The 72089-nt window shown below is 44.3% G+C and overlaps 1 protein-coding gene, 2 long non-coding RNA genes, 4 other non-coding genes and 1 pseudogene across 16 annotated transcripts; 1 reads left to right on the top strand and 7 right to left on the bottom strand.

Annotated features, from left to right (window-relative positions):
* The first annotated feature begins 20259 nt into the window (after positions 1 to 20259).
* LOC123094556 (translation initiation factor IF-2) lies at positions 20260 to 21250 on the top strand. The gene has a single exon (XM_044516532.1). The coding sequence runs from the start codon at positions 20423 to 20425 to the stop codon at positions 21026 to 21028; it is 606 nt and encodes a 201-aa protein (XP_044372467.1). The 5' UTR covers positions 20260 to 20422; the 3' UTR covers positions 21029 to 21250.
* A 3196-nt stretch (positions 21251 to 24446) lies between these two features.
* Positions 24447 to 36937, bottom strand: LOC123094557 (uncharacterized). The gene is made up of 3 exons (XR_006445874.1): positions 36706 to 36937; positions 36513 to 36609; positions 24447 to 24494 (listed from the first exon to the last, which is right to left on the bottom strand). It is a non-coding gene; the product is annotated as an uncharacterized lncRNA (long non-coding RNA).
* Positions 30864 to 30983, bottom strand: LOC123095417 (5S ribosomal RNA). The gene has a single exon (XR_006446256.1). It is a non-coding gene; the product is annotated as a 5S ribosomal RNA (ribosomal RNA).
* On the bottom strand, positions 31333 to 31451 carry LOC123095219 (5S ribosomal RNA). The gene has a single exon (XR_006446127.1). It is a non-coding gene; the product is annotated as a 5S ribosomal RNA (ribosomal RNA).
* Positions 32306 to 32423, bottom strand: LOC123095439 (uncharacterized; annotated as a pseudogene).
* On the bottom strand, positions 32774 to 32892 carry LOC123095311 (5S ribosomal RNA). The gene has a single exon (XR_006446193.1). It is a non-coding gene; the product is annotated as a 5S ribosomal RNA (ribosomal RNA).
* On the bottom strand, positions 33244 to 33360 carry LOC123095438 (5S ribosomal RNA). The gene has a single exon (XR_006446271.1). It is a non-coding gene; the product is annotated as a 5S ribosomal RNA (ribosomal RNA).
* A 2028-nt stretch (positions 36938 to 38965) lies between the features above and the next one.
* LOC123091281 (uncharacterized) lies at positions 38966 to 42153 on the bottom strand. 10 transcript variants are annotated; one of them, XR_006443011.1, is made up of 7 exons: positions 41745 to 42153; positions 41429 to 41542; positions 41302 to 41340; positions 40972 to 41040; positions 40751 to 40862; positions 39745 to 40643; positions 38966 to 39497 (listed from the first exon to the last, which is right to left on the bottom strand). It is a non-coding gene; the product is annotated as an uncharacterized lncRNA (long non-coding RNA). The 10 variants fall into 10 exon arrangements; XR_006443005.1 differs by having other exon boundaries at positions 41429 to 41628; XR_006443006.1 differs by lacking the exon at positions 41302 to 41340 and having other exon boundaries at positions 39745 to 40135; positions 40573 to 40643; positions 41429 to 41628; positions 41745 to 42149.
* Positions 42154 to 72089: the final 29936 nt, after the last annotated feature.

Genomic DNA, 72089 nt, shown 5'->3' on the forward strand with positions numbered 1-72089 from the left:
AAGAACCGGGCGACGGAAGGCGAATTCCGGCGCACCCATACCTGGCGCGCCAAATGTCGGATTTCGGGTTCGAACAGTGGGGTGCGCGCGGAGATTACGCCCTCTGTCTACCTGCTCCTCGCCGAATCGCTAGGATCTAAACTACCAAAGAATCAGCACAAGAGACACAAGGTTTATACTGGTTCAAGCCACCATTGTGGTGTAATACCCTACTCCAGTGTGTGGTGTGGTGGATTGCCTCTTGGGCTGATGATGAACAATACAAGGAAGAACGGCCTCGCGAGGGTCTGTTCTTGGCTGGTGCGATGAACTGCTAGGAGGAGTTCAATCGCCCTATCTCTCTTTCTATTCTAGATGTATGCCAGCTACCAGATGATTCGATCCCCCTACCATGGGGGTGGCTAGTCCTATTTATAGGCAAAGGCCCTGGGCCTCTTCCCAAATATTTAGCGGGAAAGGCGCCAACAATTGGCCATTTTGAAGGGAAACAACAGGTACACTTATCCTGACTAAAGTTGGTCCTCGCCTGTCAAAGGCTCTAGTGGTGACGCCGGCTTGGGCTCCACGGTGACCTCCATCCTGCCGTTGGACTGGTCTTGGTCTTGTTGCACCGAAATGGATGCCTTTGCTTGATGCTCTCGCCTGCGCTTGCTCCCTTTGCACCAAAGAGGAAAGGAGGACACTGCGCGGGCTGGCGCCCGACTGGCGCCCTTGGTCGTCATGGCTTGCATCATGGGCACCTCGCGAGGTACCCCGCCTTGAACTCTCTGCCTCCTCGTGAGCCAGCCTGACGAGGCCGTGCCTGAGGAAGCTCCTTGTCGTCCGCCCCGCGAGGCTTGGCCCCTCGCGAGGGTCTTGAGCTTGTGTTGATGAAGATGGGCTGCGCTTGGTCCCCTTTTGAGCGACGCCGCAGGCCGCAGGCAGGCAAGTCTGGGGACCCCCGTTCCCAGAACACCGACACATAAAACCACATCTAACAAGAGGCTAGGTGAATTATTTATTATTAAACAGGAGCAAAAAGCAAAGAACGAAAATAAAATTGGGTTGCCTCCCAACAAGAGCTAACGTTTAACGCCCCTAGCTAGGCATGATGATTTCAATGATGCTCACATAAAAGATAAGAATTGAAACATAAAGAGAGCATCATGAAGAATATAACTAGTACATTTATGTCTAACCCACTTCCTATGCATAGGGATTTCGTGAGCAAACAACTTATGGGAACAATAATCAACTAGCATAGGACCGCAAAACAAGCATAACTTCGAAATTTTGAACACATACAGAGGAAACTTGATATTATTGCAACTCCTACAAGCATATGTTCCTCCCTCATAATAATTTTCAGTAGCATCATGAATGAATTCAACAATATAACCATCACATAAAGCACTCTTTTCATGATCTACAAGCATATAATTTTTATTACTCTCCATAAGCAAAATTCTTCTCATTCGGAATAGTGGGAGTATCATAAGAGACTCGAATACTATAAATTGTTTCCACATTAAAAGAGTAATGTTCAGAAAAAGGGTAATCATAATCATGACAAGTTTTATAAATATAATCATCATTACTTTTTATAGCATAAGTGTCATCACAATAATCATCATAAATAGGAGGCATGCTATCATCATAATAAATTTTCTCATCAAAACTTGGGAGGCTAAAAATATCATATTCATTAAACATAGCATCCCCAAGCTTAGGACAAACATTAATTTCAGCAAATAAATTCTCAAACATGTCATTCTCATCAAACATAGCATCCCCAAGCTTGGTACTTTTCATATCATAAGCATAATCACTCTCATCATTAATAGTATGGATAGCACCAATAGTATAGCAATTATCATCATCACAATGAGTAATAGGAGCAACATCATTTGGGGGGGTACCTTTTTACCTTTTCTTCTACGTCTTTTCTTTTTCTTCTTCGCATCATGTGTGGGGTTAACCCTCTTTCTGGAGCTCCTTATTAAAGAGATTGGTTGGATAGAAGGCTCCTCCTTGTTACCTGATTCATCATAAGAAAGAATAGGATGATATTGGGAAATCTCTTCCCTTTCATTAGTATTATCTTCATCTTCTATTTGTTTTCTTGATTTTATGTAATTGGCAATGTAAGGATTATCAATGCAATTCACCGCACAATACATATAATTTTCCTCTAGATCAAAATCAAGAACTTTATCAAGGACAAACTCTGGAAGATTCTTAGTTAAACGTTTCATTTCTTCATAACCCAAAAGCAAACTAAGTTCATTATGATGTGCAAGGGAAATCAAGTCATCACAATTTTTGGACATGATACGATCATGAAACAATTTGCATTAGAGATTTAAATGATCACGTTCAATGCAAAGTTCACAAGGATCGCAAAGAAATTTTAAATTTTCAGCACAAGCATCTAGCCTTTCTTGCAACCATTTGGTTTCTTAATACTTATGCCTCTTGCAAAATCTATCCTCCCTATTTAGTGTGTACTTGCAAACTCTATGCACTCCACAAAAATTGGCATGCTTATAAGAGACATTTTCATCATGACTAGTGCAATCATCATTAGTACTATGGATATTCAAAGAGTTCGTACTAACAACATTGCAATCATGCTCATCATTCAAAGATTTAGTGCCAACCATTTTAATACATTCTTCTTCTAGCACCTGGGCACAATTATCGGAATCCTTATTTTCATGAAAGATATTAAAAAGATGAAGCATACGAGGCATGATACGTCTCCAATCTATCTACTTTTCCAAACACTTTTGCCCTTGTTTTGGACTCTAACTTCCATGATTTGAATGAAACTAACCCAGACTGACGCTGTTTTTAGCAGAACTACCATGATGTTGTTTTATGTGTAGAAAAGAAAAGTTCTCGAAATGTCCTGGAAATCCATGAAGGCACTTTTCAGATTTAATAAGATTTTTTGGCAAAAGAATCAAGGTCAGGGGGCCCACGAGATGTCCACGAGACAGGGGGGCGCCCCCCTAGGGCGCGCCCTCCTATCTCGTGCCCCCCCCCCCGGACCTCCTTCGACCTCAACTCCAACTCCATATATACCGTCTCGGGGAGAAAAAAATCAAGGAGAAAGTTTCATCGCGTTTCACGACACGGAGCCGCCGCCAAGCCCTAATCTCTCTCGGGAGGGCTGATCTGGAGTCCGTTTGGGGCTCCGGAGAGGGGGATTCGTCGTCGTCATCATCATCAACCATCCTCCATCACCAATTTCATGATGCTCAACGCCATGTGTGAGTAATTCCATCGTAGGCTTGCTGGACGGTGATGGGTTGGATGAGTTTTACCATGTAATCAAGTTAGTTTTTTAGGGTTTGATCCCTAGTATCCACTATGTTCTGAGATTAATGTTGCTATGACTTTGCTATGCTTAATGCTTGTCACTATGACCCGAGTGCCATGATTTCAGATCTGAACATATTATGTTTTCATGAATATATGTGTGTTCTTGATCCTATCTTGCAAGTCTATAGTCACCTATTATGTGTTATGATCCGACAACCCCGAAGTGACAATAATCGGGATATTTCTCGGTGATGACCGTAGTTTGAGGAGTTCATGTATTCACTATGTGTTAATGCTTTGGTCCGGTTCTCTATTAAAAGGAGGCCTTAATATCCCTTAGTTTCCAGTAGGACCCCACTGCCATGGGAGGGTAGGACAAAAGATGTCATGCAAGTTCTTTTCCATAAGCACGTGTGACTATTTACGGAATACATGCCTACATTACATTGATGAATTGGAGCTAGTTCTATATCACCCTATGTTATAACTATTGCATGAGGAATCGCATCCGGCATAATTATCCATCATTGATCCATTGCCTACGAGCTTTTCACATATTCTTCTCCGCTTATTTACTTTTCCGTTGCTAGTATTACTCTAGGCACTTGTAGGAGTAGTTGCTATCAATCTTGTTCAGTTTTATCCGCTTTTATTTTGAAGTTACTAAAATTTCAGAATTTTCAGAAAATGTTAAGGAGGTTCTTTAAAGGCTCTTCTAGCCAAAGCTCTAAGGAAAAACAAGACAAAGAGAAGGAAAAGCCCAAGTATAATCTTCCTCGCTTAGCGGAAGTACGGTCATGTGAATGGCCATGTGAGGATTTCTTGAAGGAAGCCGGAATTCATGAAGACTTTTATGCTTTAATCGGGACTGCAGGCCTCACCAGTTTCATGAATGACCGAATCAATCAGTATCTCTTACTTACCAATACTTTCGTGTAGAACTTTTATTATTTTCCTAAGAAGTCACCGCCTGCAGTATCATTTCATTTATATGATGAATTCAAAGAAATGTCTTTACGTCATTTTTGTGCGGTATGTAGGATACCTTATGAGGGAGAATTAGAGGAACCCCATCGTGAAGATGTGGATGGCTTCGTTAAAACTATTGCTGTAGAAGAGCCCAAGAAGGGCTCTGAGGCAAAAGTCTCTAGCATACACTTTCCTGTTTTACGCTACTTTGCCATATTTGCTAGTAGATGCTTGATTGGTCGTGGGAATAGTGAAAATTTGAGCGTTCCATATATTATTATTCTTCAACATGCTTTTCTAGGAGATAATACTTTTAGTATGGGTGCCGTCGTTGCTAAGCGGCTTGCCCTTAATCGTACAAAAGGCCCCATATTTGGAGGTATCTATGCTGCACGTCTTGCTAAATATTTTCAGATACCCATTAGACACCTTGAGGAGGAGGAGACAAAATTACCTCCTCACATTTTAGATTACAAGAGCATGGTAGCTCACAAGTTTATCGTTGACAACAAAGAAAAGATGCTCTTGTACAAACTTAGATTTAATAATAAACACATTGAGATTATTATTTTGCCTGCGCCTCTGTTGTTTGATTTTCTTGCAGAAAATTTTCTTGTCACACCGGAGGCGGTGAACAACCATCGAGCCCAAGCTTTTACTCCAGAACCTAAACCTGAACCAGAACCTGAGCTGGACCCTTATCGTACATCATCTGTCCAGTGGGATTCGGAGATGACCAGCCAGTATTATCCTGACTATACCTCTCCCTACACCGGAGAGAGTAGCGGCGGTCCTTGGTATTAGACCAACTTAGGCCAAAAGCCTAAGCTTGGGGGAGTACATATTTCTCACTGACTTTACATTCATGTTCACACACTAGTCGTCGGTGCTCATACTCTTTCATTGTATTATCCATGTTAGTTTAAAATTCTTTTTCTAGCTTTCTTCTTGTGTGTTTGTTAAACCTTAAGAAAAAACAAAAAAATAGTTAGTTTAATTCCCTTGCTTGTAGTAGGAGTTAAAATGAAAACCCAAAAAGATTTCTCGTTCTTCTTTTACTTGTTGGGAGCTTTCCCGTGTAAATAGTTTTATTTTCTTTTCTTTCTTTTGGGGGTCAAGAAGACCATATTGAAAATGCTTAGTGGCTCTCATATGCATGATTGATTATTTATATTTAGAGCCCTTATTACTTGTCTTCTCTCTTGAGTTGAATGCTTGCAGATTCCAGCTTAGTCCAATGCACGTGCACTCTTATTAATATACATCATTCGGTCGTGCGACTGAAAGGCAATAATGACGATATATGATGGACTTATTGGGATGAGAAAAGCTGGTATGAACTCGACCTCTCTTGTTTTTGTAAATATGATGATTCATCGTTCCTGAGTCAGCTATTATGAAGTAAACATATTTGCAATGACATTTAGAGATTATAGTTTCTTGTGCCATGCTTGATTAGCTATGAGTTATAATGGTTTACCTTGCGTGCCAACATGCTATTAGAATGATTATGATGCGGTATGATGGGATGGTATCCTCCTTTGAATGAATTGAGTGACTCGACTTGGCACATGTTCACGCATGTAGTTGAATTAAATCAACATAGCCTTCATGATATTTATGTTCATGGTGGATTATATCCTACTCATGCTTGTATTCGGTGTGAATTAATTTTAATGCATGTTTACGACTGTTGTCGCTCTCTCAGTTGGTCGCTTCCCACTCTTTTGCTAGCCTTCACATGTACTAAGCGGGAATACTGCTTGTGCATCCAAACTCCTTAAACCCCAAAGTTGTTCCATATGAGTCCACTATACCTTCCTATATGCGGTATCTACCTGCCGTTCCAAGTAAATTTGTATGTGCCAAACTCCAAACCTTCAAATGAATTTCTGTTTTGTATGCTCGAGCAGCTCATGTTACAACTAGGGCTGCCTATATCTTCCATGCTAGGTGGGTTATTCTCACGAGGAGTGGACTACGCTCCTCATTCACGAGAAAGGGCCGGTAACCGGGATGCCCAGTCCCATGATCCAAAAAGATCAAAGCAAATCAAAATAATTAAACAAAACTCCCCCAGTGTTGTTGTATGTTGGAGGCACTCGTTGTTTCGAGCAAGCCATGGATTGATGCTTGTTGGTGATTGGGGGAGTATAAACCTTTACCATTCTGTTTGGGAACTGCCTATAATGCATGTAGTAGGGAAGATAAAACCATCTCATAGTTGTTGCGTTGATAGTGAAAGTATGCCACTCAAAATGTTATTCAATCTCTATTTTAAAATTGAGCTCTGGCACCTCTACAAATCCCTGCTTCCCTCTACGAAGGCCCTATCTATTTACCTTTATGTTGAGTCATCACCCTTCTTATTAAAAGCACCCGCTGGAGAGCACACTGTCATTTGCATTCATTATTATTGGTTTATTTTGGGTATGACTTGACTGGATCTCTTTTACCATGAATTACAATGTTTAGTCAGTCCTTGATCTTTAAAGGTGATCTGCATTTATGTTTTGCGGTCTCAGAAAGGGCTAGCGAGATACCATTTTGCTATATCATGTTATGATTATTTTGAGAAAGTGTTGTCATCCGAGTTTTATTATTATGACTCACTAGCTGATTATGCTATTGATATGAGTAATTGTGAGACCTTTGTGTTATTGTGAGTATGGTTAGTTCATAATATTTGCTGAAACTTGAATGCTGGCTTTTCATGTTACAACAACAAGAGCAAACAGAGTTTGTAAAAGTTTTTCTTTATCACTTTCAGTTTGTCAACTGAATTGCTTGAGGACAAGCAAAGGTTTAAGCTTGGGGGAGTTGATACGTCTGCAACGTATCTACTTTTCCAAACACTTTTGCCCTTGTTTTGAACTCTAACTTGCATGATTTGAATGAAACTAACCCGGACTGGCGCTGTTTTCAGTAGAACTACCATGATGTTCTTTTATGTCTAGAAAAGAAAAGTTCTTGGAATGTCCTGGAAATCCACGGAGGCACTTTTCAGATTTAATAAGAATTTTTGGCGAAAGAATCAAGGTCAGGGGGCCCACGGGCTGTCCACGAGACAGGGGGCGCCTCCCCCCCCCTGGGCGCACCCTCCTATCTCGTGGGCCCCCCGGACCTCCTCCGACCTCAACTCCAATTCCATATATACCGTCTCGGGGAGAAAAAAATCAAGGAGAAAGTTTCATCGCGTTTCACGACACGGAGCTGCCGCCAAGCCCTAATCTCTCTCGGGAGGGCCGATCTGGAGTCCGTTCGGGGCTCCGGAGAGGGGGATTCGTCGCCGTCGTCATCATCAACCATCCTCCATCACCAATTTCATGATGCTCACCGCCGTGCGTGAGTAATTCCATCGTAGGCTTGCTGGACGGTGATGGGTTGGATGAGATTTACCATGTAATCAAGTTAGTTTTGTTAGGGCTTGATCCCTAGTATCCACTATGTTCTGAGATTGATGTTGCTATGACTTTGCTATGCTTAATGCTTGTCATTAGGGCCCGAGTGCCATGATTTCAGATCTAAACCTATTATGTTTTCATGAATATATGTGTGTTCTTGATCCTATCTTGCAAGTCTATAGTCACCTATTATGTGTTATGATCCGACAACCCCGAAGTGACAATAATCGGGATACTTCTCGGTGATGACCGTAGTTTGAGGAGTTCATGTATTCACTATGTGTTAATGCTTTGGTCCGGTTCTCTATTAAAAGGAGGCCTTAATATCCCTTAGTTTCCACTAGGACTCCGCTGCCACGGGAGGGTAGGACAAAAGATGTCATGCAAGTTCTTTGCCATAAGCACGTGTGACTATTTACGGAATACATGCCTACATTACATTGATGAATTGGAGCTAGTTCTATATCACCCTATCTTATAACTATTGCATGAGGAATCGCATTCTGCATAATTATCCATCACTGATCCATTGCCTACGAGCTTTTCACATATTGTTCTCCGCTTATTTACTTTTCCGTTGCTACTGTTACAACTACTACAAAAACCCAAAAACATTTACCTTTTCTGTTGCTACTGTTACCATTACTATCATACCACTTTTGGTACTAAACACTTTGTGCAGATACTAAGTTATCCAGGTGTGGTTGAATTGACAACTCAACTGCTAATACTCAAGAATATTATTTGGCTCCCCTTGTGTCGAATCAATAAATTTGGGTTGTACTTCACCCTCGAAAGCTGTTGCGATCCCCTACACTTGTGGGTTATCAAGGCACCCTCAATTCCATATTTTTTTGTAGTTTTCTTTTATAAACTAAACTAGTGATAAAACAAGAAACTAAAAGATTCGATTGCAAGATCTAAAGATATACCTTCAAGCACTCACCTCCCAGGCAACGGCGCCAGAAAAGAGCTTGATGTCTACTACGCAACCTTCTTCTTGTAGATGTTGTTGGGCCTCCAAGTGCAGAGGTTTGTAGGACAATAGAAAATTTCCCTCAAGTGGATGACCTAAGGTTTATCAATCCGTGGGAGGTGTAGGATGAATATGGTCTCTCTCAAACAATCCTGCAACCAAATAACAAAGAGTCTCTTGTGTCCCCAACACACCCAATACAATGGTAAATTGTATAGGTGCACTAGTTTGGTGAAGAGATGGTGATACAAGTGCAATATGGATGGTAGATATGAGTATTTGTAATCTTAAAATATAAAAACAGCAAGGTAACTAATGATAAAAGTGAGCGTAAACGGTATTGCAATGCTAGGAAACAAGGCCTAAGGTTCATTCTTTCACTAGTGCACGTTCTCTCAACAATAATAACATAACTGGATCATATAACTATCCCTCAACATGCAACAAATAGTCACTCCAAAGTCACTAATAGCAGAGAACAAACGAAGAGATTATTGTAGGATACGAAACCACCTCAAAGTTATCCTTTCTGATCGATCTATTCAAGAGTCCGTAGTAAAATAACACGAATCTATTCTTGCCGTTCGATCTATCATAGAGTTTGTACTAGAATAACACCTTAATACACAAATCAACCAAAACCCTAATGTCACCTAGGTACTCCAATGTCACCTCAAGTATCCGTGGGCATGATTATAGGATATGCATCACACAATCTCGGATTCATCTATTCAACCAACACAAAGTACTTCAAAGAGTGCCCCAAAGTTTTTACCAGAGAGTCAATATGAAAACGTGTGCCAAACCCTATGCATAAGTTCAAAAGGTCACTGAATCCGCAAGTTGATCACCAAAACATACATCAAGTAGATCACGTGATATCCCATTGTCACCACAGATAAGCACATTCAAGACATACATCAAGTGTTCTCAAATCCTTAAAGACTCAATCCGATAAGATAACTTCAAAGGGAAAACTCAATCCATTACAAGAGAGTAGAGGGAGAGAAACATCATAAGATCCAACTATAATAGCAAAGCTCGCGGTACATCAAGATCGTGCCAAATCAAGAACATGAGGGAGAGAGATCAAACACATAGCTACTGGTACATACCCTCAGCCCCGAGGGTGAACTACTACCTTCTCATCATGGAGAGCGCCGGGATGATGAAGATGGCCACCAGTGATGGATCCCCCTCCCCTCCAGCAGGGTGCCAGAATAGGGTCCCGATTGGTTTTTGGTGGCTACAAAGGCTTGCGGCGGTGGAACTCCCGATCTAGGTTATTTTCTGTAGGTTTAAGTATTTATAGGAATTTTTGGCGTCGGGAACAAGTCAGGGAGGTCTTCGGGCTGTCCACGAGACAGGGGGGCGCGCCTGGGGGGTGGGTGCACCCCCACCCTTGTGGGCAGCCCGGGACTCTTCTGGCCCAACTCTTTCACTCCAGGGGCTTCTTTTGGTCCATAAAAAATCATCAAAAATTGGCACGCCAATTGGACTCCGTTTGGTATTCCTTTTCTGTAAAACTCAAAAACAAGGAGAAAACAGAAACTGGCACTAGGCTCTAGGTTAATAGGTTAGTCCCAAAAATCATATAAAATAGCATATAAATGCATATAAAACATCCTAGATAGATAATATAATAGCATGGAACAATCAAAAATTGTAGATACGTTGGAGACATATCAACTATCTGTATTTTCAATTAACTATGCATGTTAACATTAACAGATACAACAACTTCCTGGCGGCGATTAGGGTTCTACGAAACCCTAAAACTCCCTGGCGGCGACGATTAGGGTTCGGGAATAAAAAGAAGCGCTCATCCACTCTGGCCGGCGGAACGCATTGAGATCCTCTAAAGATGGCCTCATCTGATCAGGGCAAGTCTGCAGTCGGATCGGAATCGCCGCGCACGGCTAGGGCTCGGTTGGAAGAGGCCCTAGGAAAGTTAGGCATCACCGAAGAAGAAGCTACTCCGCTGGTCATTGATGACCGCGATGAGGATGCGCCGGAGAAGTGGCTCTTAGCAGGGAAGGTTCTACACCGCAATCTATTGCATGTCAATACTATTGCTAATGCCCTCCGTCCGGCGTGGGGAAATCCCCGGGGACTTCAATTCAGATATATGGGGGAGAACATGTTTGTGGCTGATTTTGAGTCTCAAAGAGATCGTGATCGTGTTTGGGATGGATCCCCATGGCATATCAGCAAGAATGAAGTGATTCTGGCTGAGTTCAAAGATTGTATGAGGCCGGATGAGGTTCGTTTTGACAGGCATCTATGGGCTAGGGTTTTGAACCTGCCCTACAACCTCCGGGATTATTCATGGGGAAGGATGATTGCTAAGCAGATTTATCCACATGCGTCCTCGGCGCAGTTTGACCACATGGGTGGTTTTCTGCGAGCAAGGGTTGCCATTGATGTGAACAAGCCTTTGAGAAGGTGGATAGTAATTGATTCAGTGAAAAGGAAGAAGCAAGATGCATATGATATTCAGTACGAGAACGTCCCTCACTTTTGTTTCTCGTGCGGCCAATTGGGACATGCTCACCCGTTCTGCCCTACTCCTGGCCAACGTGACACGAACGGCGACCACCGTTTGGCTCGAAGTTGAGGGCGTCTGATGAGCGCAAGAAGACTGCATCCGGTGACTCGGCCGGGAAGGAACATCATGCTGATTCGGGTAGTCATAGGGAGTCGAAGAACTCCAGTAACGTACTGACAGGTGCTACTGAGGTGAATTATCCTAGGAAGAAGGGCACACACCTAAACAAGAGAAAGGAGGCGCCAAAGCAGGTCTAACGCTGTGTTGACAATACACCTCCCTACTACTAACAGCGTCGGGTGAGGGGTTGCAAAACCCTGATATGGGGTGTCCTAAGGAGCAGGGGGTGGTGATGATCTTGGGGCCGAGGGGGAGTTTGATAGGCTACTGAAAAAGAATAAACCAATGCCTAAAATTTCGGCAGAGGCTGCTATGCAGCCCTGCCCGTCCCAATGAATTGTTTGAGTTGGAACTATCGAGGGCTTGGGAACCCTGAGATAGTTTGAGAGCTTCGCAAAGTTGTGAAGCAGGAAGGTCCCTCCCTTCTGTTCGTTATGGAAACAAAGATTCAAGGGAAACATGTTGAAAGTCTGAAGAATCTACTTGGGTTTACTGGCTGTTTTGCTGTTGATAGCATTGGTCTTAGTGGAGGCATTAGTCTGTACTGGAATGATAATGTACAAGTTGAACTCAAGAATTACAGTCAGGCTCATATTGATGTGTATGTCAAGGGGAATGATCAGACAGAACCTTGGCGTTTCACAGGTTTTTACGGAGAACCCCGAGCTGAAAATAGACACCATAGCTGGGAGTTTTTGCGTACTTTGCATGGCATTCAACACCAAGGGTGGCTATGCATGGGCGACTTCAATGAGACAATGTATGCATCCGAGCACTTTAGTGAGCACCCAAGATCAGAGTGGCAAATGCGCTCGTTTCGTGAAGTTGTTGATTTTTGCTCCTTCCAAGATCTTTGATGGAGAGCTGTTCCTTTTACATGGGATAATAAGCAACAAGGGAATGCTAATGTAAAAGCTAGACTTGATCGTGCACTTGCCAATGCTTTTGTTCTATCTTTGTTCATGTATTCAAGTGTCAAGCACATTACTTCAACAACATCTGACCATTGTTATGTTCTAGCTGAGTTGAGGAATGTACAAGCGCGAGGGGGGCGACACGACTCTCGATTGTTTCGTTATGAGAATGTATGGCAGACTCATAGTATGAATCTCTTGTGAAAGAAATTTGGCAAGCCGAGTCTGGCCATGAAGGTTTGGAGGGTGTGGTGCATGCACTTACAGCTGTCCAAAGTGGACTCAAATCATGGGGTGATCGCGAGTTTGGAAATATCACCAAAAAGGTGAAGAAACTCCAGAAGCAATTGGAGCGGCTACGAGCAGCCTCCATTGGGAGGGGACCCAACGCTGAAGAGCTGAGGGTAGCGGCTCAACTTCAAGAAACCTTAAGGCAAGAAGAGGTGTGGATGGAATAAAGATCAAGGGTTAACTAGCTGCGCAAAGGGGACCAGAACACTAAATACTATCAATCACAGGCAGCACAGTAGAAGTAATCAGATTATCTCTTTGGAGAGAGCCGATAGCTCGGTCTGTGATGATCCTCATGAGGTCGAGTCCAAAATTATGTCATTCTATCATATCCTCTATCAGTCCCAGGGATACAATGACATGTCAGAACTTTTGCAATTTGTTTCGCCTCGTGTCAATGAAGCTATAAACGATTTACTTGAGAAGGAATTCACGGCGGAGGAGGTGCGCTATGCTCTTTTCCAGATGGCGCCGTCGAAAGCGCCAGGTGTGAACGGTTTTACCGCTAGTTTTTTTCAGCGTCATTAGGATGTTCTTGGCGGTGATGTTACAACGGCCGTGCTTGACTTTCTGAATGGGGTGGGGGGTAGTTGCCTTTGGTCCTCAACGACACAACCACCACTCTCATTCCCAAGGTATGGAACCCTCAAAGGATTTCTCAATACCAACCAATTTCTCTTTGCCTGGCCCTATACAAAATTGTCGCGAAGGCTGTCACCAACAGGCTACGCGGGCTGATGGATGAGATTATTGGGGAGGAGCAAAGTGCTTTTGTTCCGGGGCGGTTGATCACTGATAACATCCTGGTAGCTTATGAAAGTGTACATGCAATGAAGAAAAATAAGCAATGTAAACAAGCCACTTTTGCTGTCAAACTCGACATGTTGAAAGCTGACGATCATGTTGAATGGCACTACTTGGAGGCAATGCTAATCAGGCTGGGGTTCTGTGATAAGTTTGTGCGTCTCATTATGAAGTGTGTCACCTCAGTCAGATTTTCAGTTAAGGTCAATGGGGCACTCTTGTCGTTTTTTACACCTTCAAGGGGGTTGCGACAAGGGGATCCAGCATCTCCTTTTCTCTTTCTTATATGTGCAGAGGGCCTCACATCCTTAATGAATTATTATGGTGGTGCATATATTGACAGAGGCATTCGGATGAGTGTTCACTCGCCATGGGTTAATCATTTGCTCTTTGCGGACGACAGCTTGATCTTTATGAATGCAAAGGTTGAAAGTGCATAGATTGAACGAAATCCTCAGGATCTATGCTGCTTGCTCTGGACAGGAAGTAAACCAGGAGAAGAGTGTTGTTTATTTCAGCCCTAATGCATTACCGCCGCTAAGGGCAGAGATCAAACAGACATTACACATTTTTGTAGAAGCATTTACCGAGTGCTACTTGGGTTTACCAACTGCGGTCGGCAGGATAACAAGCGGTAGTTTTTCTCACATTGGAGAGAGAAGCCGGAGTAAAATGCAAGGTTGGTAAGAAAAGAACTTGGCATGTGTGGGTAGGGAAGTTTTGCTCAAATCAGTGGTCCAGGCCATTCCTACTTTCAGCATGACTTGTTTCCAACTGACCAAGGGGGTCTGCTCACAGCTTACCTCATCTATGGCCAAATATTGGTGGAGCGGCGACATTGACAAGAGATCTTTACATTGGATGTCTTGGAAGAATCTCTCTGTACCGAAAACAGAAGGAGGCATGGGTTTTCGTGACTTCGAGCTTTTTAATCTAGCCCTACTTGGCAAGCACGGGTGGAGGCTAATGACACACCCTGTCTCCTTGTGTTCCAGAGTTTTGAAAGGCAAATATTTCCCTAACTGTGGTTTCATGGAAGCTACAGCACCTCGTTCGGCATCTGCTACGTGGAAGGCAATTGTTGCAGGACGAGTCGCATTCAAACAAGGTTTGATCAAAAGAGTGGGGGATGGTGAGTCCATCTCTATCTAGACGGATCGTTGGATACCAAACTCGGCCACTCTCAAGCCCATGGGGCGCATTGGGAATGACCCTATACAGCGTGTCTCGAAGCTGATTGATCATGATAATGGTACTTGGGATGTGGAACTAGTTCGAAGGAATTTTCTTGCACCAGATGCGGATGCTATTTTGAATATACCTTTGAGAGCGGCTGGTGGTGAGGATTATCTTGCTTGTGACTTGGAGAGGTCCGGTGCCTATTCTGTTAAAACGGCCTATCGTGCTCTAGTGACTCGGAAAGAGCATTCAGCTCTAGAGGAAGAAACGATAGCGGAGACTTCAACGTCAGATAGACCCATGTGGAACGCCTTATGGAAATTGAAGGTTATCCCCAGAGTCCGTGTGTTCTGGTGGCGGGTTCTTCGTGGAATCTTGCGGGACTGTGCTACTCTTCAGTATCGTCATATAAGGACGACGGCGGTGTCTAATCTATGTAAGGCGGCAGTGGAAGACTTGCGACATGCACTGATAAACTGCTCACATGCTCGGCTTTTTGGACAGCAACCCGAGATTTCTTGGGCCTCAAATTACCAAGGTTACACCCTGCCACTTGGGCGAGGGATGTGCTGATGGACGACATTTTCGAAGATCATGAGAGATGCAAAATCATTACTGTTATGCATGCAATATGGTCTGATCGAAACTGATGGACTCATGACAAAGTATCATATGATCCAGTGCAGGCGGTGAAATATGTTCATGACGATCTTATCATGCTTGATTTTCCGAAGCCCCTCAGTGGGGTGTCAGGGGCCCAGTGGCGTCCACCTGATGTTGGGTGGATCAAGATCAACATGGACGGTGCCATCAACAGTGAAGCTCGGTGTGCGGGAGGAGGCGGGATAGCTCGATCTCACCTGTCGTTCATTGGAGCCTGGAGTAAACCCTTCCGGGGGTGACAGATCCCCTCATTGTTGAGGCCTTAGCTCTATGGGAGGGAGTCATCTTCGCTCACCTGCGTGGTTTCTCACATGTGGTGATGGAACTGGACTGTTTAGAGGTTGTCAACCTCTTGTTGTCGCGTGACAATTCGAGATCAGTTGTTGCGCCTATTCTAGATGATGTTGGGGAGAAGTCTACAAGTTTTATCTCTTTTTCTATTAGACATGTTCAAAGGGATGCTAATGCTATGGCAGATCTATGTGCTAAACAGGCATGTTCCTTGTTGGTTTCAGACTGTTGGCTGGAGGGTTGTCCATCCTTTCTCCTTAGTAGCCTGAGGGCAGATTGTAATCACATGTCAACTATGCAATAAAGCTCCCCAAGTTTGTAGCAAAAAAAAAGATACAACAACTTGATTAGAATGCCCGGTCCCGGCTCAAGAGACGTGCCAAGGTCGCGTCCCAGCCACTAGTATTAATAAAGCCACCGAGCGTACCACAAGGTTTCAAAGCAACCACACGAAGGCCAACAAAAAACAACACAGAAGAAGATAGTACAGACAACCATCACAGGCAATAAGCAGTTCCAGACGGACACGCAGGCCGGCACAAACTAAACCAACACACACTGACTACAAGAACATTCGGTACTTATCGTTTCTGTTTTCATTTTACATCAGAAAGCTTCTCCTACTTCACCTGGTGCCACCCCTTCCTATCTTTCGTGATCGAAACAAATTTTTTTTTCTGAAACAAGGTGATCGAAACAAATCGCCCATGGGCCTACGCATCCCCTTGATAATAGCTTCGGTCAGGGAGTTTCGACAACGGTCCAAGAATTCTGGAACTCATCATATTCTTCGAGTAAAAGTGCATGTTTTCTGAACACCCATAGAATCTTGTCTGAACATTTCGTTTCATTTCTATAAAATGGAACCGGGGAGCCGATTCCTGATGATCAAGCAGAACTAGAGTTGAGTGTCTTTGCAGAAAGTGCTCAAAATCCGGACGCGTCACCAACTCACGAACTTCATAAACCTAGTGAGTCCTCCTGTTATGACATCCAAATCGGTCCTCAGCCTAAGGCTACAAAGCATGTAGTGCTCCTGTAGCCAAAAGTCACTTCTGAACTGCATGTGATCTCACAGCTAGCTTGCTGCACTAATCCAACTTCACTGTTTGTGAGAGCTCAGTGGTCGAGTTTTCGTTCTCCATGAGCGCCGATCAATTGATCGCGAATTTGAGCACTGAAAACGATCTCAGACAAGGACGGAGAAGCTGCCTCGCCCAGGCCCAATCCAATGGAGATCCAGCATGTATCTCGTCGGTGACACGCATTACGAGTAGCAGTGTAGTACTGTACTAGTGATATAGGACTGTTAACAAAACGATTCATCTCTGTGGTGAGAAGATATGCAGAGGTCGACACTTTATGATGCATGACTGTCGGCCTGACAACACTCACCACTTTCTTCCTTCACTTCTCTCTTGTGCAGATGAACGATCTCGATCTAGTTATTTGTCATCTTGCAATGGTTAAATTTTTAGTTGTAGCAGTGGATTTTGCTAACAAAAGTAGTTAGTTACACTGAACTTAAATAGTACTGTATTACCTCCTTCCAAATTGCTTGTCTTAGATTTGTTTAGATACATTCGTAGTTAAACAAATCTAAGACAAGTAATTCGAAAATGAGGTAGTACGTACGTACCATCAGTTAATCTACAGTTTATAATACTTTGATTTAGTAGTCGGGTCGAAATCAGCAGTGGTTAACATGAAACCCAAATAGGTGCGTGCTTCGTCAGTCCTACAGGCTACTTCCGCCTAAACAGCACATGCCTTAATTCCCACAAAAAGGTGCAAGTGACAGGTAAGTGAACTGATCAGATTCACATCAACTCTTTGCACTCATGCATGCAACTGTTTATCAGAAAACGAGAGCCTACCAAACTCACGAGGGCAGCGTTTCTGCACTTCAGGATCATATACAACCTGATCCCCAACTTGTTCAGGTAGCTGGTAGTACAAATCAACACGTCAGGCTGAAGCTGTGTGTGTACCTAGGTCTAGGAGTTGTCCTGTTCTGTTCACTTGTTCAGGTAGCTGGTAACAGTTCGTCGTCCTGTTTGTGTATGTAATAATCAAACATGGTTGCCTCCGTTTCGATGAGGCAAATCTTTTGCCTCCGTTTCGAAGAAAAAAAATCAAACATGGTTGGCCAGCTGACTGTGCCGGTTGAAAGATGTGGGAACCATTTTTTGTACTCCAGAATCTTGCCACTGCTCCTCTGTTTGGTTTGTACTACGAGTTTAGCCATCACAGCTCAACAGAGAACACAAAATCATGTCTGCTGCTGGAGTCAGCTGACGACAACGACCTGTGCGTCTCACTTGTGTACTTCGAACCGAAAATTACACACGGGAAAAATACCATTTCCCCGTGAAGTAGACGCTGAAATGGATCAGTGTGCTGCTGATCTGACATATCAAACCCTGTAAATTTCACATTCCTTTCCTCGAATGCGCAAATCGGGTGGGTGGGATGGGAGAAGAACGTAGTTTCTCCCTGAAAACCGGGAAAGAGATTTCCATCAAAAACCGGGAAAGAGAGAGCGAGATCATGGACAGATTGACCACAAACATATGCCAAACTGGTTCATTCAGAGTTCAGAGAGCGATGATGACGATGGTGGACAGGGCAGTGTCCGGTTCATGCGTCTTCGCGGAGAAACCATTTCTTGCATCGACTTCGATTTTCTTTTCTTTGAGACGTCGTACCGGCTATGCTACGGAAGGGGGAAAACAGAACACCTGACATGGCCCAGGGAACAACACCTAACGGGACCGTACTCGATCTCAATCGCAAGGCACGATGTCGCCGTTATGCAGAGCACATCATTTTTCGTCACGACAATTATATTATGTAAATATTGTACTTTACACGCCTCAAAGTCGACCATGGACATGCATACGAAACTGGGAGAGACAGGGAGCGGGCAAAAGGCATGTGAAACGCAGCAGGCAAAGGTAAACCTTAGGAAGAAGACTGGAGGTTAAAAGAAAGACCTAGGAAGAAGACTGGAAACGAAAGACACGCACGCTCCTCTCAGTCAGTCCTATCTACCACCACCCAGACCCAGGCACGCACGCGTAGAGCCGAGCCAGCCACCAACCGCTGCAAAATCAAATCACTACAACGCCGCACCACCTTTCGCTCCCCTCCAGTAGTCCTGCCCCAGTCGTCCACTACCCACGCATGAACACTGCACTGGGACGACATCTGGACCCCTCCTCAAGTTAAGTGATTATAAATGCGCAATGCTCAATTCTGCACAGCAGTATTCGCAACAAAATATTGAGGCACAGTTGATTAGGTGATGAGTAGGGTGCTCATGTGTAGGAATCATTATGTTGCGCGTACATACATTGAAGTTGAATGGGCCAGCTTAGTTTAGCGGCCGGGCATCAAATGCGTTCCTTTTGTTCAGGGGACGGTATTCCTTTTGTTCGGGGACCTTTTCTTTGGGAGTGTTGAGGGGACTTTTTTTGTGTGTGTGGAAAAACTTTCAAGTATTTATCAACAGTCATAGTACAAGGAACACCGGAAATATAAAACTACGTCCAGGTCTGTAGACCATCTAGCGACGATCTTTGATCCAGCCAATGCACAACGAACACTATAGTAAATTCTTGCTTCCACTTTCCCTGCAAATATTTACAGCATAGTTGAGATATGAAGCAAGCAATTTTTTTCCCTTTCACTGCAAACATCTCCGAATGACGGCTGATCGACGCTGCTTTCAACCTCCTCCACCTCCAAATATAAATGACATGTAAGGAGAAGAAGCGGCGGCCACCGGAAGATTCAGGGTACAAAGCTCCCTGAATGTAGTACGTACATGATACGTACGTAGGTTTCTGGAAACCGGATTCTGAATGTGTATGGCAAGAAAGAAGGCAACCAGCTAGCTAGCCTTGCGTCTCACTCGTCCTCCCTTCTACGGATAACCATTACATACGTGTACCTCCACATGTCACCCACTGCATACGGCCCAAGACATACATCGTGTATATGTTATGTCCAATACGATCTTATATGATCCCACCATATCACTTCAGTGCTGTGCAATTGAAGCAAGACTTTACCAGAGTACGCATTGACATTGTTAATTTCTCTCTTTAGTTGAAAACAAAGTTAAGCTATCATCTAGCACATGTACATCTGTTACTAACTAACATTGTTAATGTGTCCATTAGCTCGAAATAGAAGCCAAGTCAGCCATATATGTTTAACATATATGGTAGATTGTACCTACTAATCAGATTGGGCACAAAGATGGCGAAATTTAACCACTTCTGCGCTACAGAAATTAAAGACCTGCGTGCATGATTTAGGAAACCGATAGGATAGTACTGGGAAGACGGGTTTGGGAAGCAACACGGTGGCTTTGTTTGGTCCTAACTAGTGCGAGTAACCATAAAATACATCTGCAATTTAATTTGTGTGCATGGACTTCATATAGTTTTGTACTAGAAAGGAAGTTGCATGGATTCCATCGGGCCTGCTTTACTTAGTTTTAAAATTCATTTTTGTACGAAGAATTCGCATGGATTCCGGACGTGCTTTAGTTAAACTTGTGCTGCCGTGCCTACTCCGAAGAAATAATGATTTCAAGTTGGGAATCAGAGGCACTATCCGCAACAATTCAACGAACTTCTAAACAGCCTTCGGTTAATCATTTTATAATAACGAATCAACTTTGCAAATAAAAAGGAAAATGGAGGACGCATTCCCTTGTCACTTAGCAGCCAGGAAAGAGAGAAATGGAAAAAGAAAAGGATATATATAATTTTGACAAACGAATAAGCCAGTGGTACATGTAATTTTGAGAAACAGAAGGGCCTCAAATGCTAATAGCTCCACCATAGTACTTGGTGTACGTATTTATCAGCCCTTTGTGTTGTGTCCCCGCCTTGCCCACACTCGGCTACCATCTAGCTAGCTACCAGCTTCCTCTCTCGTGCCCATGACGACCCGGACGCAACCACCACTGCCGACGCGGCCGGCTCAGGCTCACCGGCGCCAACGCGCGGCCTCCCACTCGTCTTCGTCGTCCTCGTCGTCGTCTTTCTCCACGGCCTCCTCCGCCGCCTCCTCGCCGTCGCCTTCCCCGCGCACCACCTCCATCCCCTTCTCCTGGGAGCACCACCCGGGCATCCCCAAGAGCCACTCCTTCCTCCGCGGCGCCGCGGACCCTGCTGCCTCCCCGTCCCCGCCGCTCCCGCTCCCGCCGCCGATCCGCGCGCCGCCCTCCCGACGCCGCGCCAACCGATCGGCGCCAGGCGCGCCCGGCGCCGCCGCCGACCCCTTTGCCGCCGCGCTGGAAGAGTGCACCAGGGAGCGCACCAACGCCATCGACATCGACGCTCTGTTTCCTCCTAAGCCGGCGTCGGCCGTCCGCGCCGGGCCGCGGCGTTGGTCCATCGCCACTGGCGGGGTGGTAGGATTACTGGACCTGTACGGCTGCAAGAACGCCATGGGCGTCGCCGAGGGCGCCTTCGTCGTACGCCGACCGGTGGTGGCCGTCGGGCGGGCGGGTCAGGGCCGTGCTGGCCGGCCCGGCAAGAGATAAGGGCCCTTCCGAATTCTGAGATCCATCAACTGTGTGGGCTCAACCAGGTACATAAATAATGGATGTGTGCAGCGAGTGGTGGGAAAATATCGAAAAGAAATCTCACCTTTTCTTTTCGTTTCTTTTTATTTTCTTTTGCTTGTACTTTGATGGTATTCTCAATTCTACTTAGTGGATGTGATTCATACATATAATTGAGAAAAAGTGATACATCAATCGATATATCTTATATGGCTCTTTGTCTATATATGTAAATAATGCATGTGTCTTACTGCCATGTTCAAATAGTCAAGCTTTCGCAAAATTTTAGGTCTTTTCAGAACTTTTTTTTGTTTGCGAGTGTAATAGGGGAGTTTTGTTCCATAGTTGCAGGGTTATAATCCTCTATTGCAAGCTGCTTGATACATACTCCCTTCGTCTGAAAATACTTGTCATCAAAATAGATAAAAAAGGATATATCTAGATGTATTTTAGTTCTAGATACATCTCTTTTTGTCTATTTTGATGAAGTATTTTCGGACGGAGGGAGTAAGTTTCTGGGGCAGTTAGCTACCCTGGAGTATTACCATAAGCTGACGTGGCTAAGCCGTTGTGTGTCAAGCAAGCTAAAGCGATTGCAGAGTCCGACTGAAGAAGGATCGACAAATCAGACAATTGCTCTTGAATTCTTAGACCATTTAGATACTGCCGGTCTTTGGTGAATTAAAAGTATAATACTGCAACAGATCCACGGATAGACAACTTTTTTTTTTTGAAATTATACCGTACAAAGACATGATGCTTTTGAGTAATATCTATTTTTGGATATATTTACGGTAATATCTGAGTATATAAACCTTCTCAAAGCTTTAGATTTCTTTGGCGAGTGTTCAAGAATTGCGCCGGCTAGAACTAGGCGTCAACAATTTGAATGCGATCGGAATTCAAAAGTAACCAATAGATCGTTGTTGTCTCTATATGCGTGCATAATGCTATTACACTAATTGATTCGGTGGTTAGGAGGATATTGTACCCTATCACATCAGGGATCAACCTCTAGCTTAGAGGCCATGCGTGACGGAATATTTCTTCATGGGAGGCAACAAGGTGATTTCTTCTTTTTCATGAAGAAGTTCTCCGACCCATTAATAATATGCAAACAATACAAAGTTCTCCAAAGTTGAAGAAAAAATACAGCCGCGTCTATGGAACACATTGCGGCAACTACAAGCACTGAAGCGCATTGAAGGCGTCTGACCATCATTACCCCTGCCTCACTGAAGTGAGGAAAATCATATTGTAGTGGACATCCAAGAAGTCGTCGTGCCACTCCAAAGGAGCAACAAACCAGAACAACAACCGTCACCGACGATGGAAAGGGTAGATCAGAAGGGTCATACCTGCAAATACACCAAAGACATTCCAGAAGATCTAACGGAGACACACATTGTCCATCGGCGCTAGGCAATGTCGTCGATCAACATTTTCTTATTCTTTTGCACTTACACAAATTCTAATGGCTGAAACCCACATTCTCTAGTTAAGAATAGTTATTTCTGGTGGTCTGATAAATATTAGAAAAACCACTATTACTGGTATGAACCTCTAGTATCAGATCTTGAACTTTTGGTTGAAAACCCTACGTCTGACCTTCGATGGTTGCATGAAGCTATTGTTTTGGATATTGCATAGGCATGCTCTCCGGGGTGAGAACCAACGATCAACCTTCTATTGTTAGATATGGCGACTACGGCGCTTACACAGTGTTTCCTTGTCAAAGGTGTTGCCAGTGGAGACATTTCTCGTAATCCGTGTGTTGTCCAAGACGATGGAGTTACTGTGTGTGGTTAGTCACGTCCAATTTCTTTGTTTCTTTTCTGATCCCTTTATCCTTTTGTTGTATGAATCCCCAATATTTTGACCAGGTGCGAATAGTACGTTGTTGCATAAATCGGATGTAATTGATATTATCTTGGTATTAGTATGGTACGCTTCGGTGAAAAGAAATTGAAACAAAAGAATGTGGAAAAAATATATAGCGCGACGAAAAAAAAGTGGCATTATTGGCCGTCCTGCCTACCGGAGAACAGAATCGCTTGGATCTATCCCACTGGCTGAAGCGGATCCGAAACGTTTGTTAAATGTTCGTGGGGACGTACGACTGCCCGTGGCCGTGCATTATTTGTCGAGTAGCTGTGCTCCATTCACTAAATTTCTAAATCTCTGAGGCGATGCGGGTGAGAGTGGGCAGACAAGTCTATAAGTTAGCAATAAAACTTCATCGGGATCGCCGCAAGCCGGCGTATAGTAATAGCAACAGAGAAAGCAGATGTATGTCACGTCCCTTACTTGCTAATTTGAGTTCAAATGCGTATGATTGATCAAGTCGGCACGTTGCTATCTGATAGAGAACTTTGAGCTATTCTAAATAGAGGAGAGATTCGCTGAAATAGTTTGGATTTTACAATGAATAATTAAAGTGCACGCCGAATAGGATTTGGCATGTCTCCGGGCTCTCTTGTTGCTGAGCTCCATCCGTCTTCTATTTCTTCCCTTTCAAATTACCTGAGATTTTAGTGTTGTCCTAAAAGCTAAAACTTTCAAGCTTGACCAAATATTAAAAGAAATGCTGATGTATATTGAATGAAAATATATCTTATAGGGAATAATGAATGAAACTACTTAAGTATCATAGATGGTAATATATACCTATATACAAGAAATTTGACCTAGGACAAAATTAGAACTTTAAGTAATTTAGAATGGAGGGAGTGTTTTGTGAATATTGAGAATTTTTTTTAGAAAAGGAGGATGACCCCCGGCCTCTGCATCTGGGCGATGCATACGGCCACTTTATTAATTATTCTCACAAGACCTTACAAAGTAATACAACAGTAAGACTAAAGCCGCCGTCTAAGCACCTCTATCCAGCTGATGAAGGGGCGCAGATAGCCTGGGCCTAATACCAAACAGACATCGTAGCCAAACCTAACATCTAAGACCTGAGAACCCATCCAGGACGCCTGCCGGGCATGGGTCTCACCGGTCCGGCGTGCACTCAGATGCCGCCGCCGCCAACTGCCACCGCTCCATCTTCAGAACTGTACTGATGCATCAACCTTGCTCGGTCTAGCTATCGTCGATGCCACCACGGCGCCAAACGACACCTCCTCCCTGCGCGCAAACATCTGAGCACATCGCGGTCGCCACTGATACACCGCAGCGCCATGCTGCCAGGTATCACCAGCCGACACAGCTGAAGTCCTTGGAAGATCTGTCGTGCGTAGCACCTGCCGACCAGGCATGACAAAGCGTAGCACTTGTCGGTCAGGCATGACTTGACATCACCCCCGAAGCTTGTGAATATTGAGAATTAATTTATAGTGAATTCAACTTAGTAGCTTAGATATAATCACTTTTGAAATTGCAAGTGGCACTTACCATATGTTGCCGAGCTGCCATGCAGTTCTTCACTGCTTTTAGCATCCTTTTGGGAGGAAGAAGATAATCACTTGTCAGCACAATTTGCAACAATAGTTGGTCAAGCTAAAAGAAATTTGATATAGGACAAAGTTAGAACTCTAAGTAATTTAAAACCGAGGGATTATTTGTCATGGTATGTAACATTCACAAGTAATTTATAATTAAATTCAACCTAAGTACTCCCTCTGATCCATAATAAGTGTTGTGGCCTTAGTTTAGACTTGAACTAAAACCATGACACTTATTCTGGATCGGAGGGGGCAACTTATATATCATCAGTTTTGGAATTTGAACAGGAATATATCCTATGGATGCCAGCTGCCACTGACTTCTGTAATTCTTCACCATTTTTGGCATTCAGGTCAGGAAGAAGAAGATAGTTACTTCTCCGCACAGTTTGCAACAACAAGTTGCTGTTAAATTACTATGCCCATCATTCACTGACGCTGATGACTACCTTTTCTAAAGAAAATTATAATAATTTATTTATTTTTGTATATGAAGCACATAATCATATATTTGGACCGAATTTGGCAAGGGTACTTGCCCTTTTTTTAAGGAAGAGTACTTGTTATAAATGGATGGTTTTCCCCCGGAAGGTCTTTTGCTGTGAAGAAAACACAATACAAAAATAGCGTGTGATTGGACCTGAGTGCAACAATCTACTTTAGAATACTTGCACTGTTCAATATATAGTTGCCGCACTGTTAATATTACCCCCTTTGGCACATTGCATTCTCATTTTTCGTGATAACATTTTGATCATTATTTTAGTAATAATATCCTTACAATTACTAAGCTCCTTAGGAATAGAGGTCTAGGAGAGCCCCAATGTTTTTCCTCAAAATGGATCCCGCCTGTAAGGGTGTGATTGGATCATGGTTCTGACACTACGTAGCCAACAGGGTGGCGACCCATGTAGTGCTACTAGTGGTTGGGGTGCGCTCCAGGCGCACCTCTTGAGGCCGGATTGTGCGCTCTAATCTTGTCTACACAGAGCAGGGCAGCTAGTTGGGTTCCTAACCTAAGCTTGGTTATGCATGTTGGGCTTCTTCAAACTTACCAATATCAAGCTCTTAGATTAGGGTGGCTGGCTGGGTCCAGATATTTAGAAATGACCATCAGTCCTTGATCTCAGCTTAGCACAACAGAAATAGTCACAACATTGAGTTTAGAAATGACATCTGACATTCATACAAGAGACCTTCATTGCCGTCACAACATGAATTTAGAAATGACAAACATAATTATAAGCCGAAAGATAATTACAAAGAGGACTTTTAGTAGCAATGATGCAAGCAAATTATCCTCATAATCCGCAATGGAGTTTCCAACAGTCTCCCACTTGCACTAGAGTCAATAATCTAGTTACATTGGGATGTATCGAACACCCATTGCGTTCTGGTGTTGATCATGTTTTGCTCTAGGGAGAGGTTTAGTCAACGGATCTACTACATTCAGATCCGTATGTACTTTACAAATATCTATGTCTTCATCTTGAACATTTTCACGAATGGAGTTGAAGCGATGCTTGATGTGCCTGATCTTCTTGTGAAACCTGGGCTCCTTGGCAAGTGCAATAGCTCCAGTGTTGTCACAGAAGAGTGTGATCGGCCCCGACGCATTGGGTATGACTCCTAGGTCGGTGATGAACTCCTTCACCCAGATAGCTTCATGCGCTGCCTCCGAGGCTGCCATGTACTCCGCTTCACATGTAGATCCCGCCACGACGCTCTGCTTGCAACTGCACCAGCTTACTGCCCCACCATTCAAAATATACGCGTATCCGGTTTGTGACTTAGAGTCATCCAGATCTGTGTCGAAGCTAGCGTCGACGTAACCCTTTACGACAAGCTCTTAATCACCTCCATATACGAGAAACATATCCTTAGTCCTTTTCAGGTACTTAAGGGTGTTCTTGACCGCTGTCCAGTGTTCCATGCCGGGATTACTTTGGTACCTTCCTACCAAACTTACGGCAAGGTTTATATCAGGTCTGGTACAGGTCATGGCATACATGATAGACCCTATGGGTGAGGCATAGGGGACGACACTCATCTTTTTTCTATCTTCTGCCATGGTCGGGCATTGAGTCGAGCTCAATTTCACACCTTGCAACCCAGGCAAGAACCCCTTCTTGGACTGATCCATATTGAACTTCTTCAATATCTTATCAAGGTATGTGCTTTGTGAAAGACCTATGAGGCGTCTTGATCTATCTCTATAGATTTTGATGCCTAATATGTAAGCAGCTTCTCCAAGGTCCTTCATTGAAAAACACTTATTCAAGTAGGCCTTAATGTTGTCCAAAAGTTCTATATCATTTCCCATCAAAAGTATGTCATCCACATATAATATGAGAAATGCTACAGAGCTCCCACTCACTTTCTTGTAAACGCAGGCTTCTCCATAAGTCTGCATAAACCCAAACGCTTTGATCATCTCACTAAAGCGAATATTCCAACTCCGAGATGCTTGCACCAGCCCATAGATGGAGCGCTGGAGCTTGCATACCTTGTTAGCATTCTTAGGGTCGACAAAACCTTCCGGCTACATCATATACAGTTCTTCCTTAAGGTGGCCGTTAAGGAATGCCGTTTTCACGTCCATTTTCCATATCTCATAATCATAATATGCGGCAATTGCTAACATGATTCAGACGGACTTTAGCTTGGCTATGGGAGAGAATGTCTCATCGTAGTCAATCCCTTGAACTTGTCGATAACCCTTAGCAACAAGTCGAGCTTTATATATGGTAACATTACCATCCGCGCCCATCTTCTTCTTAAAGATCCATTTGTTTTCTATTGCTCGCCGATCATCGGGCAAGTCTGTCAAAGTCCACACTTTGTTTTCATACATGGATCCTATCTCGGATTACATGGCTTCAAGCCATTTGTTGGAATCTGGGCCCGCCATCGCTTCTTCATAATTCGAAGGTTCACCGTTGTCTAACAACATGATTTCAAAGACAGGGTTGCCGTATCACTCTGGTGCGGAACGTGTCCTTGTGGACCTTCGAAGTTCAGTAGGAGCTTGATCCAAATTATCTTGATCATCATCATTAACCTCCTCTCTTGTCGGTGCAGGCACCACAGGAACATCTTCCTGAGTTGCGCTACTTACCATTTCAAGAGGTAGTACTTCATCAAGCTCTACTTTCCTCCCACTTAATTCTTTCGAGAGAAACTCTTTCTCCAGAAAGGACCTGTTCTTGGCAACAAAGATCTTGCCTTCGGATCTTAAGTAGAAGGTATACCCAATGGTTTCCTTAGGGTATCCTATGAAGACGCAATTTTCCGACTTGGGTTCGAGCTTCTCAGGTTGAAGTTTCTTGACATAAGCATCGCATCCCTAAACTTTTAGAAACGACAGCTTAGGTTTCTTCCCAAACCATAATTCATACGGTGTCGTCTCAACGGATTTAGACAGTGTCCTATTTAAAGTGAGTGTGGCTGTCTCTAGAGCGTATCCCCAAAATGATAGCGGTAAATCAGTAAGTGACATCATAGATCGCACCATATCCAATAGAGTGCGATTACGACGTTCGGACACACCATTACGTTGAGGTGTTCCAGGCGGCGTGAGTTGTGAAACGATTCCACATTTCCTTAAGTGTGTACCAAATTCATGACTTAAATATTGTCCCCCACGATCTGATCGTAAGAACTTTATCTTTCGGTCACGTTGATTCTATACCTCATTCTGAAATTCCTTAAACTTTTCAAAGGTCTCAGACTTGTGTTCATCAAGTAGACATACCCATATCTACTCAAGTCATTAGTGAGAGTGAGAACATAATGATATCCTCCGCGAGCCTCAACGCTCATTGAACCGCACACATCAGTATGTATGATTTCCAATAAGTTAGTTGCTCGCTCCATTGTTCCGGAGAACGGAGTCTTGGTCATTTTGCCCATGAGGCATGGCTCGCATGTGTCAAACAATTCATAATCTAGAGACTCTAAAAGTCCATCAGCATGGAGCTTCTTCATGCGCTTGACACCAATGTGACCAAGGCGGCAGTGCCACAAGTATGTGGGACTATCGTTATCAACTTTACATCTTTTGGTATTCACACTATGAATATGTGTAACATTACGTTCGAGATTCATTAAGAATAAACCATTCACCAGCGGGGCATGACCATAAAACATATCACTCATATAAATAGAACAACCATTATTCTCGGATTTAAATGAGTAGCCATCTCGAATTAAACGAGATCCTGATACAATGTTCATGCTCAAAGCTGATACTAAATAACAATTATTGAGGTTTAAAACTAATCCCATAGGTAAATGTAGAGGTAGCGTGCCGACGGCGATCACATCGACCTTGGAACCATTCCCGACGCGCATCGTCACCTCGTCCTTCGCCAGTCTCCGCTTATTCCGCAGCTCCTGCTTTGAGTTACAAATATGAGCAACCGCACCGGTATCAAATACCCAGGAGCTACTACGAGCACTGGTAAGGTACACATCAATTACATGTATATCACATATACCTTTGGTTTTGCCGGCCTTCTTGTCCGCTAAGTACTTGGGGCAGTTCCGCTTCCAGCGACCACTTCCCTTGCAATAAAAGCACTCAGTCTCTGGCTTGGGTCCATTGTTTGACTTCTTCCCGGCAACTGGCTTACCGGGCACGGCAACTCCCTTGCCGTCCTTCTTGAAGTTCTTCTTACCCCTGTCTTTCTTGAACTTAGTGGTTTTATTCACCATCAATAGTTGATGTTTCTTTTTGATCTCTACCTCTGCTGATTTCAGCATTGAATATACCTCAGGAATGGTCTTTTCCATCCCCTGCATATTGAAGTTCATCACAAAGCTCTTGTAGCTTGGTGGGAGCGACTGGAGGATTCTGTTAATGACCGCATCATCCGGGAGATTAACTCCCAGCTGAGTCAAGTGGTTGTGCAACCCAGACATCTTGAGTATGTGCTCACTGGCAGAACTATTTTCCTCCATCTTACAGCTGAAGAACTTGTCGGAGACTTCATATCTCTCGACCCGGGTATGAGCTTGGAAAATCATTTTCAGCTCTTCGAACATCTCGTATGCTCCGTGTTTCTCAAAACGCTTTTGGAGCCCCGGTTCTAAGCTGTAAAGCATGCCGCACTGAACGAGTGAGTAATCATCAACACGAGACTGCCAAGCGTTCATAACGTCTTGGTTCTGTGGGATTGGTGCTTCACCTAGCGGCGCTTCTAGGACATAATCTTTCTTGGCAGCTATGAGGATGATCCTCAGGTTCCGGACCCAGTCCGTATAGTTGTTGCCATCATCTTTATTCTGCAGCGATGGCAGCCTCACAACGAAGCCGAACCAATGAACCCTCAAACTCCTCTCCGCGTGGGCATCCACTGTAGCGTCTTCCCCGGCTTCGCGTCGTCCCCTTCCTAGGCGTCGCCGTCGTCCATCCCCCTAGTGCTCTTGGTGCAGCATGGCAACGTGGTCAAGGAACGACTTCCATCAGACATGGACTGTACGTGGAGATGCTGACAGCTGGGTCCACGGCCGCACACAAGGAAATGCCTCCTTATTACATGCAAAATAATGATTCCTCCAGCTAACATCTAGGACCCACTGGAAGGGCCTCTGTATTTCACGAAAAAAATGTTCCCCCCGCTGACAGGTCGGACCGACCAGCTATATCTTCGCACGCAAGGAAGTGCCTCCTTATTACGCACAAAAAAATGAATACTCCCCCTGCTAACTGGGACCAAGCATAGTGGGAGGCTGACTTGTGGGCCTACTAAGTTGACAGGGATGGAGGGCTTTGTCAACTTAGTCAATATGAATGATTCTAGCTCCTGTGACCGTACGATGTCCATCCAACGGCCATAGTGCTTCTTCAACCTCTTGTCTTCTTGCTCCAGCCGCCCAAAGCAGCGCCGGTCGTGCCACCTGTTCCTGCCTCCCGTGGCCGGCTTCGATGTGAGGCTGCCGTCGCCGTAGAATAACAGAGGGTGTGGGTGAGTGGAGGGATGGCCTGGCCAGCGGTGGGATTTCTACCGGAGAGTCAAGAACGTGTGCCAACCCCTATGCATAGGTTCCCAATGTCACGAAACCCGCAAGTTGATCACCAAAACATACATCAAGCCATTACAACCGTTGCCCCTCCTACTTTCTCCCCCGCTCAACTACGGAGATGAGTTTACCACGGTTTCCATCCCTCCCTCTCTACTGCAGCAACACGTGTTTTCCACCCCATTTATAACACGCTTTTTGCGCCACAACGTCGCCCCAGCAAGCATGAATAATGACCAGCGAGCTAAATCATATCCACAACGTCAAAACAATGAAAACAGGTTTAATATATATCGCACACGTGCGTTATCTTTGTCATGACGCGCAAAAAAATTAAAAAGGGAATGCAACACAAGGACTTCCCCAGGAGGTCACCCATCCTAGTACTACTCTCGCCCAAGCAGGCTTAACTTTGGAGTTCTGATGGGATTCGATGCTTTAGTGCTGGTATGATTGCATCCGACATGTTACCTCCTCCTTCGTCCCTTATGCTTGCCCTCCCAGCTCCATTATAAAGACGTTTGTACATTGTTTCTTACTGCTATTACAACCGTTGCCCCTCCTACTTACTCTCCCACTCAACTACGGAGACGAGTTTACCACGGTTTCCACCCCTCCCTCTTTGTCATAGCAACACGTGTTTTCCACCCCATTTATAACGCGCTTTTTGCGCCACAACGCCGCCCCAGTACGCGTGAATAATGAGCAGCGAGCTAAATCATATCCACAACATCAAAACTATGAAAACAGGTTTAATATATATTGCGCACGTGCGTAATCTTTGTCACGACGCGAAAAAATAATAAAAAGCGAATGCAACACGAGAACTTTCCAGTAGGTCACCGATCCTAGTACTACTCTCGCCCAAGCACGCTTAACTTCGGAGTTCTGATGGGATCCGGTGCTTTAGTGCTGGTATGATCGCATGCGACATGTTACCTCCGCCTTCGTCCCTTATGCTGGCCCCTCCTAGCTCCATCACAAAGACATTTGTACATTCTTTCTTACTACCATTACAATCGTTTCCCCTCCTACTTACTCTCCCGCTCAACTACGGAGACGAGTTTACCACGGTTTCCACCCCTCCCTCTCTGCCGCAGCAACACGTATTTTCCACCCCATTTATAATGCGCCTTTTGCGCCACAATGCCGCCCTAGCACACATGAATAATGAGCAACGAGCTAAATCATATCCACAACGTCAAAACTATGAAAACAGGTTTAATATATATCGCGAACGTGCGTTATCTTTATCACGACACGCAAAAAAAATTAAAAAGGGAATGCAACACGAGGACTTCCTAGGAGGTCACCCATCCTAGTAGTACTCTCGCCCAAGCACGCTTAACTTTGGCGTACTACTCTCGCCCAAGCACGCTTAACTTCGGCGTACTACTCTCGCCCAAGCACGCTTAACTTCGGCGTTCTGATGGGATCCGGTGCTTTAGTGCTGGTATGATCGCATCCGACATGTTACCTCCGCTTTCGTCCCTTATGCTTGCCCCTCCCAGCTCTATTACAAAGACATTTGTACATTCTTTCTTACTACCATTACAACCGTTGCCCCTCCTACTTACTATCCCGCTCAACTACGGAGACGACTTTACCACGGTTTACGCCCCTCCCTCTCTGGCACAGCAACACGTGTTTTCCACCCCATTTATAACGCGCCTTTTGCGCCGCAGCGCCGCCCCAGCACGCGTGAATAATGAGTAGCGAGCTAAATCATATCCACAACGTCAAAACTATGAAAACAGGTTTAATATATATCGCGCACGTGCGTTATCTTTGTCACGACGACTTCCCAGGAGGTCACCCATCCTAGTACTACTTCGCCCAAGCAAGCTTAACTTCGGAGTTCTGATGGGATCCGGTGCTTTAGTGCTGGTATGATCGCATCCAACATGTTACAACCGCCTTCGTCCCTTATGCTTGCCCTCTCAGCTCCATTACAAAGACGTTTGTACATTCTTTCTTACTACCATGACAACCGTTTCCCCTCCTACTTACTCTCCCCCTCAACTAGGGAGACGAATTTACCACGGTTTCCACCCCTCCCTCTCTGCCGCAGCAACACGTGTTTTCCACCCCATTTATAACGCGCTTTTTGTGCCACAACGCCGCCCCATCACACGTGAATAATGAGCAGCGAGCTAAATCATATCCACAACGTCAAAACTATGAAAACAGGTTTAATATATATCGTGCATGTGCATTATCTTTGTCACGACGCGCAAAAAAAATTAAAAAGGGAATGCAACACGAGGACTTCCCAGGAGGTCACCCATCCTAGTACTACTGTCGTCCAAGCACGCATAACTTCGGAGTTCTGATGGGATCCAGTGCTTTAGTGCTGGTATGATCGCATCCGACATGTTACCTCCGCCTTCGTCCCTTACGCTTGCCCCTCCCAGCTCCATTACAAAGACGTTTGTACATTATTTCTTACTATCATTAAAACCGTTGCCCCTCCTACTTACACTCCCGCTCAACTACGGAGACGAGTTTACCACGGTTTCCACTCCTCCCTCTTTACCTCAGTAACATGTGTTTTCCACCCCATTTATAACGCGCTTTTTGCGCCACAACGCCGCCCCAGCACGCGTGAATAATGAGCAGCGAGCTAAATCATATCCACAACGTCAAAACTATGAAAACAGGTTTAATATATATCGCGCACGTGCGTTATCTTTGTCATGACGCGCAAAAAAAATTAAAAAAGGAATGCAACACGAGGACTTCCCAGGAGGTCACCTGTCCTAGTACTACTCTCCCAAGCACGCTTAACTTCGGAGTTCTGATGGGATCCAGTGCTTTAGGGCTGGTATGATCGCATCCAACATGTTACCTCCGCCTTCGTCCCTTATGCTTGCTCCTCCCAGCTCCATTACAAAGACGTTTGTACATTCTTTCTTACTACCATTACAACAGTTGCCCCTCCTACTTACTCTCCCGCTCAACTACGGAGACGAGTTTACCACGGTTTCCACCCCTCCCTCTCTGCCGCAGCAACACGTGCTTTCCACCCCATTTATAACGCGCTTTTTGCGCCACAACGCCACCCCAACACGCGTGAATAATGAGCAGCGAGCTAAATCATATCCACAACATCAAAACTATGAAAACAAGTTTAATATATATCGCACACGTGCCTTATCTTTGTCATGACGCGAAAAAAATAAAGAGGGAATTCAACACGAGGACTTCCCAGGAGGTCACCCATCCTAGTACTACTCTTGCCCAAGCATGCTTAACTTCGGAGTTCTAATGGGATCTGTAAGTGCATCTAGTGCCCCTTAGTGATTTTGGTGTAAAGACTTATAGGTTAAGCATTTAATGCGTTTGTGAGTATACACATGTCTTATTAGATGCAGAGGAGTTTGATATATTCGATGAAAGTCGACCCCTAAAAATGAATGTCTTCAGTTGAAGACTTTGGTCCATCTGAAGACTTTGATATTGATGAAATTGGTGTTACCATGAAGACTTGGAATTCATGCAAGGATTATGAAGCTTGAAGACTTTACTTTCATAGTTTCGCTTCTCTCTTTCTTGAGTCATAGGAAACATCGTACTGGTAAAGGGGGTCGAGGTAAAACTAAGGAAACAATTTCCAACTGATGCTCAAAGCCTTAAACTACCCAAAACCTCCAAGTGAAGCCTTTGGAAATCTCATACAGCTAAGTCAATTTCTTCAGTGACAGAGACGTAGTTCTTCTAGTCTCTGAAGACTTTGCACTTACTGAGGAGTTAGGATTTCGCCAGTGCGAATTGCCTACATGTGAGGAACATGATAGCCCTGAGGATTTTGAGAGTTCAAAGTTCCAACCGTTGTTGTGCTTAGCGCCAGCTGTCCCAAAATATCTTCCGACCAAACGGTCATATCATTTAAGGGCATTTATGTCATGTCACGTTGGGATCTGCTCTGGCTATAAATAGCCACCCCCTACAACCACTAGCCGGTTGGCTGCTCAGAGAGAACTTGACACTCGTCATAAGAGAGCAACCCGTCCTCCGAGGACTTTGAGTGAAAATCATGAGTGAGGAAAAATCCAAAAACCCAAAACAACCAAAACCCAAAACTCAAAGTGATTGAGCATCACTGAAGAGATTGTTCCTGTGTGGAACCGGCGCTTGTTACCTTTGAGGACTGTGCAACTTCCAGACGGTTAGGCGTCATGGTCTAGAGCATCCAAGAGTCATTGTGGATCGTCGGGTGACCAAGTTTGTGAGGGTTTGGAAGTCTGCCCTGAAGACTTACCACGAGTGATTGGGCGAGGACTGTGTGTCCTTAGCTCAAGGGGAATACGGTGAGGACTGGGTGTCTTGGACTAAGTGTCCTTGACTGGTTGTCCGGGACTGTGTGTCCTCAGGTTTAAATACCTGGCCGCCCTAACTAGGCGTACAACTATCACATCAGTTGGAACTGGTCTACCAAATCATTGTCTTCATCAAGTTACTGGTTCTATTTCCTAAACCTCTGAATTCCTCACTTACTTGTTTGTATGTGTGTATTGTCTCTGTTTCGAACACCGTGACTGAAGACTTTGTCTGAAGACTTTCTTAATTTCCTCAGACCAATTTCTTTAGTCTCCTTGTTCTTCACCTGCCTTATCCTGTTTTCACGCTTACTTCACTATGTGTATGTTTCATTTCATTCTGATGACTACATCGCTGTTATGCTATTCATACTCGTGATCGTGTTTATCCGCTACTTGTAGTTCTTCACTCTTGAATTTCCTCACCTTGAAATTCCTCGGTGAAGACTTTGTTAAATTCTGTGAAAATCGCCTATTCACCCCCCTCTAGTCGATATAACGCACTTTCAATTGGTATCAGAGCAAGATACTCCCTTGTTCTGTGTGATTTTGGTTTAACCACCTGGAGTTTTAGTTATGTCAACCGAATGTATGATCAAGGTTTCTGCGGGGTGTCCTACCTTTGATGGGACCTACTACCCCTACTGGAAGAACAAGATGCGCATGCATCTTGAGGCAATTGACACGATCTCTGGTTCATTGTGGAAAAGGGTGTTCCATCCGTCTCTCCCTCTGTGAATGCTACTGATGTGAAGAGATTCAAGCAACTCAATTTTCAAGCGAAGAATATCATCTATGGCCATCTGAGCAAAGGCCAATACGGAAGAGTGAGTGCTTTGGAAACTGCAAGAGGTCAAGGGCGATGGGTCGGGGTTCATGCCGCGGCGCAGTGCGGCAATCATCGGCGAGCATTGGATCGAGCACGCGGTTAACAGAGGGTATGCCGACACCCAGAGCGCGTCAAACGCATGCCAGGCGCCGTGTCTTCACGCGGTCATCACCCTGGCATGGTCAAGACGACGTCCAAGCACTGCCAAACCTTGTCTACGCTCAAGTCCACGCAGTGTTTAGTGTAGGAAAGGCAGCTTATCTGCTGATCCTATAAGAAACGACATCGGCAGGTGTTGCTTCTCGGCTTTATGTTTTTACCTCACACTGATTGGTGCTTGCCACTGTACTTCCTCTGTCATAATCATCATTATGCTCGTGTATTTCAGAGTCTTTGGTATGTAGATCATGTAATCCCTCTAAGAAAAGATAGATAATCGCAGTATCTGCAATTAACATAAGGATTTGGCCATGGTCTATCAGTCGGTACAAATATCCACATTACATCATCGATCCTGCAACCAATAGTATCATACTATCATAACCTTTCCAAGATGCACTAAAAGAGTGGTGCATGAAAAGAACTGAAAGGTTATGATAGTATGATACTATTGGTTGCAGGGTCGATGATGTAATGTGGATATGATAGTGCATCTTGGAAAGGTTATGATAGTGCATCTTGGAAAGGTTGAAGCAACAGCAACCAAAGATTGTACACACTACATCGCCCGTCAACAACAGAAGGCAAACAGATGGGAAAACAAATCACTAGAGAAATGTACAAATGGATGGTATCAATCTCAAGTGTTTTATTAATTATGATAGACGAAAGCATGTGAATACCTCTTTAGGACAAGTATTTTCAGTTGGCTTGGCACTTCTTTTTCTAGTAACAGCCGAAAGCTTCCGCTGCTTTACTTCTGTATCCATGGGTCCAAGCCTGCAAGGATTAAGAGCGTGCATGGTTCAAGTCATATACCAAGTAGGCACTGCAAAAAAATGTTGAGAACTAATAAGGAGAAAGGAGCTTAATTACATGATAAAGCATCCAGGCGCAGCCCTCAAGACATGTGAAGCAGAAAGACAAACATCAACCTAGCGCAATGAGACAGGCTCAGAACCAATGTTTGCTTGCTGCCAAATTTCTTAAGCAATGCTGTTATAAAGTCAGAAGGTGCGATTCCTTAACTTGACTGGGACCTCACATATTTTACCAAGGTGGTTGTAATGTCCAGCAGAGCCTTTGCATCCCCTATTTGCTCACTGGGTCTCTGCACTGCAGTGTGGAAGAACATCTCATTTTGTGTTTTGTATATAGCATCAATGTTTCAAAGCTACAACCAATAAAATATACTCCCTCCGTCCGGAAATACTTGTCATTGAAATGGATGTATCTAGATGTACTTTAGTTCTAGATACATCCATTTTCATCCATTTTGATGACAAGTAATTCCGGACGGAGGGAGTAGAAGATAATAGACATTTATTCTACGGTAAGGGCGTGTTCCAGTAGGAGAGGGGGATTTGGATTTTAGTTGGATACAAATCCTTCAGATTCCGTGTAATCTTTAAAAAAAAATCCAAAAGCCCTCATCAACACCCCTTCAACAAACATTTTGACATGGCACAGTGAGCTCAAGGCATGCCAATACTCATCCACGTTTGTCTGGAAATGCAATCTTGCAGACAAACATTCATGCAAAACGTGTTCCAAATGGACATGCAAGAACAACCTGCAGTCTATTTATGATTTATACTACAAAGAGATCTAAAATAAAACAGGGCAAAACTATGAACATGACGTGAAAGTAAATGTATGATCATGCTGCACACTCTACAAGATGCACCAAGGCTACATGAACATAGATTCATATCATTTGCTTGATGGTTTACTTCTAGTGATATCCGCTGGACACCTGTAACTGAATATGCAGGAAAAAGGTAAAGCTCTCCTTTATTGTTCGGCAGAAGCTCACTTCCGAAAAACTGGACCGATAGACGGATCATCCTCCTCTCGGGCTCTCGCGACCGCGTCGCCCCCGCGGGCGACCTGCCGCGTCCCGATCTCCTTCTCCAGCGACCCACCCTCCTCCTTGCCTCCCTGCCGTCGTCGTCAGCGCTCGCCGCCGGGCCTGGCCCGGCCGACGCTGGCGGCGGCGGCCCCCGCGCTTTTCCCCTCTCGGCTTCCTCTTGCGCGGGACGGAGCGGGCTGGGGGGTGTCCCTAGGCGGCGGCGGTCCGGCGTGGCGGCGGGGTCCTGGCGCTGCGCGGGCGGATGGCTGGACGGCGGCATCGCCGTTGGTGGCGGGGTAGCGCGGCGGCGCGTCTTGGCGGCGCCCGCTCGGCCCAGATCTTGGCCCTTCGGGCCCCATCTGGGCCCGGGCGGGCCGGCGGAGGGGTGAGCCTGCAGCGTGACCTCCAGGAGGCCGGGGCGTGGCGGCGAGCTGGCGACGTGGATACCGAATTGCTGCAGCGTGGCGGCGGGGCTTTGCGGGCCCGTTTGGGTCCGACCGGGCCATGGGTGGCCTGGTGTGCCCCGCTGCCGCGTCCGGCCGGCGACCGCGACGGTGCTGGGGCGCACGTTGGCGGGGGAGGTGTGTCCCTCCTGCTCGGTAGCTGTGCCGCTGCTTCCATCGTTTGGCGTTTCTCTTCGGGTCTCTTGGCCTCGTGGTGGCGTTCGCAGTGAGGCGGCATGGGTGGTGGGGCAACCGTGGTGGCGCAAGGTGGTCGACGGCGAGCTGGGTGGTTGGCTTCGATCCGGTTGGGCGGTGGGGTTTGGAGCTGGGAGAAATCATTGCCGGATCTTCCGGCTCCGGTGCGGTGACGCCTGCGGGTGCCACCATTCCTCCCGGGAGGGTGCCGGTGGTCTTCATTCCCCTCTACCCTCCGTGTGCCGGGGGAAACCCTAGGATTCGTCCGGGCAGCAGCAGCGTCGGCGTCGTTCCCTTCCTGGAGGCGCTGCTTGGTACTCGGAGGATCGGAACCTAAGATCGTGGTGGATAGTTTTCGGAGGGCGCAACGGTTGTAGGTCATTCGCGTCTGTCGAGCTGCCGGTGTTGGCATTGTTTCCTTTTCTTTTTCTTTGGCTTGTTGTGCTGCTCGCCCCAGTGTCTGCTCTGTATCGGTGTTGGTGCTTTGGAATACAAAGCGGGGGGAAACCCTTTTTCGGTAGAAGCTCACTTACAGGAGGAAATTAACTTCGTCAATTATTTTGCCTATTCAATGAAGTTCCCAACTGCTTTTGCTTTCTGAATGTAGTTCATGAATAATTTTTGTACCTGTCATTGAATTTGGCAATGCAAAAAATAAATTGGATTTGCACTTTAATATACCAACAGATATAGTAGTTTTACAGAAAAATATACGCCAATCTATGTAACACATTTTTTAGGGGAGAGGCATACTGCTTTACTAAAGATGGTCATAGCAGCCTCCTTTTTCAAGAGACACTGTGATACTCTCGAAAAAAAAAGTTTAGACACTGTGACATTGTGCCATCAACTGACAAAATTTCTTCCTTAACAACCTGCAATATCCTAGAAGGGTAAGAAGAACACTTACACAGAACATGCCAGCAACTTTGCTGAACTAATGCATATCTGGAATTAAACCTAACATTATGTAGTGTGTTAATGAAAGGCGCAATAAACTATAAAATGCATTGCCTTTTCAAATAATTGGCCGCAGATGTCAGTATGAGCAGCATCAACAGTTTCTTAGAGAATGCAGACACGAACTTGGAATGCCATCAAAGCTTCTGTTTCATCCTTGCTCGGCTCTCCTTCAGCAACAAACTGTTGAAGCTTCTGTTCCTAGTGAAAATCAATTCCTGCTCGTACCACACAAGACCGACAATGTAAAACAAGATGAAGTAAACGCAGTCAGTTGCCTTGCCCCGTATTACGCAATACTGGCAGCTAAAATGATAAGCATCAATATCAGTGCTTAGCTAATGCCTGATGGTGTATAATGAATGATTGTGTACTAATGCATATAGGATATGCACATGACAAGGAGGGGCTGACGGCGCCTCTAAGAGAAAAAATAGTGAAGAAACTCAGGGTTAGGGGACTGACCAGGAAGCAGAACGGGCACTCCAGGAGATGGTACACCCGTGGATGGGTTGGAGATGAAGTTGACGACAAGAACGACCTCGACGAGGACGCCAGCCGTCACACCGTATCAGAGTCAGCGCTCCTGCTACTGGGGACGAACAACTTGACCTTGAGGTTGACACCGACCAGAACATCGTCGACAACCTTGTTGTCCTTGGACGGCGGCGACGAGGCGAGGCACAGCTTCTTGGGCAGTCCGACGACCTTCTTGTGAGCTGACCCACAAGAACCCATCTCCGGTAGACACAGAAGCCGTGGAGCTCGGCGACAACCGCTCGATCGGGTGGATGTCGATGGTGAAGTGATCAGTAAAGAAGTTTGACTGAGAGCTGCCAATCTGGGAAACATAAGCCTGAAGAACATACTTTCTTTATTGTACTTCCCACAAGAGTGAGATATAAAGATTGTCAGACTAATCTTTGGCCCCTTTTTTCAGAAAATCGGCAATTATAAGTTAAATACCAAATAGAAATACTTGCACCCATATCAAAGAGGAAAATACTGGCACTGTATTGCCACTGATTATAAATAAAAAATGAAAAACAGCACCACATACTGCATTGCTGTACAATATGCATGGGCTCCCTCAGAAAAATGCATGGGCTCCAGTAATCATTTATTTGCATTGAAAATTAAGACCATCTTGCTATCAGCATAAAAGGGAGATGCACTTCTATAGTACCAAGAACAAAACATAGGATTCTTCTAGAATACAATATCAGAAGAAGCATCATTCTACCATTTAGAGAAAAAAAATCAAGAAGTAAAATCCCAGTACATGGAACTTACAAGGGAGGAGTCGCTTCGGATTTTTTGCTCTGACTTCTCGTCACACAGCCAATAATAAAATAGGAAAAGGTCTACACAAACAGACAAAACATAATGATATGCCAGAAAAATCTAACCTATCTTGTGAACAATCAAACAATCACAAAAAAGAAATTTTAAGAAAGAAAAGGAGCCTCACCCCATGGTCACGGCCGAGCAACCACTACACGGACAGCACCTCGATCTTGACCGTCGTCAGGTAGTTGGACCACTCCAATGCCCCAGAACGACCAACACGATCCACAAGAACCCTACAAAATCAACAAGTTTAAGGATGAGGGAAAGATAAAGCTAAAATATTCAGTTAAGGCATACTTTCATTCTTTTAACAGTATATCAAGTGGTAGCTCGCTTAGGTACCTATCGTTCCTGTAAAGAGCAAGCACATGGCCAATGAAATCTATAGTATCATCACTCAATTCATGTTTCCTAGAAACAAATAACAAATAACAAATAACAAATAAGATTACTTGCAATGTAGGAGGTAATCATTCCATTTTTAATGGAAAATGCAGAATAGTACATGATACTGAAAGAAAATGTTCTGCAACTCTATCGATTTTCTCAAAAGAGAGTAAATTATTAGGCCAATCCCTTCTTCTGAAAAAAAATGAAAAAGAACCAGTGTAATGCTGAAGATGCATGTGCAATTAGAACAAGCATGTATTCTTGACTAACAATGAGACTTACAGTTAGCGCAACACTTGACCAACTAAGGCTCGGATAGAACTGCAATCAAGACGCAGGGGCGAAGCGATATTCAGAATTTTGCATCTATCTATTGTTGGATCCATTGGAGGAACAAGGAGAGACTCACTAAAAGGGGACTGGCGGGGAAGCAGATTGGGCACTCATCAAGGTCGGGCCTGGGGTCGTCGGACCTCGAGGATGAGCCGGCGCAGCGTCGACGTCTGGGGTGCAGGTAGAGCCCCTGCGGCGCCATGTTTTACAGGACGAAGGCGCGATTCACACCCAAATCAGCCAGGAAGATCACAAAAAGCCATGAACGTGCTCGCTCTATCAATATCCAAAAATAACAGTAATTTTGGATGGGAAACGAGAAAGAAGGGAATGCAGATTAACAAGCAGCCTAACATGGCTCATGTGCCGCCCAAGATCGAGCTCGAGATTACCTGACGGCCTTGACTCGACTCGGCGTCCCTTGGCCTACCCTCTGAACAATCCCCTGTTGTGCTCCTCTCGTACCCAAAGAGCAGCCTCCACCCCTGCTCCTCTCGTGGCGGCGATGGAGGTCGCCTCCCCGAGCCAGGGCCGTCTGCACCTCGATGCCATCCTCTTCCCCGCACCCATAGACGAGCTCAAAGAAGCGGCGGTGGTGCTAGTCGAGATTGAATAGGGTGAGAGAAGAGTCGGGGTAGAAGCGGGCCATCCTCCGGAAGCCAGCGGCGGTGACGACGGCGACGGCGGCGGCGGCGGAAACCCTAGGCCCGGGAGGAAAAAATGAGGGAGAGAAAAAGGACGATGTGAAGCTGGGTCGAGAAGGAGTAGGCGTTCGTTTACGTTTCTCTCCTCGTTTGATACAGTAAATTTAGGCACAGTAAAATATGGACAGGTGGATCACCCCAGCGGTCGCCCTTGTAGCGACTGCCGACTGTTATTGTGTTGTATGTGCATATTGTCTTGTCGATTTTTTCTCAGTCGGTTTATCAACCACCTTTTTATTTTGGTCGGTTTTCCAACTAAAATACTTCCAGCCTATTTAAAAAATTATGATTCCGAGCAAACGCACAGGTCCCGTCCATGTAGCATTATGCGCGTTTGCATTGACAATTATTTCCTTTTAGTTTTTTAGCCTATGTTTTATTTCATCCAGTTTTTTCAATTAAAACACTTTTTATTTATTTTTCTAAATATATTCAGGAACTTTCTTGTGAATTTCTAAAAATGTTTACAAATTTGAAGAAATGTTTGCGAATTCAAACGTTATTCCCAAGACCAGAAGGATCGCTCTACATGTTAGGCCCAATAACACCGTTGCAGTCCATGTTTGCTTGACCGCCTCTGCTGTATGTGCGAAATATCAATTGCTATAATAACCATTGGGAGAAAAAATATAATTAATTAACAGTGCGAAAAGACGTGCGTTACATCTAGTAGTAGTTATATGTCATAAAACTGTACTCCCCGTGTCCCAAAATAATTGCCATGATTTTAGTTGAAACAAAGGGAGTACCATTTAGATGGTATAACATATATTTTATTTGTTAACGTGTGCGCTATGTAAATAAGGACGGAGAGAGAGGACTTGTTACTCAGGTAGAAATTAAGGTGGTTCTTAACAGAAATTTTTCATGAATGCATGGCCTTTTGATGAAAGCACTCTAGCTAACAGAAACAATATTTTGCAAAATAGGCGCGGTTGGCATGGCCAACATCTTGGTAAAAATCTTGGCGAAACTATAACCAAGCTGATTGGGCGGAACTGCTCTATCTTCACCGCCCCGTCCTTATTTGGCAGCAAAACAATGTTCGCCAAGTTTAGGAGGCCCAAACAAGAACAGTTAAGGTTCACCACTTGGTCAATGGGGGCGCGGAGATCGGCCTTGATAATGTCCCAACATACACAGAGAAACAAGCCAATAAATCCATCGGGGGCGTCGCCTTCTCAATAGGCATAGAGAAAATCGTCGCCTTAATCTCGTCCTCGTGATAGCGGCCTCCAAAGCTGACAAGTTAGCAGGTTCTTACCGCTCTGGGGTTTGGCCAGCATTTTCGAAACCGAATTTGCTCTCTTTTTGCCTCATCTACCTCCAAGGTGCTCCTCAAAGGGCGTCTGAGCTTGCAGTTTGGCCATGGTCGTTGCCTCCATTAGGGGGACCCTCTCTCCCCCATGTTATTTGTCTTGGCAGTTTACCCGCTACAAAATCTCTTCATGCGTGCGGCCGAGGAGGGGATTCTCAAGCCAAGGCTATGAATGGGTACTATAGGCCCTCCCTATATGCAGATGCTGCTGCTATCTTTGCTAACCCTGGTGCGGAGGAGATTCATGTAATCGCTCGGATCTTAAGTTGCTTTGTTGATGCAAGTGGGCTAATCACCAACCTTAACAAGACTCAAATCTCCCCGATTAGATGCCAAGAGATTGATTTGCAAGATTGCTTCCTACCATCCAAGGCGGGCTCCTTCCCGTGGACTTACACTTCACATAAGAAAGCTTAGAAGGGTTGACTTACAACTTCTCATTGATAAGGCAGGATCCGGGCTACGGGCTATTCTCATCAAGTCGGTTCTTTCTGCCATGGGCATATTCCATATGTTTGTTCTTTACCTTCCTAAGTGGGTTCATAAAAAGATTAATAATATGTCTCGTCCTTTAAACTGGAAAGCGCGATGATGGGGAGCATGCGTGTGGGGGTCACTCCCTTGTGAACTGGGACATGGTTTGCCGTCCTTAAGATCTTGGTGATCCGGGAGTGCTTGATCTGGAGAAATTTGTGAGGGCTCTTCGCTTTTTTGATCTTGGATCCAATAGACCGCCGCAGAGAGGCCGTGTGCAGGCTCGGAGCTCCATTGTAATGAAAAAGATATGACTCTCTTCAGGACTGCCACTACAGTCACTGTTGGGAATGGTGTGAAGACTAGCTTCTGGTTTGACAGATGGCTTCATGGCCTGGCGCTAAAGGATATTGCACCATCGGATTTTTTGCTTGCCCGACGCAAGGATGGGGTTCAGGGAGCTCCGTGATGACCACTGCATACGTTCCATTCATACCATCACTACTACTGATCAGATTCATCCATTCGTGGATCTTTGGCCGCAACTGCAAGATGTCGTCCTTGATCCCGTTATCTCAAACTCCATTGCGTGGACTGCATCATCTTTGGGTTCCTACTCCGCAGCATCGGCCTACCATCTCCAATTTGCCGGCGCAACGGTCCCATCTTGGCAAAAAAAGGTGTGGCACGCCAAGGTTGAGCCCAAATGCAAGATTTTCATGTGGCTTCTCCTTCACCGGAAAGCGCTCACGGCTGACCGCTTGGCCATTCGCGGGTGCAGCATGACGGAGTTTGCATGCTTTGTCTCTCCGGGAATGAAACTAATGAACACATGACACACGAATGTTTGTTCACCCGTGGTGTTTGGGGCATTGTTTCAAGCTGGCTATCTATTCCCAATGGAACACAACCCCCCTGGAAGAATGGTGGAATGATAATATCACAGGCTATGATGCCGCTTCACGCACGCGCTTTGGTGAAGCTATCATCTATTTGTTATGGATTGTTTGGAAGAGCGAAATAGATGAACCTTCAATGCCACTTCCTTAACAGTGCTGGACATCGCCTACTATGGAGGACTAGAAGAACGCACGTGCATTGCAACGGGGCCACATTAACTTTAAGAGTTCAATATTACGACATTGGCGACCTTTTTTACCATCATCAAATCCTCACACACACACTCTCTCCCCTCCCTCTTCCTCACTCTCTCTCCCTCTCTCTCTCTAACACACACACACACACACACATAGCCTATTCTCCCCGCCAATAAGACTTACTCAATTGGCAATAATGTGTGGGCTTGTGATGAGCTTGACTGAACTAATGGATAGTGTGATATATTCCCCGGTCATTTAATAATGAAATTTTAGAAATGGGAAGGTTATGTAACACCTCAAGTCAGTAGCTACAGTGACCTCCCCCTAATGATGCCATGTCATCAGGCTTGCTAAGCCAAACTGCCACTTGATAAAAATCAAAGCCCAATTCAAATTTAAAATAAAGTCAAATAAATTATTTCATCAAACATTAAAACTAAAATGTTCACCATATTCTATAAATTCCACTGATTTTTGACATGTTGAGCCTAACATTTGACCCAAAAATTAAATCTTGTCAAATTAATAAGAGGTCCAACAGTAGTTAAAATAACCAATTAAATATAAACCTAATTTTATGTATTTCCTTTTGGCCCCAAACTTTTTGTGCCCTAAAAATATTGTGCTCGAATTGTGTGCATAGTTTCACAATTAACAAAATCCATTTAGTTGATATAAGAATAAATAGAAAATGGTGTTAAAAAGGATAAATGGATTAGAATACATTAAAAACCAAAAGGACGATGAAAAAGGGGATTCCCACTACCCCCGGGCCTTGCCACCGAACCGGCCCAGTGGTCCAGTCCCCGCACGGTCGTCTTCTCCTGTTCCCCGAACCCGTCGCTACAGAACCGGGCTCCCGCCCGACCACCTCGCCGGCGTCGAAGGGGAATGGGTAAGGGTGACGCCCTACCTCCCCTGCCCCCATGGCCTCACTCCTCCTCGACGCCCCCTGCTAGATCCACTTCTCCTCCTCGCTCGCTCGATCCCGGTGATCTGGATGAAGTCAGATGCCACGGCCACCATGACCGACCCCGTCCACACGGCCACTGCCCTCCTTGCTGGCTAGGAGCTTGTCGAGGAGCTCTGAATGCCTCCGCTACTTCGTCTGTGCCAACAAGATCAAGTCCAACACCCCCAGATCGACATCATTGCCGTCTTCCTTAACCTCCGGCCACCGCGACATTGTCGTTCGATCCGCGCCGCCCCGAGCTCCCCTGTCTTACCCTAGGGTGCCATTGACACCGCCGTGATCTCCTCTTGCCTTTCCCCAGTTTCCCCTCTCGTTTGCTCTCGTTAGGTATGTCGCCGTGGCCGAGAACCGCCGTCTGATAACCCACAAGTGTAGGGGATTGCAACAGCTTTTGAGGGTAAAGTATTCAACCCAAATTTATTGATTTGACACAAGTGGAGCCAAAGAGTATTCTTGAGCATTAGCAGTTGAGTTGTCAATTCAACCACACCTGGATAACTTAGTATCTGCAGCAAAGTATTTAGTAGAAAAAGTGGTATGATAATAAAGATAACGGTAGCAAAAGTAAAGATAAATGTTTTTGGGTTTTTGTAGTAGTTGTAACAGTAGCAACGGAAAAGTAAATAAGCGATGAACAATATATGAAAAGCTCGTAGGCAATGGACCAATGATGGATAATTATGCCGGATGTGATTCCTCATGCAATAGTTATAACATAGGGTGATATAGAACTAGCTCCAATTCATCAATGTAATGTAGGCATGTATTTCGTAAATAGTCATACGTGCTTATGGAAAAGAACTTGCATGACATCTTTTGTCCTACCCTCCCGTTGCAGCGGGGTCCTTACGGAAACTAAGGGATATTAAGGCCTCCTTTTAATAGAGAACCGGAACAAAGCATCAGCACATAGTGAATACATGAACTCCTCAAACTACGGTCATCACCGAGAAGTATCCCGATTATTGTCACTTCAGGGTTGTCGGATCATAACACATAACAGGTGACTATAGACTTGCAAGATAGGGTCAAGAACACACATATATTCATGAAAACATAATAGGTTCAGATCTGAAATCATGGCACTCGGGCCCTAGTGACAAGCATTAAGCATAGCAAAGTCATAGCAACATCAATCTCAGAACATAGTGGATACTAGGGATCAAACCCTAACAAAACTAACTTGATTACATGGTAAATTTCATCCAACCCATCACCGTCCAGCAAGCCTACGATGGAATTACTCACGCACGGCGGTGAGCATCATGAAATTGGTGAGGGAGGATGGTTGATGATGACGACGGTGATGAATCCCCCTCTCCGGAGCCCCGAACGGACTCCAGATCAGCCCTCCCGAGATAGATTAGGGCTTGGCGGTGGCTCCGTGTCGTAAAACGCGATGAACTTTCTCCTTGATTTTTTTCTCCCCGAACGTGAATATATGGAGTTGGAGTTGACATTGGTGGAGGTCCAGGGGGCCCATGAGATAGGAGGCCGCGCCCTAGGGGGGGCGCCCCCCTGTCTCGTGGACAGGGTGTGGGCCCCCTGGCATTAATTCTTTCGCCAAAAATTCTTATTAAATCCAAAAAGTGCCTCCGTGGATTTCCTGGACATTTCGAAAACTTTTATTTTCTACACATAAAACAACATCATGGTAGTTCTGCTGAAAATAGCGTCAGTCTGGGTTAGTTTCATTCAAATAATGCAAGTTAGAGTCCAAAACAAGGGCAAAAGTGTTTGGAAAAGTAGATACGTTGGAGACGTATCAACTCCCCCAAGCTTAAACCTTTGCTTGTCCTTAAGCAATTCAGTTGATAAACTGAAAGTGATAAAGAAAAACTTTTACAAACTCTGTTTGCTCTTGTTGTTGTAACATGAAAAGCTAGCATTCAAGTTTCAGCAAATATTACGAACTAACCATACTCACAATAACACATAGGTCTCACAATTACTCACATCAATAGCATAATCAGCTAGCGAGCCATAATAATAAAACTCGGATGACAACACTTTCTCAAAATAATCATAACATGATATAACAAAATGGTATCTCGCTAGCCCTTTCTGAGACCGCAAAACATAAATGCAGAGCACCTTTAAAGATCAAGGACTGACTAAACATTGTAATTCATGGTAAAAGAGATCCAGTCAAGTCATCCCCAATATAAACCAGTAATAATGAATGCAAATGACAGTGTGCTCTCCAGCGAGTGCTTTTAATAAGAAGGGTGATGACTCAACATAAAAGTAAATAGATAGGCCCTTCGCAGAGGGAAGCAGGGATTTGTAGAGGTGCCAGAGCTCGATTTTAAAATAGAGATTGAATGACATTTTGGGCGGCATACTTTCACTGCCAACGCAACAACTATGAGATGGCTGTATCTTCCATACTAAATGCATTATAGGCAGTTCCCAAACAGAATGGTAATGGTTTATACTCCCCCAACCACCAACAAGCATTAATCCATGGCTTGCTCGAAACAACGAGTGCCTCCAACATACAACAGCCCTGGGGGAGTTTTGTTTAATTATTTTGATTTGCTTTGATCTTTTGGATCATGGGACTGGGCATCCCGATTACCGGCCCTTTCTCGTGAATGAGGAGCGGAGTCCACTCCTCTTGAGAATAACCCACCTAGCATGGAAGATATAGGCAGCCCTAGTTGTAACATGAGCTGCTCGAGCATACAAAACAGAATTTCATTTGAAGGTTGGAGTTTGGCACATACAAATTTACTTGGAACGGCAGGTAAATACCGCATATAGGTAGGTATAGTGGACTCATATGGAACAACTTTGGGGTTTAAGGAGTTTGGATGCACAAGCAGTATTCCTGCTTAGTATAGGTGAAGGCTAGCAAAAGACTAGGAAGCGACCAACTGAGAGAGCGACAACAGTCGTAAGCATACATTAAAATTAATTCACACCGAGTACGAGCATGAGTAGGATATAATCCACCATGAACATAAATATCATGAAGGCTATGTTGATTTGATTCAACTACATGCGTGAACATGTGCCAAGTCGAGTCACTTAATACATTCAAAGGAGGATACCACCCCATCATACCACATCATAATCATTCTAATAGCACGTTGGCACGCAAGGTAAACCATTATAACTCATAGCTAATCAAGCATGGCACAAGCAACTATAATCTCTATATGTCATTGCAAATATGTTTACTACATAATAGCTGACTCAGGAACAATGAATCATCATATTTACAAAAACAAGAGAGGTCGAGTTCATACCATCTTTTCTCATCCCAATAAGTCCATCATAATATTGTCATTATTGCCTTTCACTTGCACGACCGAACGATGTGTATAATAATAAGAGTGCACGTGCATTGGACTAAGCTGGAATCTGCAAGCATTCAACTCAAGAGAGAAGACAGATAATATAGGCTCTAAGTTAAATAAACAATCATGCATATAAGAGCCACTAAGTATTTCAAGATGGTCTTCTCGACCCCCAAAGGAAAGAAAAGAAAATAAAACTATTTACACGGGAAAGCTCCCAACAAGTAAGAAGGAGAACTAGAAATCTTTTTGGGTTTTCATTTTAATTGTACTACAAGCATAGAATTTAAACTAACTATTTTTTTTGGTTTTTCTTAAGGTTTATCAAACACACAAGAAGAAAACTAGAAAAAGAAATTTAAACTAGCATGGATAATACAATGAAAGAGTATGAGCACCGACGACTAGTGTGTGAACATGAATGTAAAGTCGGTGAGAAATACGTACTCCCCCAAGCTTAGGCTTTTGACCTAAGTTGGTCTAGTACCAAGGACCGCCTGGCTGATATCCATAAGTGAAACTGGGGTAGTACTGAGATGCAGAGGCGACCGCCTCCTGAGCAGCAGCGTGTTGGCAAGCTACCTCCATTCCCCTCTCATATTCAGTTGCTTCTTCCCTGGTGACAACATATCTTCCTTTTACCTGATAATCAAAAAGGTAGGGAGCAGGAAGAGTAACAGGGATGACGTTGCATCTGTCATAGATTAGTCGATAATGGAGGAATTGTTCATTCCTCTCAAGAAAATGATGATCAAACATAGCTTCTTTATCCAAATAAACAGGAGGTACAATCATATCCCCCTCTCGTGGAGCTATATTAGGAAAATTAGCCACACGGGTTGCATAAATTCCTCCAAAGAAATCTCCCCTTCTACTATTATTCTGCAACCACGTGCAACTGTTGCCCCCAAGTTATAACCTTTATAACCTGACACAACACTCTTGAGGACACAAAGATCAGGGGCACACATGTGACATACCTCGTCCTTACCGTTAATGCATATACCAATAAAGAGAGCAAAGTAATGTATAGCAGGAAAATGAATGCTCCCTATGGTAGCTTGTGCTACGTCCCTAGATTCTCCCACAGTAATATTAGCAAGAAAATCTCTAAATTCAGATTTGGGAGGATCATTAATATTACCCCACTGTGGGAGTTTGCAAGCAGTTGTGAAGTCCTCTAAATCCATGGTATAAGATGTATCATAAATATCAAACATGGCACTAGGAGAATTACGCACAGAAATATACTCGAACCTTTGCACAAAGGTATCGGTCATTTGATAATATTGAGGACACTTATCTTGTAAGAAGTCCTCCAGCTCTGCATTACGCACATATGCGTCAAATTCCTCCTTGAAGCCTGCTTCGACCATAAAATCATCGGATGGCCACTCACAAGCCCGTACATTTGCGTCCCTTGGCAAATTAATATCTTGTTCACGTATAGCAATCCTTGGTCCTTTCTTTGCCAAGGAACCTCCTTGGTACATTCTTCTAAGCATATTTCTTTTTCTGAAAATTTCTGAAATTTTAGTAACTTCAAAATAAAAGTGAATAAAACCAAACAAGATTGATAGCAACTACTCCTACAAGTGCCTAGAGCCTAGATCATGCATTGGAATTGCTTGGGACCTCAAAAATTCAACATGCAAGCTCAAGAACATGGTCACCTATGCAGCAAAAATTTGCAATGAATAAAGCACTAGAACAAAAACTAATTGGACCAATGGAGGAGTCACATACCAAGCAACAATCTCCCAAAGCAGTTTTGTGAATGGAGCTTTGAGCTAAGAGATCGAAAATCGCAGCAAAACGAGCTAGAACTCGTGCTTGAGCTGGATGGGGATTTTTTTGGGTAGAAGATGGAGTGTGTGGGTGCTGGCATAAGTGGAGGGGAGCCACCAGGGGCCCACAAGACAGGGGGGCGCGCCCTACAGGGGGGCGCCCTCCTCTCTCGTGGCCTGGTGCTTGCCCGTCCTGCAGTGTTTTTAGTGCCTAAAATCCTCAAATATTCCAGAAAAAATCATACTAAATTTGCAGGGCATTTGGAGCACTTTTATTTTCGGACTATTTTTTTAATGCACGGATAATTCAGGAAACAGACGGATAATACTATTTTTTCTTTATTTATTCTAAATAACAGAATGTAAAAGGAGGGTTGATACGTCTCCAACGTATCTATAATTTATGAAGTATTCATGCTATTATATTACCCATCTATGGTGTTTTATAAGCATTTATATGCCATTTTATATGACTTTTGGGACTAACCTATTAACCTAGAGCCCAGTGCCAGTTTCTGTTTTCTCCTTGTTTTTGTATTTACAGAAAAGGGATACCAAACAGAGTCCAATTGACGTGCCAATTTTGAGGATTTTTTATGGACCAAAAGAAGACCACGGAGCATCGGAGTTGGGCTAGAAGGGTCCCGGGCTGCCCATGAGAGAGGGGGCCGTGCCCCCCTCCCTGGGGTGCGCCCCCCTATCTCGTGGACAGCCCGGAGACCTTCCTGACGTGAAACCAATGCCAATAATTCCTATAAATACTGAAACTTTCGGGAATTAACCTCGATCGGAAGTTCCGCCGCCGCAAGCCTCTGTAGCCACGAGAAATCAATCTAGGCCCTCTCTGGCACCATGCCGGAGGGGGCCATCATCACTGGAGGCCATGTAGGAGGATCTCGGAGGGGTCATCATCTCCATGAAGGCCAAGGACCAGAGGGGGAAAGCCATGGAGGAGGAAGCACAAGGGGGAGAAACTCTCCTCCTCTCTCTTGGTGGCACCGAAGTGCCATCGGGAGGGGAATCATCACCGCGGTGATCGTCTTCATCAACATCACCATCATCATCACCATCATCTCTTTTATGCGGTCCACTCTCCCGCACCCCGCTGTAATACCTACTTGAACATGATGCTTTATGCTACATATTATGATCCAATGATGTGTTGCCATCTTATGATGTTTTGAGTAGATATCTCTTGTCCTTGAGTTGATTGATGATCTAGATTGGTACGAGTTGTATGTTTTATTTTGGTGCTATTCTATGCTGCCCTCCGTGTCGCGTAAGCGTGAGGGATTCCCGCTGTAGGGTGTTGCAATACGTTCATGATTCGCTTATAGTGGGTTGGTAGAGTGACAGAAGCTTAAACCCGAGTAAGGGGGTTGTTTCGTATGGGATAAAAGGGCACTTGATGCTTTAATGCTATGGTTGGGTTTTACCTTAATGATTCTTTTAGTATTTGAGGATGCTTGCTAGAGTTTCCAATCATAAGAGCATATGATCCAAGTAGGAAAAGTATGCTAGTTTATGCCTCTCCCTCATATGAAATTGCAATGCCGACTATCGATCTTGTTAACAATTGCTTAGGACAATTCCGCACACCGATCCACCATTATTCCACACTCGCTACTTATATTATTTAGTATTACATTCTAACTTTATGATAACAACACCTACTTTTAGCTCTCCGATACCATACAAAGTTATCCTCTTTATACCCACAACACAGTTTTATTTCTTGTTTCTAGTTGGAAGCAAACGTTCGGTGCACGTAGAGTCGTATAGTGGCAGATAGGGCTTGAGAGAATATTGATCTTACCTTTAGCTCCTTGTGGGTTCGACACTCTATACTTATCACTTCCACCTTTGGAAATTTCTATGATGATTCCCTGCACTTAGGGATTATCAAGCTCTTTTCTGGCGCTGTTGCCGGGGAGCAATAGCGTGGGGTTGATATTCTCCTGTGTGCTTGTTTGCTTTCTTTACTTAGTAGATTTTGTTTTTTCCTTTTTGTTTCTGTTTAGTTGTGGGTGAAACATACAAATTTTTTTAAAAAGAATGAAAATACCAAAAAAAATAATTACTTGCCTCTCATGCCTAAAAAAGTTTTTCAAAAAGAGAAGTGATTGGAAAGTTATGCATTGAAGAAGTGAGGGTCGACCTTGAGCACTTGTGTTCATGCTCACAGAAGCAATGTAGAATATTTTCATGGAAGTTTCTCTGTAAATAATTATCCCCTTGTATATAACCATTGTATTATAAAAATAATGTGCCAAGCTTTGGTTTTAGCATGATAAGATTGCTTGTTTACTATGTGCAGAACAAAAACAGAAACTTTGGCTGTAGTGCATGAATTTAAATTTTTTACTGGAAAGTCAAATGGGTCTGAAACGTTTTGAACATTACTTCTGTACAAATTTTTCAAATTGTAAAATTTATTTCGTAATTTTTGGAGTTACAGAAGTTTGTTAAACTTCCAGATTACTACAGACTATCCTGTTCTTGACAGATTCTGTTTTTCGTGTGTTGTTTGCTTATTTTGATGCATCTATGGCTAGTATCGAGGGGTATGAACCATAGAGAAGTTGGAATAGAGTAGGTTTAACACCAATATAAACCAAGAATGAGTTAATTACAGTACCTTAAAGTGGTAGTTTGCTTTATTCCACTAACAGATCTCACAAGTTTTTGTTTGAGTTTTTGTGAATGAAGTGTTTGAACGACGAGGAGTTACCGATGTGAGAAGAATAAAGAGAGACAATAGTTCAAGATTGGGGATGCCCAAGGCACCCCAAGTAAATATTTCAAAAGGATACTCAAGCATCTAAGCTTGGGGATGCCCCGGTGGCATCCCATCTTTCTTCTTCAACAAATATCGGTATACCTCGGTTTTTGTTTTGTTCACATGACTTGTGTACTTTGTGTTTGTATTTTCCTTTAAGATCAATGCTAGTATGAGATAGCTCTTCATTGATTTATAGAATACTTCATGTGCTTAACTTATATCTTTCAAGGATGATTGTATAGAATTACTCTTTGTGCTTCACTCAAATCGTTTGAGTATGGTTTTATAGAGTGCTTCGTACGCTTCACTTATATATTTTTGAGCTTGTATGTTGGTTAGTCTATATTAATTGTAGAATGCTCCATGAACTTCACTTATATCTTTTGGAGTATGAATAATACTATAATTTAAAGTGGGTTTGGAAGAGTGTCAACTTTAGGAATTAGTGATCCCACTATCTTGGAGGGTGTTGAATCTTCATACGATATTTATGAAAGTGGATTTGGAAGAGTGTCAACTTTAGTTAGTATTCCACTATTTTTGAAGAGGTTCCAATTGAGTATGAGAACAAAGTAGCTATCCATGATGCTAATAAAATTATTATGAGGGAGGAATATGTGCTTGTAGGAGTTGCAACATTATCAAGTTTCCTTTCTATGTGCTTAACGTTTTGAAGTTACACTTGTTTCGCCTTCCTATGCTAGTTGACTTTTGTTCCTATAAATTGTGTGCTCAAAAAATCCCTAGGGATAGGAAGTGAGTTAGATTTAAATGTGCTAGTCATATTCTTCATGATGCTCTCTTTGCGTTTCAACTCTTTTCTTTTATGCGAGCATCATTGAAATCATCATGCCTAGCTAAAAGGCATTAAAGAAAAGCTCTTGTTGGGAGACAACACAATATTTATCCTTACTGTTTTTGTGTGTCAACATGATTAAGCTACTGTAGTAATCATGTTTTATAGCTTTTGTTTCAATAAAGTGCCAAGTAAGACCTTTGGGAAGACTTGGGTGAAAGTTAATGTGATCTGGCTGTAAAAAACATAAACTTTGCGCTCACGAGATTAGCTGTCATTTTTTACAGAATAATGCTTTTGAGTTGATTCTTTTTTCAGAAGATTAATAGACAAATTCCTCACGTCCACCAGTTTATTTCATAATTTTTGGAGTAGCATAAGTATGGTTATTGTTCAGATCATTACAGACTGTTCTGTTTCTGACAGATTCTGTTTTCATTGCATAGTTTGCTTGTTTCCTAGTTTCTATGGCTTATATTTCTCAATATAAATTGTGGAAATGATATGGTACAGTAGGCATTACATGAAAACAATTATGAACCTTGTCTTTTACAGTACCAAAGTGCATGGTTTACTCTTTATCATACTAACCTATCTCACGGAGTTCCATTAAGTTTTGTGTGATTGAAGTTTTCAAGTTTTGGGTGAGATATCAATATGAGGAGAATAAGGAGTGGAAAGACCCTATGCTTGGGGATGCCCAAGGCACCCCAAGGTAATATTCAAGGAAGACTCAAGCGCCTAAGCTTGGGGATGCTCCGGGAGGCATCCCCTCTTTCGTCTTCAAAACTATCGGTACATCTTACTCGGAGCTATATTTTTATTCATCACATGATATGTGTTTTGCTTGGAGCGTATTTTCAATTTTACTTGCTGTTTGAATAAAACCATTGGATCTGAAATTTTGAATAAAAAGGAACCCTCCCATGGCTAGTTAATTATTTGTCTACTCAGTGTCTTTCACTCATATCTTTTGGAGTAGTTTGTCATTTACTCTTGCGCTTCATGTATATCCTATGAGTAAATGGGGGGAATGAATTGAATGTCATAAATCTGTACTTCTATATGTTTCATTTGCTTATAACATGGTTAGTGATGACTTCACACATAGAAAGTATGAGGCATAAAAGTTGTTGAGAGTTGGCAAACGTAGTTTTGGTCATCGTTGCAATTAATAGGAAGTATAAAGAAAGAGAGGTTCACATACAAATATATTATCTTGGACATCTTTTATGATTGTGAAGCACTCATTAAGTATGACATGCTAAAAGAGTTGACGTTGGACAAGGAAGACAATGTAATGGTTTATGTTTTCCGACATCTCAGTTCAAGTATATTGTCATCGACCTTCCAAACATGTTGAGCTTGCCTTTCCCCCTCATGCTAGCCAAAAATTCCTAGCACCAAGTAGAGATACTACTTGTGCTTCCAAATATCCTTAAACCCAGTTTTGCCATGAGAGTCCACCATATCTACCTATGGATCGAGTAAGATCCTTCAAGTAAGTTGTCATCGGTGCAAGCAATAAAAATTGCTCTCTAAATATGCATGACTTATTAGTGCGGAGAAAATAAGCTTTGTACGAACTTGTTATGGAAGCAATAAAAGCGACAGACTGCATAATAAAGGTCCCTATACAAGGGGCAATATAAAGTGACGTTCTTTTGCATTAAGATTTTGTGTATCCAACCCTAAAAGCGCATGGCAGCCTCTGCTTCCCTCTGTGAAGGGCCTATCTTTTACTTTATGTTTTTACTTTATGCTTGAGTCAAGGTGATCCTCACCTTTCCCTTTTTCATTTTATCCTTTGGCAAGCTCCTCGTGTTTGAAAGATCATGATATATATACCCAATTGGATGTAAGTTAGCATGGGCTATTATTGTTGACATCACCTAAAGGTGAATATGTTGGGAGGCAACACAATAAGCCCCTATCTTTCTCAGCGTCCGGCTGAAACTCCATAACCACAAGTATTGCGTGAGTGTTAGCAATTGTAGGAGACTATATGATAGTTGAGTATGTGGACTTGCTGAAAAGCTCTATTCTTGACTCTTTCTGATGTTATGATAAATTGAAGTTGCTTCAATAACTGAGATTATAGTTTGTTAGTTCTCAATGAAGTTTCTGAACCATGCTTGACATTGTGAATAGATTGTTACTTGATCATGAAAAGTTTTATGAGATAAGCTACTATTATGACACATATTGATGCTAGAAAAGATGATTGAAATTATCATTGATCAAACTTGTGCACCTACTAGCATTCCCACTTAATAAATTATTTCTTTTATCATTTACCTACTCGAGGACGAGCAGGAATTAAGCTTGGGGATGCTGATACGTCTCCAACGTATCTATAATTTATGAAGTATTCATGCTATTATATTACCCATCTATGGTGTTTTATAAGCATTTATATGCCATTTTATATGACTTTTGGGACTAACCTATTAACCTAGAGCCCAGTGCTAGTTTCTGTTTTCTCCTTGTTTTTGTATTTTACAGAAAAGGAATACCAAACGGAGTCCAATTGACGTGCCAATTTTTGAGGATTTTTGATGGACCAAAAGAAGACCACGGAGCATCGGAGTTGGGCCAGAAGGGTCCCGGGCTGCCCACGAGAGAGGGGGCCGCGCCCCCTATCTCGTGGACAGCCTGGAGGCCTTCCTGACGTGAAACCAATGGCAATAATTCCTATAAATACTGAAACTTTCGGGAATTAACCTAGATCGAAAATTCCGTCGCCGCAAGCCTCTGTAGCCACGAGAAATCAATCTAGGCCCTCTCTGGCACCCTGCCGGAGGGGGCCATCATCACCGGAGGCCATGGAGGAGGATCTTGGAGGGGCCATCATCTCTATGAAGGCCAATGACCAGAGGGGGAAAGCCATGGAGGAGGAAGCACAAGGGGGAGAAACTCTCCTCCTCTCTCTTGGTGGCACCGGAGTGCCATCGGGAGGGGAATCATCGCCACGGTGATCATCTTCATCAACATCATCATCATCATCATCATCACCATCCTCATCTCTTTTACGCGGTCCACTCTCCCGCACCCCGCTGTAATCCCTACTTGAACATGGTGCTTTATGCTACATATTATGATCCAATGATGTGTTGCCATCTTATGATGTTTTGAGTAGATATCTCTTGTCCTTGAGTTGATTGATGATCTAGATTGGTACGAGTTGTATGTTTTATTTTGGTGCTATCCTATGGTGCCCTCCATGTCGCGCAAGCATGAGGGATTCCCGCTGTAGGGTGTTGCAATACGTTCATGATTCGCTTATAGTGGGTTGCTAGAGTGATAGAAGCTTAAACCCGAGTAAGGGGGTTGTTGCGTATGGGATAAAAGGGGACTTGATGCTTTAATGCTATGGTTGGGTTTTACCTTAATGATTCTTTTAGTATTTGCGGATGCTCGCTAGAGTTTCCAATCATAAGAGCATATGATCCAAGTAGGAAAAGTATGCTAGTTTATGACTCTCCCTCATATGAAATTGCAATGACGACTATCGATCTTGTTAACAATTGCTTAGGACAATTCCGAACACCGATCCACCATTATTCCACACTCGCTACTTATATTATTTAGTATTACATTCTTTCTTTATGATAACATCACCTACTTTTATATTTTAGCTCTCCGATACCATACAAAGTTATCCTCTTTATACCCACAACACAGTTTTATTTCTTGTTTCTAGTTGGAAGCAAACGTTCGGTGCACGTAGAGTCGTATCAGTGGCAGATAGGGCTTGAGAGAATATTGATCTTACCTTTAGCTCCTTGTGGGTTCAACACTCCATAGCTATCACTTCCACCTTTGGGAATTGCTATGATGATTCCCTGCACTTGGGGATTATCAAGGGTACAGAAGGTTGTGCCTTCTAGTTTCATCCATCTCGTGATCATCAAAATGAACCCGCTAACAAGGTTGATCAAGTCTTGTTAACAAACTCATTCGGAATAACACGGAACCGGAGAAATTTCGAATAACGCTAAGTTACCTCAACGAGGATATGAAAATCCCCAACAATAAGAATATCATACTTTTTCTTGAAAGTAGGGAGAGGAAATTCCAAACCTCCAAAAATGATAGTTGGAACTTTTTCAATAGAATTGATGCTATGAACTTGAGATTGTTTCCTCGAAAAGTGTACCATATGCTCATTGCCATTAACATGAAAAGTGACATTGCCTTTGTTGCAATCAATAACAGCCCCTGCAGTATTAAGAAAAGGTCTACCAAGGATAATAGACATACTATCATCCTCGGGAATATCAAGAATAACAAAGTCCGTTAAGATAGTGACATTTGCAACCACAAGAGGCACATCCTCACAAATACCGATAGGTATAGCAGTTGATTTATCAGCCATTGCAAAGATATTTCAGTAGGTGTCAATTTATTCAATTCAAGTCTACGATATAAAGAGAGAGGCATAACACTAACACCGGCTCCAAGATCACATAAAGCAGTTCTAACATAATTTCTTTTAATGGAGCAGGGTATAGTTGGAACACCCGGATCTCCAAGTTTCTTTGGTATTCCACCCTTAAAAGTGTAATTAGCAAGCATGGTGGAAATTTCAGCTTCCGGTATCTTTCTTTTATTTGTGATGATATCCTTCATATACTTAGCATAAGGATTTACTTTAAGCATATCAGTTAAGCGCATACGTAAGAAAATAGGTCTAATCATCAGCAAAGCGCTTAAAATTCTCATCATCCTTTGACTTGGATGGTTTAGGAGGAAAGGGCATGGGTTTCTGAACCCATGGTTCTCTTTCTTTACTGTGCTTCCTAGCAAAAAAATCTCTCTTATTATAACGTTGATTCTTTGATTGTGGGTTATCAAGATCAACAGCAGGTTCAATCTCTACATCATTGTTTTTGCTAGGTTGAGCATCAACATGAACATTATCATTAACATTATCACTAGGTTCATGTTCATCACCTGATTGTGTTTCAGCATCAGAAATAAAAATATCATTGGGATTCTCAGGTGTGTCTATAGTAGGTTCACTAGAAGCATGCAACGTCCTATCGTTTTCTTCTTCTTCTTCTTTTTAGAAGAACTAGGTGCCTCTAAATTATTTCTCTAAGAATCTTGCTCGATTCTCTTAGGGTGGCCTTCAGGATACAAAGGTTCCTGAGTCATTCTACCAGTTCTAGTAGCCACTCTAACGACAAAGTCATTTTTATTATTCAATTCATCAAGCAAATCATTTTGAGCTTTGAGTACTTGCAAAAAATACCCCCGAATCACTCGGAACCTTTCCGATGTCCGAATATAGCATTCAAATATATCGATCTTTACGTCTTGACCATTTCGAGACTCCTCGTCACGTCCGTGATCTCATCCGGGAATCCAAATAAACTTCGGTCATTATCGTGGAATTAACATGTCAGATGTCCTCATGAAAGGACTTAGTCGTGGAGCCATCGCGACTGGTTAGCTTGAAGGGGTTAAACCAGACAAGGGACACGAGAGTTTTATACTAGTTCGTCCCCTTCGATGAAGGTAAAAGCCTACGTCTAGTTGTGATGGAATTGATTGGGTTTCGATAACCAGGGAGCAAATATGCTTTGCCTGGGTCTCGAGTTGTTGTTTCTTGCCCTTGAATCATCGTCGGGTCGTCCCTTTATATACATAGGTTGATGCCCGACCGGTCTACAGAGTCCCGAGGCCGGCTCATACTGCCCGTCTCGGTCTCCCCTTTCCTATCTTACAAGTTACACGATCATGGCGGTTTACAACTTATGGGCCCTAATCTATCTTTGGGCTCTGGCCCTCTAAGCTTCATCCGTAAGGCGCCATCTTCTGGGTCTTTATGGGCTTCAATGTAGTTGATGGTGAACCGGCCCCTCCTGGGCGGTTTACCCTTAATAGTTATATCCCCAACATTAGGCCCCAGGTTGATTTGAACCACTTCATATGAATCTCCAATACTTTAGAAAAATCCCGTGACCATCTTCTTACATTTCTCGTGAACCAAAACGATGTCTACTCCTGTAAACTTTTGTTAAACCGCCGTGACATCATCCTCTGGATACAACAGTGGATTGTCATGACGTCATCTCTATATAAAAAGAAAAAAGATTCCCTTTATTAATTGTATCCAGAAGATCAAGGTGACAACTGCGCCCCTTGCCGCTTTAAACTCCTCGATTCTCGCGCGTGTCGCTTATTTTCTTGCCCCTTTATAAATAAGACCAAAGGGTCCTTCCATTTTATCCCCTTGCTTCTCGTCTTCCTCCTTGCGACCCGAAGAGCCCAAGCGCCACCGCCGCCGTCGACCTTCGAATCTGCACCGACCAAGGCCGCTGCATCACCCTGTTCGTACTAGAAACCCTGCAACACTCCTCCGCCGCTGAGTGGCCCTGGTAAGTTCTCTTTCCCGTAACCCTAGATCTCCATTAGGGCTTTGAGTTCATCCGTGTTCGTCGCCGTTCATTAGTGATTCTACGCCCTTCTCTTAGCCTTTTTACTGAGTTTATATATGCCTGATAGCTTTGATCTGCAGCTAGATCCATAGTTTTAGTTCACCGTACCATAGCGCCTTGCTGCTCCTGGACAGATTCCATCTGGACCTTCTCTGTTCCTCTTAGCACCATTGTAGGGCTCATGAAAGTTTTCTTTATTTAACCACGATAGATCCAAAATTATACTGTCATATTGTGAAACCTGTTTTTGTAAACACTTAGTAGATTTTCAGCTCTGCCTCTTCTATTTAAGGGCGGTTTAACTTTCAGTAGTTGATAATCCGCCATATGCCATTAGCCCTCACTTAAACCGCCATCTTGACTTGAATAGTAATTTCCGGTTTAACTCACATATATGCCTTGATCAAATTCCCCGGTTTAACACCGATTAATGCACCTCAACCATCAATCGTAAACCGGCCTTCATTTTTCCTTTTCAGTTCACTTTCCAAGATGACTAAGCAATTCTCCGCTTGCAACTTGGTTCCGTCCCGGATCACGGAAACACAAATCAATGGATATGTTGTAACTGGCGCTTTAGCTTCAAAAAATGTCCTTCATTGGCGAGTCCCTGGCCCTGAGTGCCCTCCTGAGCCTCAAGATGGAGAAGTGATTGTTTTTATGCAGCACCTAGACTGGGGGTTCAGCCCTCCCGGATCAAAAAATTTCCGGGATGTCCTTGCTAGCTTTCAACTCCATCCACAAGATATTGGACCGAATTCTGTATCCAACATATGCAATTTTCAAGTATTTTGTGAAGTTTACCTTCAAGAGGAACCATCTGTTGAGCTCTTCTGGGACTTTTTCCATCTAAACCGCCGAACTGAGTTCTCTGATGGTCCTAACACGAAACTTGGTGGGGTATCAATCCAGAAGAGAAAAGAAGTTGATTTCCCTCATGCAAAACACCACAACCATCCCAAAGACTAGAACCAAACATGGTTTTATTGTCAGAACACTGCCCCTGCTGGAGAAAATCCGTTGCCGGGTTACCGTGCTCACCGGCTCAGCAACGGCCATCCACTGCCTCTGCGGCTTACTGCCAGACAACGTCAAGCCTATGCTCCTCAACTTGCTAAACTCCGGGCTTTCCCTGCGAACGTTTTGACCGGTATTGATCTCATCCGCTGCTGGGTTTCTTGGGGTATCCCGCCCTTAAGCCGCCACCCCGGTTTAATGCATGAATATTCTGGAAACGTCAAGGATCCTCAACAATATCATGAAATAGAAATGACTGACGATGAAGTTACTGAATTTGTGAAGAAGATGCTTGACGAACCGATCGCCGCATGCAGCCAAACTGGACTGCGACCTTTTTACTCCTCCAACAAACCGCCAGCGGTAAAAAGTTTAACTTTATGCTTATTGATCCGCCTCCGCTTTAACAATGTACTAATACTCCTTTGTTTAATTTCACAGGCCAATAGCTCCTTCTGGAAGAGGAAGACTCAAGATAAATCGGCAAGAGCTCCTCGTGTGAAGAGCAAAGTCACAAAGAGAGCAGCCAAGAAGAAAACCGCCGAGTCTTCTGATCCGCCAGAAGACGTTGATGAATCAGATCAAGAGGTAGAACTTGACTCCCTTGGTTCCTTTTTCATACACCTTATTTACAATGACTATTCCCAGGATGATGCGGAGGCCAGCCGTGCAGACCATGTAGAGGTAACCGCTCTTTCCTCCGATTCAGATCTTGTGCCGGTTCAAAAATTTCGCCGTGCAGTTCGGAAAGTAAAATACTCGCACCCCCTTGCTTATTTGGATCCACAATTTTCTTTGAAGACACAGCAAGCTGAAGGTCGTCGCACAACCCTGCACAGTGGCCAGCAAGTCACCTCTTCCGGTTTACCGGATACACCAACCCAGAAGCGTCGTCCAGAGGTTTCTTGTTCTCCCAAAAAACTTTATCCTTTGAAGGGTTTCTTCCGATACCCACTCAATCCGTCTGATCCGAATTACCAGGTGTGTTCCAATTCTTCATCTGGCAGTTCATCAACCACTCAAATGCCTCCCCTCAAGACCGTCCCTGGGTAAGTATACCGTTTTAACTTTGTTTTCTTGCACCGGTTTACCAACTGACCTTTTGTTTTAATTTTTTCAGCGCCAAAGCCCGGCTAAGCAAGAAAGCAAGAATCAATGTCCCTACTGAAGAGGTTGAACTGGACAGAACTTCTGAAGGCGGTAATAGAGGTGCTGACATTGCCATTGATGACCCTACCCCACATGGTCAAAATACTGATGCTGATCCGTCAGAAGCTAACCCGACTAGTCCACATGCTGATCCTCCAAGCCCGGCCAGGAATGAGGACCTTCCAAGCCCGGCTAGAGATACTATTCCTCCTTCAAGCCCAATCAGGGATACTGCTAATCCGCCAAGCCCAGCCAGGGTCACTGTCAATCCGCCAAATCCATCAAAATGTGATGATGACGATGTTGTTATTACTGGTACGGGTCACACTAGTCCTAGTAATCCGGTTGTCTTGTCAAAACATACTGCCAAGGAGGAATTCGCTGCTATGGGCAAGGGGAAAGGGAAGACTGATTTATCCAACTTCGTTAACCTTAGCGCCGAGGAGCTTCATTCCGGATTTTTAAACCGCCTTTATACAAGCCGTGACTTTGAGGCTGGTTTGGTGAATTTGATGAAGAAACGTTATGAGGTAATCTTCAAAAACGCTTTGAAATTTGCTTTGTTCTGTATATCTCTTCCATTGTAGCCCCCAAGGGCTGGGTTATCTCTTAAAGATAAACCGGGACTTCAAGATAAAGAACACTTCAACTGAGTAGCCCCCAAGGGCAGGTTTGTCTCTTGAAGACAAACCGGGACTGTCTGTCCTTAATAATTGTCTTCACTTATAACTGATCAATTGTGCATTAGCCCCCAAGTGCCAAGGTTAATACCTAGATTGAGCCTTGGGACTTTAAAATACTCACTTTAAAAAGCAATCCGCATTAGCCCCCAAGTGCTAAGTGTATAACTTGTTATGTGCTTGGGACTAACAGCTTCATCATCTGACTTTTGCAGATCGATAGAAATATCAAAGAATCTCAAATCGCCGATCTTCAAGAAAACATCAAGTCCCAGCAAGATGAGACCTCTAAAGCCAAAGATGAGCTAAAGGGTGCTTTGACAGCCATGGAGCAATTGAAAGATGGCTTCAAAAATGAATGCACCAACTGGGAAACTGAGAAGGCTGCTTTGTTAAAGCGGGCTGAAGACGCCGAAGCAGCTCTTAAACCGGTGGCGGAAGAGCTGACAGGGCTGAAACAACAAGTGAATGCCATGACTTCTGCAATTTTCGATAAGTACTTTGTGATAGCCTGTTCGGAAATATTTTCAGCTCTGCCGGTTTAACGTTAAATTCTTGAACCTTTGCAGGTAATCGCATTGCTCATCTGGGCGTAGATATGCAGATGAAGTTGAAAGCAGCATACACATTGATTGAGCAACTGTATACTGGTGCACAACAAGTCATCTGTGCGGCTTCATACAACAAACCGGCACCAACTTTGATCAAGGATACTTTGGCCAAGCTATCAATGACTCCGGCTCAGATAGAGGAGTTGAAGCGGTCTGCTACCAGGGCTGGTGCGTTGTTAGCACTGACTCGTGCCAAATCATGGATAGCTGACTTGGATCCAGTTGATATTGCCAAGGGCTATCCGGATGAACAGGAAGACGGATCAATATTTGATAATGAAGCCCTCAAAGCCCTGACCAAGGAGTTGCGTCCAGTAGCAAGTCAATTGGCGGAAGAGGTGAACTTGACGTCTCATCGGTCGTTCTATGATGCCAACAACCATCGAGTTGACACTGCTGTGACAGAAGTGCAGAATCTTATTCCGCCCATTTATAAGCACACTTACGCCCTGACGTTGAACCGTCAAATCTCATACATGAAGAGGCCGTCTTTCAAGCGCTAACCCGGATTGACTGGACCACCATTGACTTCCAGCCACTTGGTGGGGAGGAGGAGGTTGAACCGGCGCCTGAAGATCCATCAACTTCACGTTGTCCTGGCAATGAGTCTTAATCCGGCAATCGGGTTATTTTCACAGACTTTGTTCTGTGTAAGGACAATCAGTATTTTGGGCCTCAAAGCGCCTTGTAATAGGCTAGGTTAAAATACTTTTATCTGCAGCACTGATACATGACTGTGTTTGATCCGCCATGATACTTGCTGTGCTTGATTATATACTTTGATAATTTCATGCAATCCTGATGTCTGTGATATTAAATCACTTAGTTGGTTTACCAACTTGTATTTGTAGTAAGGGTGAAAAAACCCAAATATGAAGCATTGATAACTCCCACCATGCAGTGCTGGTGTATACGTTTAAACCATACCAGGTTGTGATGAACACCATATGATCATGCTGGTAATATGTAATCAAAGCTAGTCCAGGTTATGAAACACCGGTTTGATAAGAAATATGGTTTGACAACTTATAGTTGAAAGCCAAGCCGGGTTAACAAACACCGGGTTAATATGAATATGGTCTAACAACTTGTAGTTGAAAGCCAAGCCGGGTTAACAGACACCGGGTTAATATGATATTACCAAAAAGCAAAAACTTGGCAAAAAGCAAACAAAAACCGTGTAGTCGAGGCTTTTCAAGGGCTGCCAGGCCCAAATTCGAGGCTTTTCATGGGATGCCAGGCCGCTGAGTTAAACCATTTTGCAAAGCCTTTTAAGATGGGCCTCCAACTAACCAATCGTCATTTTAACTTTGACAAGTTCAGGGTCTGTAAAAGATTGACTTGTCAAACATTCGGCGGGTCATGCCAGGATTACCTGGATAGGAGTGGCTTACTTGATGAAGGCATGTTAACCCGGGGTTTTAGGTGAATACACCAGGCTTCCAAGCCGTGCTTGATAGCATATTACAAGGGTCCTTTCAAACTCTTTGTTGCAGTGCACAAAGCGCCACCAAGTAACTTTGTGAGCTGTGCTCAATGGGTGCCTATGTTTGAGCTGTGTGTAGCATCCAGACTCTCTTTGGCCCCTTGGGTGTGAAGCTCCCAAGCTGTATTGTGGCACGATAGCCGGTTTGACAGGTAGTACTCCGCTTTGTCAGCTGAAGCCCCCATGTAAACAAAGAGATATTTGAAGAAAACGATAGAGACCCTGCTTATAGAAAGGATGGTGGTTTATTATATTGATCATAATATATACATTGTTGAAATATGTACATAAAAGGAGCCTATAGCTCAGGTGTAGTAAGGCCGAAGGAGAGCTATGTTCCACGGCCGCCGGGTCTCCTCCTCAGAACTGCGTGAGTCTTCTCGAACGTCAATGAGGTAGTACGATCCGTTGTGCAGATTTTTGCTGACCACAAAGGGCCCTTCCCAAGGTGGGGATAACTTGTGCATATCGGTCTGATCCTGGATGAGCCAGAGCACTAAGTTGCCTTCTTGAAAGGTTCTTGTTTTAACCCGGCGGCTGTGATAGCGCCGCAGGTCTTGCTGATAAACCGCCGAACGAGCCAAAGCCATGTCCTGCTTCTCATCTAATAGGTCCAGCGCCTCTTGGCGTGTTTGCTCATTGTCCGCTTCAACATAATTAGCAACCCGGGGCGAGTCATGACGAATATCACTCGGGAGGACGGCCTCTGCCCCGTAAACCATGAAGAAAGGTGTATAACCCGTAGATCGGTTTGGGGTGGTGTTTATACTCCATAACACAGATGGTAACTCTTCCACCCAACAACCCAGCATCCATTTCAAAGGAACCATAAGCCGTGGCTTGATGCCCTTCAAGATTTCTTGATTAGCTCGCTCTGCTTGACCATTAGACTGTGGGCGAGACATGGATGCTACATCAAGCCTGATGTGTTCTCGTTGACAAAATTCCTCCATCTCACCTTTAGAAAGGTTCGTGCCATTATCTGTGATGATGCTGTTTGGAAAGCCAAAGCGGAAGATGATCTTTTTGAGAAATTGAACCGCCGTAGCAGCGTCACACTTGCTTACGGGCTCCGCTTCAACCCATTTAGTGAACTTGTCAACCACCACCAACAGGTGGGTTTTCTTATCCTTGGAGGGCTTAAAAGGTCCCACCATATCAAGCCCCCAAGTAGCAAACGACCAAGTGATGGGAATCATCCGTAGTTCTTGAGCCGGCACATGAGCTCGACGTGAAAACTTCTGACAAGCGTCACACCGCTTTACTAGATCCTCCGCATCAGCATGAGCTGTTAACCAATAAAACCCATGACGAAAAGCTTTGGCCACCAGGTATTTTGGTCCGGCATGGTGACCACAATCCCCTTCATGGATTTCACGTAGAATCTCTTGTCCTTCTTCAAGAGAAACACAATGTTGGAATATGCCTGAAACACTGCAACGGTGTAACTCACCATTGTGAATAACCATGGACATGGATCGCCGGATTATCTGTCTGGCTAAAACCTCATCATCTGGTAGCTCGCCCCGGTTCATATACGCCAAATATGGAACCGTCCAATCCGGAATGATATGTAAAGCGTCTACCAATTGGGCCTCCGGATCAGGAACAGCTAAATCCTCCTCTGTAGGCAACTTAACAGACGGGTTATGCAAGATATCTAAAAAGGTATTGGGCGGTACCGGTTTATGCTGAGATCCCAGCCGGCTTAAAGCATCTGCCGCTTCATTTTTGCGCCTGTCAATGTGCTCAACCTGATAACCTTTAAAGTGACCAGCCACAATATCCACTTCTCGTCGGTAAGCCACCATGAGGGGATCTTTAGAATCCCAAGTACCAGAAACTTGCTGAGCCACCAGATCAGAATCTCCAAAACAGCGAACCCGGCTTAAATTCATTTCCTTGGCCACACGGAGACCGTGGAGTAAGGCCTCGTACTCAGCTGCATTGTTAGTACAAGGAAACATTAAGCGGAGAACATAACAAATGTTATCACCTCGAGGGGAAGTAAGGACAACTCCAGCCCCCGAGCCTTCCAATTGCCTAGATCCATGAAAGTGAATAGTCTAGTATGTATTATCCGGTTTGTCCTCTGGTGCCTTTAACTCGGTCCAATCATTGATGAAGTCAACAAGCGCCTGAGATTTGATGGTCGTTTGAGGCATATACTTCAACCCATGTGGACCAAGCTCAATTTCCTACTTTGTAACCCGACCAGTTGCTTCCCTGTTCTGAATTATATCGCCCAAAGGAGCAGAACTAACCACTGTGATGGGATGGCTTAGAAAGTATTGCTTGAGATTCCGACTTGCCATAAAAACCCCATATACCAGCTTCTGCCAATGCGGATATCGCTGTTTTAACTCGATTAGTACTTCACTGATATAGTAAACCGGCCGTTGAACCGGATATTCCTTTCTAGCCTCCTTGCGCTCAACCACAATTGCCACACTGACCGCACGGGCATTAGCAGCCACATACAATAATAAAGGTTCCTTGTCAACTGGAGCAGCAATGACCGGTGGTTCAGCCAATTGCTGCTTTAAGTCCTCAAACGCCGCATTGGCCGCGTCACTCCAGACGAAATCGTCTGTCTTCTTCAACATTTAATATAAAGGAATTGCCTTTTCTCCCAAGCGGCTGATAAACCGGCTAAGGGCTGCAATTCGACCCGCCAGACGCTGAACATCATTGATGCACTTCGGTTTAGCCAAGGACGTAATCGCTTTGATATTTTCGGGATTGGCCTCAATGCCTCTGATGGACACCAGAAAGCCCAATAGCTTGCCTGCCGGAACACCGAAAACACACTTGTCCGGATTAAGCATCATCTTATAAACCCAAAGATTGTCAAAGGTCTCCTTGAGATCCTCTATCAATGTCTCCTTTTTTCCTGGATTTGACTACAATGTCATCCACATAGGCATGAACATTGCTCCCAATCTGAGTGTGAAGACAATTTTGCACACAACGCTGATAAGTTGCCCGGGCACTCTTGATCCCAAAGGGCATAGAAACATAGCAGAAGGCTCCAAAGGGAGTGATGAAGGTTGTCTTCTCCTGGTCCTTAACTGCCATTTTGATCTGATGATAACCTGAATAAGCATCTAAGAAACTCAGACGCTCACGACCCGTCGTTGCATCAATGATCTGATAAATACGCGGGAGAGCAAAAGGATCCACCGGACAAGCCTTATTCAAATCTGTGTAGTCCACACACATGCGCCAAGTGCCTTTTTTTAAGAACGAGCACCGGATTAGCCAACCACTCAGGGTGAAATACTTCGACGATAAACCCGGCAGCCAACAGCCGGGCTACCTCCTCACCAATGGCCTTGCGTCTTTCCTCGTTAAAGCGGCGAAGAAACTTCTTGACTGGTTTAAACTTGGGATCAATATTGAGAGTGTGCTCAGCGAGTTCTCTCGGTACACCTGGCAGGTCAGAAGGCTTCCATGCAAAAATGTCCCGGTTCTCACGGATGAACTCGATGAGCGTACTTTCCTATTTTCGGATCCAGATTGGTGCTGATGCTAAACTATTTGGATGAATCGCCAGGAACAAAATCAACAAGTTTAGTCTCATCAGCCGGTTTGAACTTCAGGGTTGGGTCATGCTCAATGGTGGGATTCTTCAGAGGGGTCATGTCTGTCGGAGCAACATTGTCTTTATAGAACTTTAGCTCCTCTGTAGCACAAACCGACTCAGCATAGGCCGCATCACCTTCCTCACAATCCAGAGCGATCTTTCGACTTCCGTGTACTGTGATAGTCCCCTTATGACCCAGCATTTTGAGCTGTAAATATATATAGCAAGGCCTCCCCATGAATTTTGCATAAGCCGGCCGTCCAAATAGTGCATGATATGGGCTCTGGATTTTCACCACTTCAAAGGTCAATGTTTCAGACCTGGAATCATGCTCATCTCCAAACACAACCTCCAAAGCAATCTTGCCAACAGGATATGCCGATTTACCTGGTACTACCCCATGAAAAACAACGTTTGACGGTTTAAGACTCTTGTCTGTCAACCCCATGCGACGGAAGGTCTCATAGTACAGGATGTTGATACTGCTCCCTCCATCCATCAGAACTTTGGTAAATTTATAACCTCCCACCTGAGGTGCTACCACCAAAGCTAGATGACCCGGATTGTCAACCCGGGGCAGATGATCCTCTCTGCTCCACACAATGGGCTGCTCGGACCACCGCAAATAATGTGGCACTGCCGGTTCAACAGCATTAACTGCCCTCTTGTGAAGCTTCTGATCGCGCTTGCACAAACTGGTAGTGAACACATGATACTGCCCACCGCTCAACTGCTTTGGGTGACTTTGATAACCTGACTATTGCTGATTCCCTTGATTATTCTGTTGGTTATTACCACCTTGGTTGTTCTGGTTGCCCTGATTATTCTGAAATCCAGAGTTTGAACCGTCGCCACCATGAAAAACTAGACCTGAACCGCCCGACGGACCCTGATCATACCGGAAGAGATTAGAGTTCTTGAACTCCTTCATAATATAACAATCTTTCCAAAGATGTGTGGCAGGGGCCTCCTTGGTGCCATGCTTTGGGCAGGGCTGGTTTAACAGACGCTCCAGATTCATCCCTCCTCCGCGCTGGGGCGGTTTACCTTTATGATGCTGCATATTGGTGTTAGCCACAAGATCTGAATTATCTGCCTTGCGCTTACCATTATTCCCATGTCTCCCTTGGTCGTGATGCTGTCCCTTTGCACCGCCGTTCTTCTTTCCCTTCTCTGGTTTCTCCTCATCAGAATCGGGATCCTTGGTATTATCAGAATCGACATATTTAACCAAGGCTGCCATAAGTGTTCCCATGTCATTGCAGTGGCGCTTGAGCCGTCCCAACTTCATCTTTAGTGACTTAAACCGGCAATTACGCTCCAGCGTTATGATTGCTTGGCTAGCATTAATCCGATCTGACGAATGCAAAACTTCTAAAACCCGACGCACCCTATGAGTTGTTGACTCGTTCTCCCCTTGAACACAGGCATCCAGATCCATAATTGACATAGGCTGTTTGCACGTATCTTTGAAATTGTCTATAAACCGGGCCTTCAACTAGTCCCATGACTCGACAGAGTTGGCTGGTAGGTTTTTCAACCAAGTACGGGCTGTCCCTTCCAACATCATCGTGAAGTACTTTGCACAGGCCGCTTCATCCACATCTAGCATCTCCATTGCCATCTCATAACTTTCCACCCACGCCTCAGGTGGCTGATCAGCGGTGTAATTAGGCACCTTACATGGACCCTTGAAATCCTTAGGCAGTCGCACATTATGGAGAGCCAGAATGAGACACGTCACTCCCCAAGAACTGAAGGAAAGCCCGGTGCCTCGGCCTACTGACGCCGCTGGCTGAACCGGGGCAGGTTGATAACGACCCGCATACCGTGCTGCTAAAGCGGCCTCCCTTCATGCTCTGCCATTATCCACCACGTCCTGAGCATTTGCCTCACCGCGCGCCGGATTGGGTCCTTGAGGGGCATTACGGTGCCACGCACTGCTAGACACCTCTGGCTCATCAATGTGCCTGCTATAGCTTTTGCTCGGACGGGGGGTTGAATGAATTCTGTCTCGGCTATAAGAATAAGCCTGCTGCTGCACAATGGCGGTTTGAAGAAGATCCCTGGCCCGCCGCGTCTCAACCGCCGTCAATGAATCACCCTCCATTGGAATAGCTGCCAGGCGGGATGCTGCAGCAATCATGTTATCCAAAGGGCTAGAAAAGTGACTCGGTAGTGTTGACACGTATTGCGGCGGGTTATCCGTTCGACGAGGTGGATCCGTTATCCGTGGTTGATCCGGCGCCGCCCTAGGCACGTCGGTCCGGTTTGCAGCTACCGGATTACTCGGCCCAGCCCCCGGCGTATTAAAGAGATTTAGTCCTTCGAAGATCGGCTGCATGCGCGATCGGTACTTCCTTCGCATTACGTCATTTGATGCATTCTGATCCAACATGAGCCGGTAATTCTGCGTCTGTATCTGCTTTGACTGGGCATCCAACGTGGCCCGTTCTTCAGCCAACCTAGCGTCCTCAGCTGCTAGGTCCTCCTTAGCTTGTGTTATCTGGTCCTTCAGCTTGG

This window comes from Triticum aestivum, chromosome 4B, assembly GCF_018294505.1.
Source record: "Triticum aestivum cultivar Chinese Spring chromosome 4B, IWGSC CS RefSeq v2.1, whole genome shotgun sequence".
NCBI classification, from domain to species: Eukaryota; Viridiplantae; Streptophyta; class Magnoliopsida; order Poales; family Poaceae; genus Triticum; species Triticum aestivum.

What these genes read in the sequence shown, in the direction of transcription:
- LOC123094556 (XM_044516532.1), top strand. Translation starts at nt 20,423, where the DNA reads ATGACGACCCGGACGCAACCACCACTGCCGACGCGGCCGGCTCAGGCT.